Source organism: Coptis chinensis, chromosome 7 (genome assembly GCF_015680905.1).
Source record: "Coptis chinensis isolate HL-2020 chromosome 7, ASM1568090v1, whole genome shotgun sequence".
In the NCBI taxonomy this organism is placed as follows: domain Eukaryota; kingdom Viridiplantae; phylum Streptophyta; class Magnoliopsida; order Ranunculales; family Ranunculaceae; genus Coptis; species Coptis chinensis.
Genome location: NC_141462.1, coordinates 81,298,088 through 81,370,176, shown reverse-complemented (window position 1 = coordinate 81,370,176; position 72,089 = coordinate 81,298,088). Strand labels below are relative to the sequence as shown.

Here is a 72,089-nt window from a genome sequence, read left to right as displayed (position 1 = left end):
AATGAAATAATAGCGAACACAAACTGATGGTGAACACCTAGCCATGTGATGAAGATGGACCCTGAGATGGAGATTGGTCCTGGGATGAAGAATGGCTTGAGCCATCTGTCCTTCGGCGACGATGCTCATGCCTCTCAGACTCGGCTGAAACAGAATCCTCCACGGGTGGCATGCGTCGTAGCATCTCTATTCGGAACAAGCGCTGTGCTTCCATCTCAGTCCTGAGTACTGCATACTGGGCTTGGTGATGCTGGTGGGTAGTATCCATGTTAGACAAGATATCTTCCTGACCCCTTTCGAGCATTTCAACTCTCGTTTGAAAGTTCATTTGTTTATTTCGAACTATAATCTGTCTATCTCGGATATCTTCACAAATACCATAAACGCAACGCAAGCCAGTTTGCAACACTTGCATGCGCTCTAAATTAGAATTACAACTATCTAATGCATTTTCATCCAGACATGTCATATCTTCCATTTCATCCGCCAACTCAACTACATTTCCTTTAGACAACGCCAAGTCTCTTGGATGCAATCCAGATAAATACTTGCATTAGAATGCAATTTGATCTTAATAGGAGCGATATTGCGGACAAACTCTAAATGAGAGCATGATCTTAGTGATCAATACGGAAGAGGCGTAATGCTCTTTTCCCACTCCTCTAATCACCTTAAAATTAAAATCGAGGATGCAGAAATTATACTTATTCATTTGCAAAATCCGAGAACGTCAGCATTGCGCGGCCGATGTCGCCGACTTTTTTTTTTTCCGAGGGCGTTCCTACCAATCCATCGAGCTACAGCCTGGCCGATTGGTTCTCGTGGTTGCCCGGGCGGACGAATGAGAACTCATATTGTATTCACCCTCCACGACAAGATCTTTCATCAAAGCAGAACTCCAAAGATACTAAGATTCTTGAATGGTCGTTGCTTTTCAGTTGCTTTCGTAACAGCCTTAACAAATTTTAACAACCGCCTCGCACTTCCCTCCTCGCTCCTCGCTATCTTAATGAAAATCCTATCCCCTCCATTCTCGCTTTTATAAAACTGTTCTACCAAATCAAAGTGGTAGAACTCCTCGCCGAAAGTACCGTGAGTCCATTCCAATTTCTCCTAATCATCTCCTCAAGATCGTCAAAATGGCGCCAAAGCGGTCGGCAAAGAAACGCGGTTCCGCAAAAAAATCCGATGTCTTAAAATAACCATGGGAAATATTGAAACAATCTACGGGTTTGTATAATGGAGTGTGGGGATGCGATTTTAGACAACTTTACTAAAAAGAACCGATGGTGGTGGTGGCGTCGTGCAAATGGTCGCCAAAAAATTTCTAGATTTTTGGTGGTTTCGAGTTTTAAAATTGTTGGGGTTGGTGGTGGTAATGGTTTGGAGAAGCTTTCAGATTGATTTAAATGCTTGGTGTGGGTGTAGTTAGGTTTTTTTTTTTTTTTTTTTTTTTTTTTTTATTTTTTTGTTTAAGTTTTGTTTTAAACTTTGGTAACCGGCGGGATTGGAAAAGGAAACAACCTATGCATTTTTGGGAAGGAAGGAGACACACAGACGTGCGTGCGGTTTGGGCCCAAGCCCAATTCGAATTCGAACTTTTCGATATTTCGCGCAATTTCAAATTCAATTTGCCGCTTCGTTACTGGCCCGATTTTGGCGAATGAGTTATGGAAATGATCAGTAGAGAATTTCCAATCTAATGATCCGTAAAACACTCAATTTCAACCATGGGTGATGTATAAGAAGGTGGAAAATGCCTCAAAGTGCATGAGTGACGTAAGTTATGCGAACGAAGGGAATCTACGTTATAGATAACGTCAACCCGAATGAACTACGACTAACGGGCCTAAGCAACACAATGGAAAGTTCGAGCAATCCGGATGGAAAGATCGACTGCCCACCCCCAAACAAATTTTTAAACACAAAATTTGTTTTAAACGTCGTTGTTTAAAAGTCAAATTTAAAGTTGTTGGATTCCCAAGACTTGTTTTGCTATTTTTATGATTTTAGAATTTTTATTTTTTTTTTATTTATTTTTTTTTTATTAGTTTATTATAAGAAAAACAAAAAACAAAAAATACATAATTCAGCCCATAGAGGAACATGACTCAAAAACTGAGAAAACATGCAAAATTGGAAGACGTGAATTATGTGAAACGTGGACTTAGGATCCGGTACTTACAGCCACACACTCCATAGGGAGGGCCTGGTTACCTGAATGGTGCACTTACCACTGTATGGAAGTGAAAGGAAGTACACCAAATGACAAAGGTCAGTCCTCATAGACAGGGTCCTATAAAAGGACTTCCTCTACATCAAGGGACAGAAGTTCGTGAAAATGTTTTAACCATTGACCATTAACTTGAAAGGTACTGTTGTCCTTGGGATTTACCAAGGTGATTGCCCCGCGGGTGACTTCAAGAACTTAAAAGGACTAGACCAACGGGTTTTAGTTTCCCGAGAAAATATGTAGACGGAGTTGTAAAGCAAGACCTTTTTGACCGACCACAAACTCTTTGTGCAAGATTTGCTTATCATGAACACGCTTCATGTTAGCTTTATAATCTTTCGCGAGATCGTAAGAATCGCCACGGATTTCCTCAAGCTCATTCAATTGCAACTTGCGCTTGACACCCGCCTCATCAATATTGAAGTTAAGGTTTTTATAGCCCACATAGCACGGTGCTCTAATTCAACCCGCAAAAATGACAAGGTTTTCCAAATACAAGTCTAAAGGGGAGACATACCTATAGGAGTTTTGAAAGCAGTTCTATACGCCCGTATAAGGCATCCGATAGACGCCGACCGATCTTTCCTATCGATTTACAGTTGTTTCTAAAATCTTTTGATTTCCTATTAGAAACTTCTACTTGTCCGCTAGTTTGTGGATGATAAGGAGTTGCTACTTTGTGTGTAACTCCATACTTTTTTCACTAGGGATGCAACGACTCAAGGTAAAATGTGTTCCACCATCACTAATGATGGCTTTAGAAATGCCAAAACGACGTAAAAATATAATCCTTAATAAAAAATACCACTATCTTATGGTCATTGCTATGGCAAGCCATGGCCTCTATCCATTTAGACACGTAGTCCACGGCAACTAGAATATAAATGAAACCGTGGGAAATAGGAAGGGACCCATGAAATCAATGCCCCAAACGTCAAAAATTTCTAATATCAAGATTGGATTTAATGGCATCATATTACGCCAGGATTCGCCCAAGTTGTTGGCAAATCGAATACACGCCTTGCAATGCACTTGGGCATCCTTAAAAAGGGTAGGCCAATAAAATCCACATTGAAGAACTTTAGCAGCTGTTTTCATTCCACTAAAATGGCCACCACACTTTTGTCATGGCAAAACAATAGAACTTCATTATATTCCCACTAGGGAATGAAACGATTTAATAATCTGATCCGCACAATACTTAAAAAGGTAGGGCTCATCCCAAAGAAGTATAACTTAACCCGGCCAAGAACTTCTTACGCTCATTTCTTGACCAATTATAAGGCATAACATCAGCCGCTAAATAATTTACAATGTCAAGATACCATGGTGCTGAAAAAATAGCATACGATGCTCATCGTGAAAAGAGTCCCAGTATGGACTCGTAATCACTATTATCGCCGCTTGTAAGTCTAGATAAGTGGTCGGCAACTACGCTTTAGACCCTCTTTGTCCTTTTTATTTCTAATGTGAACTCTTGCAGGAGAAGAATCCATCGGATTAATCTCGCTTAGCATCCTTCTTTGCAAGAAGGTACCTAAGGTCGCATGGTCCGTAAACTAAAGTTTTAGAACCAACCAAATAAGGATGAAACTTATCTAAAGCATAAATGACAGCTAATAATTCTTTTTCAATAGTTGTATAATTCCGCTGAGCATCGCTTAAGGTTTTACTAGCATAATAAATAACAGATGGACTTATTATCTAGTTTCGGCCCCAAGACAAAGACTAACCGCATAATCACTAGCATCACACATGAGAGTTCAAAAGGTTTAGACCAATCGAGAGGTCAGATAATTGGTGCAGAGGTTAGGCGGCTTTTAAAGTTTCAAAAGCCTGCTTATAGTTAAAATTAAAATCAAAGATTGCATCCTTCAAAAAGTTAGTTAAAGGTCTAGCTATTTTCGAGAAATCTTTAATAAAACGCCTATAAAACCAAAGATGGCCTAGAAAGGCTCTAATATCACGGATAGTCCGGGTTTAGGTAAAGTCGCTATCTTATCTAGTTTGGCCTTATCTACTTTGATGCCATCACTAGATACAATGTGACCTAGTACTATGCCCTTTTTCACCATGAAATGACACTTTTCCCAGCTTTAAAAATGAGGCTCTTTCTTCACACCGTCAAAACCTTAGACAAGTTAGACAAGCAAATCGTGAAGGAGTCTCCATAGATAGAAAAATCATCCATGAAAACTTTAATAAAGCGCTTCTACCATGTCACTAAATATATGAGCATACAATCACCGAAGGTACCAGAGCATTACAAAGGCCAAAAGGCATTCATTTATAGGCATATGTTCCAAAGGGACATGTGAAGGTAGTCTTTTCTTGGTCATCAATATCAATAATAATTTGAAAATAGCCCGAGTAGCCATCCGTAAAACAATAAAAGCATAACCAGCCAGGGCGCTCGAGCATCCGATCTATAAAAGGTAAAGGAAAGTGATCCTTTCGTGTCATAGCATTTAAACGCCTCGGAATCAATACAGATTCTCCATTTCATAGGACCTTGTGGTGACAACATAGTCACCCTTTCCGCTACGCACCATGGTAACTCCCCGATTTCTTAGGAACTACATGAATGGGACTTACCCATTCGCTATCGGAGATTGGGTATATGATACCCCATCGAAAGTAATCGTAAGACTTCTTCCCTAACCACCTCTTTCATGGCAGGGTTCAAGCGACGCTTGAGGTTCATGAGAAGTCTTCGCTATCCCTCTAAATGGATACGATGAGTGCAAACATTAGGGTCAATTCCCTTAATGTCGGCTAGGGACCAACCAATCGCGAACCGATGTTCCCTAATCACTCTAATTAAACGCGTGTCTCTTCATCCTTAGATAACAGAAGAAGATATAATTACCGGATGACTACCATCCGGATCAAGTTGAATATATTTTAACTCGGGGAAGAGGTTTAAGCACCGGGGGGAAGGAAAGTCAATAGATGTTTCGTCGTGGTCCTCATCTTACGTAATGAATAATTGCTTAGGTAGCAAGTCTTCATACTCGCGATATGGAGCAACCGGGCGGTCTACAATTGGTGTGGACTAAAGGATGGTGTTGACTTCCTCTAAGTAGGAGTCATTTACAAAATCTGAAGTTCCAAAAAGAAAGGAATTTATACATATGGTTTTCGAAACGTGTTGTTAAAATAATCTTGAGCTAAGCTCTCAATCATGCTAACCTCCCCATCTATAGACGATTCTGGTAACTGTTTCATCATTTTAAAAACATTTACCTCAACAGAAAGATGGCCAAAAGATAAGGACATCTTACCATCGCGGCAATTTATAAGCGCATTGGCAGTCGCCAAGAAGGGGGCTTCTAAGATGATCGGCATACAGAGTCGTTAGCTTAATTCTCAGATCGAGGATAACAAAATCTGCAGGATAGTAGAAATCCTACGTTTTCCACTACACCCTTAGGATACTTTATAGACCTGTCCGCTAACTACAACGTCATTTTTGTAGGTTGCATTTCTTGTAGACCTATTTGTTTATACAAATAAAACGGGAGTAAGTTAACACTCGCCCCGTGTCTAATAAAGCGGTCGTCGTGTGGGATTCTCCTAAGGTCCATTTTACAAGAGGGATCTACCGGTGGTCCTTGTACTTAACAATTCCATTATTTTCTCGATAAAGTTGGGAACCGCTCAGCTTAGAAAGGCGCCTTTAGGTATGTTGGTTTTACGCCTAGTAGTGCACAACCCTTAAGAAACTTAGCGTGGTTAGGTAGCTTTTAATAGCTTCGAAAAAAAGGAAGGTTTATCGCTAGATTTTTGAAAATGTTCCTAATCTCCACAAAGTTTGTATCCCTTTGTTAGCATGGCTAATTTATGAGGGAACGGTGGTTTCGCTTATATTTAGCGTATGGCTCGACTTGATGTGTAACCTTGGCTTTCTATTGCTTAGGTTGTGGTTTAACTCGTACCTCTACAAAGGGTAGGCTCTTCGCTTCTATTTCGCATCTAGTTCGATATCCGGTGTAGGGAGTATCATGGGGTAACTATAGGCATAGTTACTTTGTTATCAACCACTCTTCCGCAAACGAGAGTGGTGATGACATTTAGGTCACCTACGATTGTAGTTTCCGCATACTAGTATTACCGCTTTACCTCAAAGGTCGTGTGTTTGCTGCTTTAGGGTTTGGTATCGCTTGTCCCGAAACACGCCTTTGGTTGGGCTTTCTCTTGGGCTAACCGTTGTATGCCCCGATTTATGGATTGTAAGATCCGTTGGTTTGATTGAGTCATTGTTTGGAAAAGTTGTTGGGAAACTTGTATAAAGGCGTCGATACGATCCGGTTGTGTAGGTGTAGTAGTCACAGGTGGTGCGACTGGAACTATCTCACGTTGATTATTTATGGCATGGGTGGGTTGTGATAGTTACTATTGTTAACCGAAACGATACCTCTATTGGTATTATAACTATTATAATTACCCTGACCTTGTGTTTGACCTTGTCGTGGTTGTGCTTGGTTGTTATAATTATTATAATTCCCCTGACCTTGTCCTTGCCTAGGTGGAGCTTGGTTATAATTGTTTGCTTGCCTAACATTTTGGTTATTAAACCCTGGAGGTGTAACTTGTTGATTGTTTCGCCAACTAAAGTTGGGATGTTGTCTCCATGGGGCATTAGGAATATGATAGCTATTAATGGAGAACATTATCTTGCTCTGATTGTTGTTGTTCATAGGCGAGAGGACAATAGGAGTCAGGGTGCTCAAGACTCAAACAGAAATTACATGGGTTGGAGTTTACATTCATGACGGGGATAGGCTTTTGTTGAACAGAAATAGCCTCAACCTTTTTAGTTAGAGATTCGATTAAATTTTTAAGTTCTGGATCGGGTTTCATCTCAAACATACCGGGCGCCTTAAACTGGCTGAATAAGAACTAGCAGAGGGGGATATCATCACTACCCCCCAATTATTATTGCGTTTAGTTTAATCTTCTAAAAATTTGTAAGCCTCCGAGGCTCCTTTTACTTAGAAACTACCCCCATTCATTATGTCAAGGACTTCTTTATGGTGATGTAGAAGTCCTTTGAAAAAGGCACGAACTAACGGTGTCTTTTGCTAGGTTATGGTGTGGACACTCTATAAGCAGATCGGGTGAAATAATTCCAAGCCTCGAGAAAATGATTCATGAGGATTCTCGGCCGAAAAAATGAATCTTGGAAAGCATCTCATCCGCCTTTAGCGGTGGGTAAAATGTTCCATAAACAAATGAACGAAGTTTAGCCCCACGAGTCCACAAAGTTAGGCGCCAAGGCGCTAACCAAGATCTTTATCCTTATCGGCTAAGGTGAAGGGAAATACCCTCGGTTTAATTTGTTCCGCACCAACCGTAGGATGATGGAATGTTGTAAGGACTTGTTCAATCCCACGCATGTAAGCCGATAAGGTTTTTCATGGTCAAACCATGAAAACAGGTAACAAATTAAATATGTTTGGGGATTCAAAAATCCCCACTAGGTCCGCTAGAACGATGCAAGATTTAGGGCTATCGCCAAGGCTTTGTAAAAGTCGGAGAGGAGTCTCTTTTCTTCAGCCATTATGTCAGGTGTGGTGGGTGGGATAGTAGCTAGAGGTGTAGTGATTGGTATACTCGATAGACTTGTTTGTTGACGCTGACGGTTAATTACGCTTGTTGTTTTTCTCCCACGGCATCTTTAATCTCATGCAAGTCTAAGGTCTAAACACGACAACACTCCAAACAATCCTATACTAGTATAAACCTCTAACAAGAGATGCGAGGTGTAGAAGAAAGGAATACCTGATTAAGCGCTCTTGCTTCGCTTTGAATAGCGCCTTGTTTACGCGTGTTCAGTGTATATAACAAGTTAGAACACCGAAAAACTTGAAAAATCGGGTTCGAATCAAACCCGTGGAAATCCGCAAAATTCAGCTCGGTAGCTGGTCGCGCGCCACTTTGGGCGTGGCCCTCCGTGTAAGTTCAAGTTCTGGTGTTTGGCGCGTCGGTTTTAGCGGGTCGCGCTTCCTTTGGGCGCTTTCAGTGCACTCCGTAATTTTTTTTCGAGGAAGTTTAATGCTGAAAAAGACAACCACAGTTAGAATCGAACAAGGGTGGGTGGGTTTAATGGGACTTAAAAATGACTAATTATAGTAAGAAAACAATGCTAAAGGTAACTAAGATAGCAGCGGCGCCATTTGACTACATAAAAAGATAAAGTTTACCTACAAAATGAACGATGAAACTCAAAACGTAAGTAAACTAAAACTTATTTTTACTTATTGCTATCAAGTTTTCTACTCTCAATTCTATCGAAATAGAGTGGAGTAACAAATTCGTTCCACTCCTAGTTCTTTAGCATGGAATGATTTCGTACTTAACTAATCGGTCTTATGTCTAGTGAGAGATTTACGAGGGGAATTCTATACTACGTGGTGGATTCAATTGACAAGTTACTTAATAACGTAATGCTACGGAATACCGAAATGTGAATCTAGATAAAGGATTAGAGGGAAGTGAATCCACCTCGAATCCAACTTAATCACCTAGCATAGATCGTCGTAAATCAAATTCTTACGTTCTTCGGTAAGAATTGCTCGTTCTAATCCCTAATTAGCATGGCATCTCTGCCAATTATAACTAGCATGTGAGGTTGTCCACCCATTCTCATGGCGAAACACGACCTTCTAGAATGGAATAGACTCTACAACGACTCTACACTATACAATTAAGTTTTCATCAAGGCTTCATCAACCCCTCTAATGGACGTTTTAGCCTTGATTCATCAAACCATTATTTCTCATTGAATTATAACTAAACATCATACCAAAATTCTAACTTGGCTAATTTAACTAACAATACTTCAATCTAATTTAACAACTCAGGAATGATACTCAACAAGAATTAAAATTAGATCTATAAATTGAAATGACAAAAATCGAAATTGACAAACTAGCTATTTTATTTATCAAACTAATGAAGAACAATGATTCTAAAGATTAATCTAAAAACAAGAATTGAAATGAACTAAACTTAATTTTATTTAATGAAAACTAGATCTAGAATTATCTATAGTTTTAGGTCTAACTAGCTACCATTAACAAAGAGCTAAGCTTTTGTTTTATATGCTCAGATCCAAAATCGTGCATGGGCTTGGAGCCATGTTTTGGGCCGAGAATCGTGCCCAAAACCCAATTCTTTCAAATTAAAAGGCCTCTGCAGCTGCAGTTGGCTTCGACAGACTTTTCGTCCTTTTTTGCTCTTCTGATTGGGCCAAGGCTTGGACCATTGGAAAGCTCTTTCCGAGCCAGTCGTTTTGACATAAGGTAGACCCAATTCCAAGGTCCGAGTCCAAAGATACGCCTTCTAAGTTTTACGACTTTGTGTCTTTGTTTTCTGTCGCGTTGACTTTGACTTTTCAGCTTTGACCGGGCTTTAGAAAGGCTTTGTCTTCTTCAATCTTGACCTTTAATCACAGAACTCCTTAGCAACCAACCATTGCTCCTTTATCTCATCAAAGTGGCACATTTCTGCACATAATTGACTTTGAAGCCTGAAACGCATAAAAACACATAATCAGTATTAACTCTTAATTATTACTCACATAATTGGTCTAAAAGTATGACTGTTATAGGGTTAAAACTACATTTTTGGGCTCTTATCACTTAGCCTAGAGGAGAGTAGAGAAAGAGATGCCAAGAATGACAACGAGTCTGCCTGATGAGCTCATAGTGGACATTCTCTCATGACTTCTTGCAAAATCCCTTATAAAATTCAGGTGCGTGTGTAAACCGTGGTCTAAATTAACTTATGATTCTTGTTTTACAAAGTTACACCTAGCTCGCACCATTAAAAGAAATGATGTTAGTCTCTTATCTACTACGGTCAACTATTCTTCCAGAATGGTTAAAACACACATTTACTATGTGGATGGAGATTTATTTGATAAAATGTTCAAAATCAAAGACCCATTTGGTGAAGCCTATGGTTATAGTCCTATTGTGATAGGTTCTTGTAATGGAATTGTTTATATAGTTAATGGGAGGCATGTATGTTTGTTGAATCCATACACGAGAGAATACAAGATTGTGACTTTTGAAAATGACTTTAATTTCTACTGTGACGTCGTTTGTGGATTTGGTTATGCTCCCACTTATGAAGACTACAAGTTGGTGCGCGTGGATGACGATGATGGTGATTATACTTCAGTAGTTAGTGTTTATTCGGTGAATGATGCTTCATGCACACTGACAATTTCAATCATTCCCTTTCGAGTTTATAGTAGAAAAAAAGCTGGGATTTTTCTAAATGGTGCTCTTCACTGGATAGTGATTGTGATTGCCAAGAACACCTAATTCTATATGATGTGCTTAGATCACACAACTATTAGTAATGATATGAATGAAAGACTCGGAAGAATTAAGTAGAAACTAATGTTTTTATTGATCAATGCTGAAAAACTTTACAATCACTCTAGCTCTCTCTTTCTCTCTCCTATTTTATGACTTTTTTTGAGAATGAATCGAATGAATCACTTTCTTTTTCATCCAGTCTTTATATAGTCCTCTCAAATATCTTTGACTCAATCCGCTTTTGACACATGTCCCTTGTCTTTTCTTCCTCCTTTCCCCTAATACCTGCAAAACATTTCAAATAACCATTTAAAATCTACCGAGATATTGGCCTTTATGTCAATATCTCGAGTTTTAAAATATTGAGATAAAATATCTACATGTACGATATTTGCCCACTATATCACCCCCTCTCGAAAATTTGAAATTTCATTTCAAATTTCAACTTTTCGAGAAGCGGTTATATAAGACATTAGGTAGTTTTTAAACTTTTGGGCCTAAATAACCACCCGGTCCAATATTTTTAAGAATACAAATTTAAAACAAATCGTTCCTCTTTCTTTAGCTTCTTGGATACGCTTCTTCTCAAACCAGAAACACGACTTTGGTCTTTTCGTCTTCCACTTTCTAGAAGATTAAGCTTGTTCTCCTGAAAAAACAACCACTCTTGCAACCCAGAAGGTACGCTTCTTTCTTCCTGCACTTTGTTAAGCTCTCTAGACCATGCATTGTCATAATTACTTTGCTAAAAATAGACACGATAGTTTATTCTAAATTTGGTTTTTGAAATTTGAATCCCTTAAATCTATATGTGTTTGTGTGTTTATGCTTATACAATGATATACATCACTACCTTAAACTCAAAAATATGTAAAAGTTTGTATCTATAATACATAAGATTATTTACTTGTATCTTCTTCTTCGTTCTGGCTTATCTATCGGATATATACCAAGTGATAAACCTTTATATCGAACTTTCTGACATGCCAACCTTTTATATCGAAACTTTCAATAAACCAATACTATATTATTACTAATGTGCTATATAAATTAAATTGAGTTTACTGAAAATACCTTTGTCGTCCCATCTTTGTGTATAGTCATCTCAATGGTGAGTGAAGACACCATCTCTGATGTTAGCATCCCTTCTGATGATACCCATTATGAGGATACCCTATCTGACGATAAGCCCAGGGCAAAATTTTGCCTCAACTTCTACTAAATCCTATCGACCTCAGATTTTTTGGGAATTATCTTATATTGTAGAAGGCATTCCTTGCCATTCTTTTGAAACCAATGCCTCTGAGTCTGAGCGTGATACTATTGAAGATACCAGTCGATGGAACGAAGGACTTAGCCTTTTTTTCATCAAACGACCCAATCTAGCTTTAGTCCAAGTCACCTATTAGATTCCCTCATCCCTTTATTTACAACATTATGCTGGTACTCAGAGTTTTACCCAATGTCAAAGTGGTACCCGAGAAGGAATCATTGTTACTGTTGGCTAAATTGCCGCTGGATTGAGATTTTCTCTATCCAACCTCGATCGTGAAGTGTTAAATCATCTGAACATTTCCCCTGGTCAGGGTATGGGTAACTTCTGGAGGTTAATGTTTGTCTGCAATTATTACAATAACCACCTCTCCTAGATATATGAGGCTAACCGAATCAGGCTATCCGATATCCTTATGCATTATAGATTTTGTGAAAAGATTATCGGATATTTTTATCCCAAAAAACATACCCATAAAGATATTAGGGGTATCCTTCGTAAAAACCATAAGAGCGACAAGGAATGGACCAAGTACCTTATCGTTGTTATGGGTGATTGGGAAAGCGCCGATACTCCAGCAAATCATCCTTTGAAATATCAAATCTTCAACTCCTCAGGTATACCCTCATTTTGATTTGTTTTCGATATTTAGATATCAGAATCCCCATCTGACCTCAGCCTCTCTGTATCTTTTCAGTTCTTCTTCCTCATTTTGATAAAGCTCGTGGGAACTCGAACAGAGTACTCAAGCTTTTAGAAGGGACCGATGAAGATGTTGATATCAGAACTGGGGCTGATAGAGAAGGGAACCCCAAAATCACTATTCCTCTTCCTGACATCTCAAATTATCGTGAACCTCTTTATGTTCTCAAAAGTTGGGCTCTTCAAAAAATGGGTCAGTCGCTAATTCCAACTCAATCTCCTTCAGGAAATCCAGTAGATGATTTTTTTTTTCTCTTATCCTCCTTCGCCTTGCATGAACTGCCTCCTAATATTCCCCAAGTTTTCTTTGATTATTTAGATAACAATCTTACCATGACTCCAAATCTTTTTCCCCAAATTAAAAAAGAAGTTCCTGCTTTTTATGAATATCCGATTTTACAATATATATTTGATCAGCATCGTTTATTGTATACAGATTTGGCACCTTGAATGCTGATGAACCCCAATGATGGTCGCTACTTATCTGAGAAAGGAAAAAAGAAAGCAACCAAACCCATATCGGTACCACCTTTTGCCAATAAGCAAGCTGCCCCTTCTTCCACTTCTGATAAGCATACTGCCCCTGCTGCTAAGGATAAGCCTCCTACTTCTTCTCAACAAACCCAAACTATTCCTCTACCAGATACTCATGTTCATTCTAAGAAAAGAAAAACTACTGCCTGGGGTGAAAGTGGACTTGCTGTTGGTCAAAGCCTTGATTTTATACCTTCGGCCGATCCAAGTCATATCTTCAAACCTTCTTTTCGCTTTATATTGATGGAAGTGATATCCTTTTAATGGCCTCGCTTTTCGATAACACTGCTAACGATGCGTTGGGTGTCGCTCTGTCCACTAGTTGTATTCTCCCTAAAGACAAAATCGCCATTTGCAAAGTGGATCCCATAGAACGTACGCCTCACACTCTATTGTGATTATATGGAAAAGGTACGTGTATCTTTTCTTCTACCAGTTCATACTGACTTCGCTTTTTACTTTACATTTATCCATTTATGATATTTTCATTAGGTGAAAGTGATTGCCATGGCCCAGTTTGATCTTCACCATAAACAAGACTATGAGATCGGTCATCTTAAAAAATGACCTCTCAACAAGCAGAAGTTGATAGGGTAAGCTGAGAAAATAGTGGCCTAAAGAAGGAAATCAGTCAACTTCAACGCGATATGAAGCTACAATCTAAAAATGCTGAGAAGATTTTATCTCCGAAAGTTGCTGAACATGTTGAACTTGTGAACAAGATGACTGAAGATTTTGCTTCGGAAAAAGGCGAAATATGAAGAGGCTTCTGAAGCTTCTAATGCTGAATACAACAAAGTAATGTCTGCTGTAAACCTTCTAGGCGATCTGTTGGAATCTTTCAAACCATATGTTCCAGGTGCTTTTCTCGAGGAATATGGACTAATTTCCGATGATGAAGAAGAAGCTACGATTCCTTCTAATCCTGGCGCCTCTGTGACCACAACCTCTTGCCTTGCTACTGACAGCGCTTAAACCTTGCTGCTGATCTTGCAGCAGTTGATGACCTTCTCAACACTCCTCCCATTTAGGCTATAAACTTTTTACTTCTAACTCTGTATTATTCAAACAGGTTGAATATCTTTGCCATATACTTTTGATTGTTAAAATTTATGAATCCCCATGGATTTTTGCCATATACTTTGCCACTGTTACCGCATACCATTTATATCTATATATTTAATGAAAACAAATATATATTTTAATTTTACGATACCCTTTATCTAGCTAAACAAGAGTATTATGAATATGTAGATTATATTAAAAGAGAATGAAATTTTCGATACCCTCAACCCAAAATGAGAGTATCAATGACCCTTATATATATTATCGGGAAATCAAAATTTCGATACCCTCAACCAAAAAGAGAGTATCAATGATACTTATATATATTATCATAAAATCAAATTTTCGATACCCTCAACCAAAAAGAGAGTATTAATGATACTTATATATATTATCAGAAAATCAAATTTTCGATACCCTCCACCAAAAAGAGATCGCTAGTATTTATTATTAATAAAATAAAGCATAATCACATACCTTCCTCATTAAATGATCTTTAATGGATCATCCCTTGAAGATATAATGTATATCAGAACTTTTTGCTTGTTTGCTGTGTATTTGATTTTAATAACTTGGCTGATATCCACCTCTCTGTCGATATCGCCATATGCCTGATACCAACATTTCTATCGGTACTAGGACTTTATGTGCCTGGTATCTACCATTGTTTTTTATACCAGGGCTTTTGACGATATGCCTAATACCAACATTTCTGTCGATATTAGGACTTTTTGTGCATGGTATCTGTCATTGTTTTTGATACCAAGACTTTTGACGATATGCCTAATACCAACATTTCTGTCGATATTAGGACTTTTTGTGCCTGGTATCTGCCATTGTTTTTGATACCAGGGCTTTTGACGATATGCCTGATACTAATATTTCTGTCGATATTAGGACTTTTTGTGCCTGGTATCTGCTATTGTTTTTTATACCAGTACTTTTGACGATATGCTTGATACCAACACGTCTGTTGATAGCAGGACTTCTTATGCCTGATATCAGCATTTCTGTCAATACCAGGACTTTTGACAATATGCCTGATACCAACACGTTTGTTTGTACCAGGACTTTTTATGCCTGATATCTGCCGCTGTTTCTGATATTAGGACTGTTTGACAATATGCTTAATACCAACATTTCTGTCGATACTAGGACTTTTTATGCCTGATATCTGCCACTGTTTCTGATATCATGACTTTTGACAATATGCCTGATACCAATATTTCTGTCGATACAATGACTTTTTATGCCTGATATCTGCCATTGTTTATGATATCAGGACTTTTGACAATATGCCTAATACTAACATTTATGTCTATATTATGACTTTTTATGCCTGATATCTGCCACTGTTTTTTATATCAGGACTTTTAACAATATACATGATACCAATATTTCTGTCGATACTAGGACTTTTGATGCCTGATATCTGCCACTGTTTCTGATATCAAAACTTTTGACAATATGCCTGATATTAACATTTCTATCGATACCAAAACTTTTTATGCCTAATATCCGCCAATCGCTTTTACGATATCGATTTTTGACAATATGCCTGATACCAACTAATATTTTTTTCGATACCAGGACTTTTTAACACATGATAACATCATATCTTTATGAATTTGGACATTTTTATTGAATTGAATATTCTTGCTACATATCTCATTTCTCAATAAAATTGAAAAATACATTATTGATAAAATACCTTCAAATTATTGACATTCTGAGGCTTTGGTAGTAACTCTCCATCAGCTTTCTTCAAATAGTATGCTCCATTCATTCCAACCTTATGGACAATGTAAGGACCTTCCCAATTTGCTGATAGCTTCCCAACTCCCTTTTCTTTTGTTGCTTGCGTGACCTCTTTTAACACTAGGTCCCCTTCTTGGAAACTTCCTCCTTTAACTTTTTTATTGAATGCTTTTCTGAGCTATCTGTGGTAAGAATCAAGCTTAATTCTCGCTTGTTCTCTCTTCTTTTCCAAATTTAGGACCTCTGTATGCATTTCTTGGTCATTCGACCTTTTTCTACAAGCATTGTCCTTGATGTCGATACTACCATCTCGGTTGAGTAACTTTGCTTCCATTCCATAAGCTAGAGTGAATGGCTTACTCTCTTGTGGCCACTCTTGAGTCGCTCTATATGCCCATAACACATTGTTTAGTTCATCCACCCAAAAGCTTTTCTTATCCTCCAGATTCTTTTTGATATTATCCATAATAGTCTTATTTGTTGCCTCAGCTTGCCCATTTCCCTGGGCATAGTAAGGTGCCGATGTGAAGTGCTTAATCTTGTATGATTCCAAGAGTTCTTTCACTTTACCACTGATGAATTAAGGACCATTATCCAATATGATAGCCTATGGTAACCCATATCAACAAACCACTATTTCAAAAAGAAAATTGATGATATCCTATTCTTTGATATGTTGCAAGGCAATAGCTTCTACCCATTTAGTGAAGTAGTCAGTTACCGCAATCATGAACCTTTTCTTACCCTTCCCAGGTACTATTGGACCAATAATATCCATTCCCCATAAAGCAAACGGCCAAGGGTTTGACACACAATGTAACTCTTCGGCAGGAACATGAATGCCATGTCCATGCTTCTGACACTGGATACGCTTTTTCGCATAACGAAGACTATCTCTTCGCATTTGTGGCCAGAAGTATCCTTGCCTTGCTATTTTGCTTGCCAACGATCTTCTCACCGAGTGATTTCCACATTCCCTTTCATGCATCTCTACAATAATTTGAATAGACTCGGCCGCCGATAGACATTTTAAATGTGAACCTCCTAGATTTTTCCGATACAACTAATCGTTAATTAGTAGATATCTTTCAGCTCCTACTTTTACCCTTCTAGCCTCATTTTTATCTTCTGACAGTTTACCTTCAGCCAAAAACAAAACATAGCTACTCAACCATGACGCCTGATAAACGTAAAAAGAGTAGTTTTACCAATGACTAAAGCTCACGAGAACTCTAAACGCTAGTAAAACTAGAACTATTTTCGTATATCTAATTTATCAAAGTTTTCTACTCTCAATCAAATTAAGATATAGTGGAGTAGGAAGTTCGTTCCACTCCTAGTTCTTTAGCATGCGATGGTTTCGTGTCAACTAATCAATTATAAGTCTAGTGAGAGATTTTTTAGGGGAATTCTATACTACGAGGTGAATTCAATTAACAAGTTACGAATAACGAAATGATAGAATGTTAAGGGTTTAAATCTAGATAAAGAATTAAAGGGAATTGAATCCACCTTAACTCGACTTAATCCTACTAACAAAGACTCGTCGTGATCCAAATTGAATGCTTCGCATATCAAAATAGTAATTCTAATCCCTAATTATACATGGCCTTTCTACCAATTCGTAACTAGCATGTGAGCGATTAAACCCATTCTCATGGTGAATTAATCGTTTCCAGAGCGATTAAACCCATTCTAATCCCTAATTATCACGACGATTTCTAAGTTTAACAAATATCAAGCTTCATCAAGGCTTCTTCAACCCCTCTAATGGAGGTTTAGCCTTGATTCATACAACTATCATTTCCCATTGAATTAAAACTAGACATCATATAAAAATTCTATCTTTATGCAATTTGTCTAAACAATAATTAAAATCTTAGGTAATAACTGGAAAATGAATAACAAGTAATAAAGGAATTTAGATCTAAACAATTGTAAATGACAAAATCGAAATGAACAAGAATCTACTATTTTATTTATCTAATCGATGAAAAACAATGATTTAAGAGTTTAATCTAAAACAAGAATTGAATTGAAACTAAACTTAATTAAAAACCATTAAAACTAGATCTAGAATTATATATAGTTTAGGTCTAATTAGCTACCATTAACAAAGAGCTAAGCTTTTGTTTTTATATGCTTCAGATCCAAAAATCGTGCATGGGCTTGGAGCCATGTTTTGGGCCGGAAAATCGGGCCCAAAACCCAATTCTTTTAGTCTGAAAAGGGCTCTTCAGCTGGATTTGGCTTCAACAGACTTTTCGTCCACTTTTGCTCCTTTTATTGGGTCAAGACTTGGAGCATTAGAAAGCTCTTCCCGAGCCGGTCATTTTGATGTAAGGTAGACCCAATTCCGAGGTCTGAGTCCAAAGATACGGCCTACGGAAGTTCTGCTGACTTTGTATGCTGTTTCTGCCCACGTTGACTTTGACTTCTTAGCTTTTACCGGGCTTTAGAAAGGCTTTGTCTCCTTGAATCTTGGCCTTTATCACAGAACTTCTTAGCAACCAATCCTTGCTCCTTTATCTCTCCAAAGTAGCACATTTATGCACATAATTGACTTTATTGCCTGAAATACATAAAAAACACGTAATCAGTGTTAACTCTTATTTATTACTCACATAATTGGTCTAAAAGTATGATTATTAAGGGGTTAAAACTACAGTTTTGGGCTCTTATCAAACCACCCCCAAACAGCATTTTGCTTGTCCTCAAGCAAATATGAGAAATTAGAATAAGTGACCAAAAATGGAGTTCTAACTAATCTCGTTTATTTGAGTGCGATTGCATTGACCATATGCAACAAGGCCTTAAACCACTAGGAATTCCCTAGTGGACGAGTTATAGCCTCGTGAGAGTTTTCCAGTGAAGGTACTCACAAGCTTCATCAATACTACAACGACTAAGAAATAAAACTATTGTTTCCTTATTCATGCTCTAAATTAACTATACATTTCACTAGCAATGAATATAGAATAATCAAGTCGAAACCTAAGCTAATATATGCATAATAATCAATCATCTACAATAAACATATATACAATGAGTAATACTATGAAATGCAATAGCAGGTCCGTTTCTGAGAACTCGGAATAGCGACCTTAAGTAGGTTCTCACATATAAGTAAAGATACAGACACTCTAATTTTCCCGCTCAAGTTTTGCTACTCCAGTGTGTAGTGGGCACACTTTACCTTACAATCTCAATGACAAACAAGGAAGCCGGAGTCGATCAAACACATCTGCCACTTACTATCACACTAACCTATTCCCAATTGAGCTAGAGGTCTTTATTAGGTGTCATGGGATTAGGAGATGGTTTAAGAAGGAAGGAAATGGATATTCAAAAAGGACAAGTCTGAGATAATAGAATCTTCATATTATGTAACTAGAGAAAACCTTGTTATTTACTTTTGCTTCTACACTTTGTTTCCATCCTTAGCCATATTTTTCTTTTTCTTTTCTTTGGCTTTTGACTCCCTTTTATTCTATTTTTGGAGTTTTTATTTATTTCTATTTTTCTTTTTCTTTTCCTTGGATGGAAACTTATTTTCTTTTCCTGAAGCAACTAACTAATTTTTGTTTACACAGGGTTTTCTCTTCTTCTTTCTGCACTCATTCTATTATCAGACTTATTCTAGATTGGGTAAGTTGAATTTTTTATTTTGTTTTGTTTTTGTAACAGGGTAAAGGATTTGCGGTTTATGGAAGGTTAAGGAAAGGCTCGAGGGGCTTAATTAGCGGAAAATAATTCATAGGTTTGAATTTACGGCTATATCGATCCAAAGAGGGCCTAAATTCTCGCTTAGGATATGACATAGTGATCAAGCAAGTGGACGTGTGATTTATCTATCCGATTTTACTTCTCCTTTGTGTCATTTCTCAAATGTTTCGCTTCATATAAGGCTTTTTAAGCTATATTCTCACAGGATTTTTAGAATAAGTACTCTAGCCTAGATTTCAGAACTTCTACTAACAATCATAGATACTCATGTAATATATTTATAGATAGATGCAAAGATTATTACCTACATATTAACCTAAGTTTCTAACAATTATTCGATGCAAAAGCTACGGAGACTTCTAGATTGTTAAGAGCATAAAAAAGAAAACAATACCAATATTCCTAAGTGTATAGCATAAACTTATTTATTTATATTTTTGAAATTTTTAACTTGAAAACAAATGCATATTATACATATCTATATCCTAACAGATGCCTTAATTACACGTGTTTCTATCCCCCCCAAACAAAAATGCATGCTTTGTCCTCAAAGTATTTTAAATAACGAGGGTAGAAAAATACCATGGAAACGCGTGAAATTCTGGAACATCTGCAAAACAAGGGTAGAACATACTAATATATGAAGGAAAACTGACGCAACTCTATAAGAGTTCCACCCGTTATGGGGTTAATAGAATTAAATTGCTTGGGACATAAGCAGACATAACAAAACTAAAAACTTACCTTATCTCCCGCTTAAGCATCCTCCTCCTCATTAAAGAGATGAGGTTCCTTCGCGATCCCCGCCAGCCATTATAACTTGCCAAGCTTGCCGCCATTTATCATCTACTAATGCTAACCTTGTTAAGTGTTATTATGTCCGATGGGATGTACAGGCGACCAAATGAGGTCGCGACCGCCATCCCGGCCAAGTCATAATTCGCAATGAGCGAACCACCCAATTGGTGGGTCTCATGACTTCAACCCTTTTCCAATCTGTGAATTGGGCACATAATACAAGTAAACAACTATGCATGATGCGGCTTACCAAAACAGGCATAAGAAGATACTTACGCCTCATGCTTTGGGCTCTCTTAAGACTAGCTTACTAAAACTTCGGGGAATGTCATATCGGCGACGCCCCTCGCCTAAAGCGAGGAAAATGTCACTAGCGATCTTGTTTGCGTTTAACCGCCATTCCCCAAAATATTCATCAGGATGAATAACATGGTGGTGCCTATGTTTAGGGACAGGCTACCAAGGGCAATGCTATATCGCCCCTGGTCCATTACTTGAAATACCCCTCCCCCATAATACTCATGGAAATATATATAATCATAAAAGTATGCATTATCGGTCATATATCCCCATGTGTGAATAGGATCAGTTATTGGTAATCCCGAAACTAAAGCTACCACATATTTATTGAATTCTAGTGTCGTGTCATCGACTACGACGGAGAATTCTTGTTCTCCATCCTGACTACAATAGAAACTAACGTGGTCGTAGAAATAAGCAAGAAATTTGTCTTTGAATATGAATCATCATCACTTACCAAGAGAGATGGCGCCATCCTAACTCGTAGATCCTCGCTTTTGGAACCAATGTCCATAGGTCTCCGGTTCCCAACATGTCTTCGAAAGACTATTCGTGTATGACTATAGGAGATGTCATCTCAACTACTCTTTGGAACAACTCCAAAAATCCTCGAACAACCCTCTAAAATTGGAAATTTTCGCTTTTACGAGGTCGGTAGCGCAGTGTGCTCCACTTGGGGCACGAAAGCGCCGGGTGTTTTGGATTTACAGTGTTTTGGCGCGAAGTCGCTTAACTTGGGCGCAGGTGCTCCTCTGAGTAAAATTTCTCGACAATTGTCTAGGGCGCAGTGCGCCGTAAATCTTGCCGGGCGAAGTTTACAAGGAAAAAAAGAAGGAAAAGCTTGGAGTGAAAGGTGAGAGATGATGGTAGGGTGTAGTGTGGGTTGTGAGTGTAGAATGAAGGAAGTTTAAATAGGTTCTCGAGCTTCCAAAACAAATCGGGCAAGTTGCCAAATTGTTTAAGGCAATTTCGAAAATAGAAAATTTCCAAACCCAAAAAATGAAACAAACTATATTTTTTATTTTATAACAACCCCGGTATCTTTTATAATTTGGATTTAGAATAGTAACTTCTAAACTCTCCTAGATTTCATGCTACCACCACACATAATCATAGATATGCCGATATCGGGCCAAATTCTCAACCTTTACTCCAAGACAACTTTGCGTAAGATGATCATATAACGAATTATGCTCGGTATAAATATTACCACCCCCAAACAATTCGAAGGTGGGATTAATGATAAAACACGACAATTCAAAATAACCAATTATATTAAAAAATTTAAAATCCAAACAACATAAAACAAACAAATTAATATTTAAATTTAACTACTGAATTAAAATCCAACTAATAAAACAATAAAACAATGAAATAACAAATGAACACAAACCGATGGTGAACACCTAGCCATGTGATGAAGATGGACCCCGAGATGGAGATTGGTCCTGGATGAAGAATGGCTTGAGCCATCTCTCCTTCGGCGACGACGCCATGCCTCTCGACTGCCCCAAAACGTAATCCTCCAAGGGTGGCATGCGTCGTAACATCTCTTACTTTAAACAAGCGCAGGCTTCCATCTCCAACCTTTAGTACTATATAGTGGTCCTCTTGGCTGGGTGCATTGTCTCCGTATTATACCGGATATCTTCCCGATGTTTCTCGAATATTTCAAAGTTCGATGCAAGGTTTGCTTGTTTATTTCAACTATAATCTGCCTATCTCGTATATCTTCACAAATATTTCATAAACGGGCTAACGCAAGCCAGTTTGCAACAACACTTGTATGCGTTCTAAATTAGAACTACAACTATCTAATGCATCTTCATCCGGACATGTCATATCTTCCAATTCATCCTCCAACTCAACTACATTTCCTTCGCATAACGGCCAACTCTCTTGGATGCAATCCAGATAAATACTTGCATTAGAATGCAATTTGATCTTAATAGGAGCAGATTTTGCGACAAATTTCTAAAAGACAAAGATGCTCTTAGTGATCAATAATCGGAAGGGGCGCTAGCTCTCATCCTACTCCTCTAATCACATTTAAAATTAACTCGAGGATGCAGAAATTATACTTATTCGCTTCCAAAATCCGAGAACGTCGCGCACATTGCGGATCGATGTCGCCGACTTTTTCTTTCCCCGAGGACGTTCCTACCAATCCACCGAAGCTACAAATACCGTTGGTTCTCGACTTGATCGGGCGGACGAATGAGAACTCAGTATTGTATTCACCCTCCACGACATTATCTTTCATCAAAGCAGAACTCCAAAGATAATCGCGATTCCTGAATGGTGGCTTCTAGGTTGTTTCCAGCGCGCTACGCCTAATAGCTCGACCAACAACCGCCTCTCTTCTTTCCCTCCTCGCCTCCTACTACCTTAATGAAAATCCTATCCCTCCAATTCCCACTTCTTATAAAACCGTTTCTACAAAATCATAGTGATAGAACTCCTCACCGAAAGTACCACAGTCCATTCCAATCCCTCCTAATCATCTCCGCCGCGTGAATGGCGTGAAATGGTCCCGCCTAAATGCTTGTTCCGCAAAAATTCTTCATTGTAAGCCATTGAAGTTTTTGAAACAAACAATGGTTTTGTAGGACGGAGGAGGCGAAGTTTGATGAAAAACACACTAAAACAATGGTGGTGGCGATGGTGGGTACGGTGGCAGCTTGAATTGGTGCCTGTTTTTTTGGTGGTGTGGGAAATTTGTTTGAGAGAACTCGGGCCGGTGGTTAACAATGGGCTGGTCTAGATAGGTTTTTTTTTTTTTTTTATTTTTTTTTTTTGTTAGGTTTTCCTTTAAAGTTTGTTAACCGCATGGCGGGATGGAAAAGGAAACACGATCGCTTCTGCTTTTGGAAGGAAGGAGACGATGTGCCACGACGCAGCGCGTGCGGTTTGGGCCTAAGCCCAATTCGAATTCCGAACTTTTTCGATATTTCGCGCAATTTCAAATTCAATTTGCCTCTTCATCTTGGTCCGATTTTTGGCTTAATGAGTTATGGAAATGATCAATAGAGAATTTCCAATCCAATGATCTATAAAACACTCAATTCCAACCATGGGTGACATATAAGAAGGTGGAAAAATGTCTCGAAGTGCGTGTGTGATGTAAGTTATGCGAACGAAGGAAATCTAAGTTATAGATAACATCAACCCGAATGAACTACGACTAATGGGCCTAAGCAACACAAATGAAAAGTTCGAAAGCAATCCGATGGAAAAACCGATCGCCCACCCCCAAACAAATTTTAAACACAAAATTTGTTTTAAACGGGTCGCTTTAAAGTCGATTCCCAAGACTTGTTGGATTGCTATTTCTATGATTTTAGAATTTTTTTAATTTTTAATTTTTTTATTAGTTTATTATAAGAAAAATGAAAACAATAAATACATAATTCACCCCATAGAGGAACATGACTCAAAACCGAAAAACATGCAAAAGTGGAAAACGTGAATTATGTGAAACGTGGACTTAGGATCCGGTACTTACAGCCACACTGTCACACCCCGAATTTCGACAGAATTCGGAAAAACATTATTTGTTCCCAACTCTTCGATCTTTAAGGTGTGACGCACTCTCAACTCCCAAAAACCCATTAACAGTTTAAATATGCGGATAATTAAAAACCAATAAAAATTTTAACTTAAACAAAAGTCCTCTTCATTACAAAAATTAACAAATGAAAATGCAAATAACCTTATCTCAACCAAAAATCTATATCACCTCAAAGGAAAACAAAACATATCCTGAAATGCAACGCTAACGCAAACCTCAAGCAGCAACCAACCTTCTTCAATGCTAAACTCATTAAGACTTATCAACTATGTTCATTTAATGAACACACTCGATAAACAAACATGCAAATGGGTTGACATTATAAAAATGCTGGTGTGAGTAGCTCTAAAATACAACATATTCTTATACAAATATATACACAATCCATAAGGCAGTTAGTTCCTCCACCGAGGCGTTTAACTTTCAACGACTAATACAACATCCTTAAGTACAATAATTTAGGCAGGTAGTTCCTCCACCGAGGCCCCTTAACTTCCCACTAACCACACAACAAACTATAATGCATAATAAATAAGGCATGTAGTTCCTCCATCGAGGCCTTTAGGTTCTAACTAAACCAATAACCAACATATTACCATAATTATCTTATTTAAGGCTTTCTTTGTGTGTCCCTAAAATCACGTCGTATCTATGTCTTACCTAGTTTCCATGGCTACCACAATTGCTTTCCAACGCCGAACATGTACATCAACATGCCTCCCCTCACATAATGAACCACTCCGTGTAACTACTACCCCGGGATGATGACGACACCGTAACCCTCACACGAAGCCATTATGTAAGTATCGCCACTATTCGCATAAAAATATCGCTAGCGCCTTGTTCTATTTTGCGAACGGAATAATCAAGCCACTATTTGGCTACGCCAGAAGGGCCATTCACTTTTTATTGAACGCCCGGAAGGGCCATTCAAATTTTATTGAAACGGCGGAAGGGCCATTCAGCTTTTATTAAACGCCGGAAGGGGCCAATCCATTACTTACGCCCGAAGGCCATTCAAATTCACTGAAACGCCAGAAGGGCCAATCAAATTGCACACGCCCACACAGGGCAAATCACATGAGTTGTGGTAGCTAGGTTCTAGGATTTTCATTACGTAATTTATTCAAATGTCATACATTTATGACTCATAATAATTCCATTATATCACGTGCAGGTCAAATACTTTATTGCACTAAGCCACAATATTTAGAAATATCTCAATATATCTCATAACCATTTCATTCTGTCACGTGCCAATATATTATTGCACTACGCCACCATCCCATGTAAAATATCCACAAATACTCTACTAGCATCTTACCGATAAAATAATGGAGCGGTTATACATTTATTTCTCCACAACTATTGCATTTAATATATATATCACAACATATTATAAAATGCCACAATATCAACGTCAAATCTTAATTAGATAATGACAACCAAATATATACAAGCTTCCACAGCATTTTAGCATTTGATTTATCCATACAATTTACAACATGAAATGTAGCACAATTAAACAGTCCACACTCCACAATCAAAGCCCAATATATATATGTTTTACACACTACTCACGTCAAATCTTAATTAGATAATGACAAACAACGTTATATAATGTTCGACAATATTTTATTATTACAATTGTCCATAAAATCAAATATGTGAAAATCTGGAAAAAGTCAACATTCCACAGTCAACGGTCAACAGTCAAAGTCAATGGTCAACGGTCAAAGTCAACACGTCATTGTCAAAGTCAAATTGTCATTTCCATATTCAACAAGTTCAGAGTCATAGCCATGGCTCATGGCTAAGGGCAAAGGTGCATGGCTCATGACTAAGGAAATGGTTCGGACCCAACTGGCCAAGCGCAAACCTTAAAACCCGGCCCCAAAAGTCTACACTGGCCTAGTGAATCAACCTGACCCACTTTAAAACATATGGACCAAGCCCAAAACAAAAACAGAAAAACCGGTCCAAAGAAAGCTAATTGGGTTCGACCCAAGCTAACAGAAAATGAAACTTAAACTATCCCAAAACCTTAATTGGTTCGGCCCACAAACTACTAAAATGAAACTGGCCCCATAACAAACTAAACTAATCATGGGCCCAAAGACTAAACTGAAAATGGCCCAACACTTAATCAAAACTGGCCCAACATACTAATGAAACTGGCCCAAGAAATCTAGTTAGTTTTTGGCCCAACCAACTTAATCTAAACCGGCCCAAGGCCCAGCCGGTCATCTTCTTCCTCCAGCAGCCACCCAAATCGGCCACCACCAGTTCCGATCGTCACCATCAAGAAAAACCAACCGAAATTGGTGAGGATGAAAAACCCCACAACTTTAACAAACACGAAATCCTCAAATTTCTGGAATTCAACATCTCGACCAAAACTAGATCTGAGACCGTCCACCATTAATGGCTTCTACCACCTCCGACAAAGACCTCCCCACAAAACCTTCACTCGACAAATTTCCACACACAACCAATAACCCCCTTAATCCAACCACACTTTAACAAAACAAACAAGAAAATCCAAAAAACGATCTCGGGGGTTACGCCGTTAACGCTTGTCGCTTCGATTGACCAAACCAAACTTCAATACACTTCACACGTACACCATCAACCAACATCAAAACTAAAGAGTTCAACCAAATTAATAGGATTTCGTTCCCCTTTTTTTTTCTAGACGACGCCATTAGCGCCTGTTCAGAGCTTGAAGAGAGCTACAACAGTTCAATAAAAATCGATACTAAACTCACTTAATAACCCAACCCCACAACACAGTAAATAAAATCATAAATGTTCAAATAAAAATCGGGCGATTTCTTCTTGTTGGACTCGCGACGACGCCGCCATTGGCGACTTCCGAAGTTCCAAAGTTCAAATCCCAAATTTCCGAGTTCGAAGTTTTAACAACACAATAGTTTTCAATAGAGTTTTAACAAATGATATGAATCAATAAAACAATATAATGAAGCGAGATATAAAAAAAAAACATAAACATTAGACAGTATACACCGATACACGAAAATCATAAATTCGGTGAAATAGCAAAATAGCTACTCACCTTAATCCCAAGTTCCACGAATTCCTCCGAGTCCGAGTCGTCGCGCTCCAACGCTCGAGCAAACAAGCCGCCTCCATTTTTATTATTTTTTTATTCTCTAAAAACCCTATTCTCTAGAACAATGCCCAACACAGACTCGGGCCCAGAAATCAGACCCACATGTCCCAAATCCAATCTAGCAAATTTTAAATAAATAATTAAATTAATAAATAAATAAATAAATAAATACGTATTTTAAATACGGGCGTTATACACACACTCCATAGGGAGGGCCCGGTTACCTGAATGGTGCACTTACCACTATATGGAAGTGAAAGGAAGTACACCAAATGACAAAGATCGATCCCCTCATAGGCGGTCCCTGTAAAAAGGACTTCCCTACATCGGGGGCAAAAGTTATTGAAAATGTTTTAACCGTTGACCATTAACTTGAAAGGTACTGTTGTCCTTGGGATTTACCAAGGTGATTGCCCGTAAGGGGTGACTTGATAACGAAAAGGACCGCACCAACGGGTCTTTAGTTTCCACAGGAAAATATGTAGACGGGGAGTTGTAAAAGCAAGACCTTTGACCGACCACAAACTCTTTGGCGCAAGATTTGCTTATCATGAACATGTTTCATGTTAGCTTTATAATCTTCACAGATCGTAAGAATCGCCACGGTTTTCCTCAACCTCATTCAATTGCAACTTGCGTTTGACACCCGCCTCATCAATATTGAAGTTAAGGCTTTTATAGCCCACGAGCCGCGGTGCTCTAATTCAATCCGCAAATGACAAGGTTTCCCAAATACAAGTCTAAAGGGGAGACATACCTATAAGAGTTTTGAAAGCCGTCCTATCGCCCATAGGGCATCCGATGAGACGCGACCGATCTTTCCTATCGGGATTTACATTGTTTCTAAAATCTTTTTGATTTCCCTATTAGAAACTTCTACTTGTCCGCTAGTTTGTGGATGATAAGGAGTTGCTACCTTGTGTGTAACTCCATTCTTTTCACTAGAGATGTAACAACTCTATTGCAAAATGTGTTCCACCATCACTAATGATGGCTTTAGGAATGCCAAAACGACAAAAATATACTCCTTTAATAAAAATACAACTATCTTATGGTCATTGCTCACGGCCAAGCCATGACCTTTATCCATTTAGACCGTAGTCCACGGCAACTAGAATATAAATGAAACCGTGGGAAATAGGGAAGGGACCCATGAAATCAATGCCCCAAACGCGTCAAAATTTCTACTATCATGATTGGGTTTAATGGCATCATATTACGCCGTGGATTAAGCCCAAGTTGTTGGCAACAAATACACGCCTTGCAATGCACTTGGGCATCCTTAAAAAAGGGTAGGCCAATAAAATCCACATTGAAGAACTTTAGCGACTGTTTTCATTCCACTAAAATGGCCACCACACTCTTTTGTCATGGCAGAATGATAGAACTTCATTATATTCCCACCGGGGAATACAACGACGAATAATCTGATCCGCAATAATACTTAAAAGGTAGGGCTCATCCCAAGAGTATAACTTAACTTCCGGCAAGAACTTCTTATGTTCATTTCTTGACTAATTATAAGGAATAACATCAGCCGCTAAATAATTTACTATGTCGGATACCAAGGTGTCTTTGAAAAAATAGCATACGATGCTCATCGGAAAAGAGTCCCAGATGGACTTAGAATCACTATCATCGCCGTTTGTAAGTCTAGATAAGTGGTCGGCAACTACGTTTTTTCTCTTTTTGTCCTTTTTATTTCTAATGTGAACTCTTGCGGAGGAGAAGAATCCATCGGATTAATCTCGCTTAGCATCCTTCTTTGCAAGAAGGTACCTAAGGGCTGCATGGTCCGTGTAAACTAAAGTTTTAGAACCAACCAAATAAGGACGAAACTTATCTAAAGCATAAATGACAGCTAATAATTCTTTTTCAGTAGTTGTATAATTCCGTTGAGCATCGTTTAAGGTTTTACTAGCATAATAAATAACAGTGAACTTATTATCTAGTTTATGTCCCAAGACAGCACCAACTGCATAATCACTAGCATCACACATGAGTTCGAAATGTTTAGACCAATTGGGAGGCTGTATAATTGGTGCAGAGGTTAGGGCGGCTTTTAAAGTTTCAAAAGCCTACTTACAGTTAAAATTAAAATCAAAGATGACATCCTTTAAAAGCAGATTAGTTAAAGGCTTAGCTATCTTTGAGAAATCTTTAATAAAGCGCCTATAAAAACCTGCATGGCCTAGAAAGGCTCTTATATCACGAACAGTCTGTGGTATAGGTAGAGTCGCTATCTTATCTAGTTTGGTCGTACCTACTTCGATGCCATCACTAGATACAATGTGACCTAGTACTATGCCCTTTTTCACCATGAAATGACACTTTTCCCAATTTAAAATCCAGGCTCTTTCTTCACACCGTCTCAAAACCTTAGACAAAGTTTAGACAAGCAATCTGTGAAGGAGTCTCCATAGATAGAAAAATCATCCATGAAAACTTCTATAAAAGCCTACCATGTCACTAAATATATGAAGCATACACCATTGGAAGGTACTAGGAGCATTACAAAGGCCAAAAGGCATTTGTTTATAGCATACGTTCCAAAGGGACACGCGTGAATGTAGTCTTTTCTTGGTCATCAATATCAATAATAATCTGAAAATAGCAAGAGTAGCCATCCGTAAAACAATAAAAGCATGACCCGACTAGACATTCGAAAGCATCCGATTTATAAAAAAGGTAAAGGAAAGTGATCCTTTAGTGTCATAGCATTTAAACGTCAGAATCAATATAGATTTTCCATTTCATAGGACCTTGTGTGAAAACATAGTCACCCTTAAGCGTTACGCACCATGGTAACCCCCGATTTCTTAGGAACTACATGAATGGGGCTTACCCATTCGCTATCGGAGATTGGGTATATGATACCGCGATCGAGTGTCGTAAGACTTCTTCCCCTAACCACCTCTTTCATGGCGGGGTTCAAGTGACGCTGAGGTTCGCGAGAAGTCTTCGCGTTATCCTCTAAATGGATACGATGAGTGCAAACATTAGGGTCAATTCCCTTAATGTCGGCTAGAGACTAACCAATCGCAAACCGATGTTCCCTAATCACCCTGATTAAACGTGTCTCTTCATCCTTAGATAACAGAGAAGATATAATTACCGGATGACTACCATCCAGATCAAGTTGAATATATTTTAACTCCAAGGGGAAAAGGTTTAAGCACCGGGGTGGAAGGAATGTCAATAGATGTTTCGTTAGGGTCCTCATCTTGCGTAATGAATACTTGCTTAGGTAACAAGTCTTCATACTCAGTATATGGAGCAACCGAAGGGTCTACAATTGGTGTGGACTCAAGGATGGTGTTGACTTCCTCTAAGTAGGAGTCATTTACAAAATCTGAAGTTCTAAAAGAAAGGAATTTATACATATGGTTTTCGGGAAACGTGTTGTTAAAATAATCTTGAGCTAAGCTCTCGATCATGCTAACCTCTCCATCTATAGACGATTCTGGTAACTGTTTCATCATTTTAAAAATATTTACCTCAATAGAAAGATGGCCAAAAGATAAGGACATCTTACCATCGCGGCAATTTATAAGCGCGTTGGCAGTTGCCAAGAAGGGACGCCCTAAGATGATCGGTACAGAGTCGTTAGCGACTTCTGTATCGAGGATAACAAAATATGCAGGATAATAGAAATCCTGAACCTTAACAAGCACGTTTTCCACTACACCCTTAGGATACTTTATAGACCTGTCCGCTAATTGCAACGTCATTTTTGTAGGTTGCATTTCCTGTAGGCCTATTTATTTATACAAATAAAACGGGAGTAAGTTAACACTCGCCCCCAGGTCTAATAAAGCGGTCGTCGTGTAGGATTCTCCTAAGGTGCATTTTACAGTAGGACGACCAGGGTCCTTGTACTTAACAATTCCATTATTTTCTGATAAAGTTGGAAACTGTTCAGTTAGAAAGGCGTCTTTAGGTATGTTGGTCTTATGCCTAGTAGTGCACAATTCCTTCAAAAACTTAGCGTGGTTAGGTAGCTTTTTAATAGCTTCGAGAAAAGGAAGGTTTATCGTTAGATTTTTGAAAACGTTACTAATCTCCTCAAAGTTTGTATCCCTGGTTAGCATGGCTAATTTCTGGGAAAATAGTGGTTTCGCTCTATATTTAGCGTATGGCTCAACTAGATGTCTAATGATAAACAATAAAATTGAATAGTTTACCTATGAAATGAACAATGAAACTCAAAATGTAAGTAAACTAAAACTAGATTATGTGCCTATATTTTATCAAAGATTTCTACTCTCAATCCTATGAGATATAGTGGAGTAGAGTGATTCGTTCCACTCCTAGTCCTTCCGCATGCTGTGTTCTCTACGTATAAGTATTCTTAACTCTAAAGTCTAATGAGAGATTTACGAAGTGGCAACTAGACTACGATGTAATTACCCACAAGATGCAACTAGTCGACTATTAGAACAACTATGGGAATGCTATGTTGATTATATGATAAGGAGTTAGAGGGGATTGATTCCACCTTAACTTCGACTTAATCCTACTAATCCATCGAATCTTAACTAATCCGAATTGAATCTTCCCATGAGACAATATGGTTACTCCTAATCCCTAATTACACATAGCATTTCTACCAATTTATAACTAGTATATGAACGATTAAACCCATTCTCATGGTGAACTAATCGTTTCTAGAGTGGAAAGGAAATTACGACGACTCTACGATAATCGGAATCAAGCTTTCATCAAGGCTTCTCAACCCCCTCAATGGAGGTTTAGCCGAGAATCATCACGCTATCATTCCCAATGGAATTCAAACAAGACATGATATAAAGATTGAAACTTTGCTTGTTTAAACCCAATTCAAAACTACTAATGCAATAATTTGAATTAAACTAATAATGACAATTACTTAAATCTGCGAATTGAAATTAAACAATTAATGGAAATGAAACTAACTTATGGAGAACACTATTTTATTAATCTAATGAATAATAAAACAATGATTCAAATACTAAATTAATAATCTAACTAATTTAAGTCTAGCTATCTACGTAATAAGGGAAATTAGATCTACACAATTGTAAATGACAAGAATCGAAATTTACAAACTAGCTAATTTATTAATCAAACTAATTAAGAATAATGATTCTAGACTTAAATCTAAAACAAGAATTGAAATGGAACTAAACTTAATTAATCTACTGAAAACTAGATCTAGAATTTTATAAATTTTTAGGTCTAACTAGCTACCATTAACTATCTACCCTATCTACCATTAACAAAGAGTGAAGCTTTGGTTTTTATACATTCAGATCCAAAAACCGTGCATTTTGGGCCAGAGAATCAGGCCCAAAATCCAATTCTTTCAGTCCAAAAAGGCCTCTTCAGCTGTAGTTGGCTTCAATAGACTTTTCATCCACTTCTGCTCCTCTTATTGGGTCAAGGCTTGGACCATTGGAAAGCTCTTTCCGAGCCAGTCGTTTTGACATAAGGTAGGCCCCATTCCGAGATCTGAGTCCAAAGATACGGCCTTCGGAAGTTCTTAATCGACTTGTATCTTTGTTTACCCCGTCCGACTTTTCAGCTTTTGATCGGGCTTTAGAAAGGCTTTGTCTTCTTGAATCTTGGCCTTTTGTCACGGAACTCCTTAATAACCGACCTTTGCTCCTTTATCTCGCTAAAGTGGCACATTTCTACACATAATGGACTTTGAAGCCTGAAATGCATAAAAACACGTAATCAGTGTTAACTCTTAATTATTACTCACATAATTGGTATAAAAGTATGACTGTTACAGGGTTAAAACTACAGTTTTGGGCTCTTATCAAACCACCCCCAAACGGCATTTTACTTGTCCTCAAGCAAAGATGAGAAATTAGAATAAGTGACCAAAAATGGAGTTCTAACTACTCTCTCCCGTTTATTGAAGTGCGATTGCATTGACCATATATGCAACAATGCCTTAAACCACTAGAAATTCCTAGTGGACGAAGTTATAGCCTCGTGAGAGTTTTCCAAATGAAGGTACTCAAAACTTCATCTATACTACAACGACTAAGAAATAAAACTATTGTTTCCGTATTCATGCTCTAAATTAACTATACCTCTCACTAGCAATGCATATAGAGTAATCAAGTCGAAACCTAAGCTAATATATGCATAATAATCAATCATCTATGATACAAATATAAATACTATGAGTAATACTATGAAATGCCTAGCGGGGTTAGTTTTACGAAACTTCGGAATAGCGTCCCCAAGTAGGTTCTCACAATAATAGTCAAGATACAACACTCTAATTTTTCCACTCAAGTTTCGTTACTCCAGTGTGCAGTGGGCACACTTTACCTTACAATCTCAATGACAACAAGGAAACCGGAGTCGATCAAACACATCTGCCATTACTATCACACTAACCTATTCCTAATTGAGCTAGAGGTCTTTATTAGGTGTTGCAGGAATTAGGAGATGGTTTAAGAAGGAAAGAAATGGATATTCAAAAAGGACAAGTCTGAGATAATAGAGTCTTCATATTATGTAACTTAGAGAAAACCTTGTTATTTTCTTTTGCTTCTATACTTTGTTTCCATCCTTAGCCATATTTTTTTTCTTTTTCTTTTTCTTTTCTTTGGCTTTTGACTCCCTTTTATTCTATTTTTGGAGTTTTTATTTTATTTCTATTTTTATTTTTCTTTTCTTTGGATGAAAACTTCTTTTCTTTATTTTCTGAAGCAATTAACTAACTTTTGTTTAAACAAGTTTTTCTCTTCTTCTTTCTTCCTCATTCTATTTTCAGACTTATCTAAATTGGGTAGGTTGAATTTTTTATTTTGTTTTGTTTTGTAACAGGGTAAAGGATTTGTGGTTTATGAAAGGCTAAAGAAAGGCCTCGAGGCTTACTAGCGGAAAATAATTCATAGGTTTGAATTTCTGGCTATATCGATCCAAAGGGGGCCTAAATTCTCGCTTAGGATATGACATAGTGATCAAGTAAGTGGGCGTGTGATTTCTCTATCCGGATTTTACTTCTCTTTGTGTCATTTCTCAAATGTTTCTCTCATATAAGGCTTTAGGCTATATTCTCACAGGATTTGTAGAATAAGTACTCTAGCCTAGATTTGAAAACTTACTACTAACAATCATCGATACTCATGTAATATATTTATAGATAGATGCAAAGATTATTACCTATATATTAACCTAAGTTTCTAAAATTATTCTAATGCAAAATCTCATTGAGACTTCTAGATTATTAAGAGCATAGAGAAGGAAAACAATACCAATATTCCTAAGTGTATAGCATGAACTTATTTATTTATATTTTTTGAATTTTGAAATTTTAACTAGAAAACAAATGCATATTATCTCTATCTATATCCTAACAGATGCCTTAATTACACGTGTTTCTATGCCCCCCAAACAAGAAACATGCTTTGTCCTCAAAGCATTTTAAATAAAGAGGGTAGGAAAAATACCATTGAATCACGTGAAATTTAGGAACATCCGCAAAACAAGGTTAGAAACGCACTAATATAGGGAATAAAAACCCGACTCAACTCTATAAGAGTTCCACCCATTATGGGGTTAACATAATTAAATTGCTTGGGACATAAGCGGACACTAACCTGAACCGAAACTTTCCTCCACTCCAAATTACTCGTCATCTTCCTCATCCTCTTCTTCCATAAAGAAGTGAGGTTCCTTTAAGTCTGCCATGCCATGATAATTTGCCGGGCTTCCCGCCATTTATCATCTATTATTGCTAACCTATTAAGAGTCATTAGTGCGACGGGTGTAGGGTGCAACCTGATGAGGTTGTATCCTCCACCCTTTGCCAAGTCATTGCACGGAAAGATCGAATAATACTATTGATGGGTGGTGCGCGATTAATGTCGACCGTAATCCAATCCGTGAAACGTGTACAAAAACAGGAAAGAAACATAGCATAATCACGGGAAATCAGAACGGGCATAAGAAGGTACTTATGCCTCATGCTATGGGATCGAGCTAAACTAGACATCAAGGTTCGGGAAGGTCATGACACATACGTCCCGTGGCTAAAAGCAAGGAAGAAGGCGCAAGTGGCATCATTAACGTAAGAAAAATGCCATTCCCTAAAATGTTTAGCATGATCCAAAACATAACAGTTCCTATGTTCATGGACAAAGGCTACCAAAGGCGACGTTATAGTCCCTTTGGTCCTCGATATCGAAAATGCCCCCCATAGGACTCATGCAAAAACTCATAAGTGTAGACATACATATTATCTACCCAATAGCACCATGGATCTTGTATTTCAAATGGGCATAGGAAGTCCAAGAACAAATGCTAGCAAGAACACGGTAATTTCCATTGGTTCATTATCAATGTTGATGGAGAACACTTGTTCTCTATCCGGTCTTTCAAAGAAAATGCAGTTATCGTAAAAATAAGATGCTAGTGTTGGAGAATAAAGTGCATCGTCTTACCATAAGCGGTTCCCGGCCTTACATATGTGATCGCTTCCAAAACCAAGCACCGTAAGTAGTGCTTTGGAACAAATCTTCGAAAAGACTGTTCCAAGATCAATGTAGGAGATGTCATCTCAAAATTATGCTCTGAAATAGCTGCGAATGATCCGGAACACCCCCGCAAAAAACTGAATTTTTCGGTCCACTAAAGTCGGCGCTGAAGTCGCCTCTGCTTAGGCGATGCTACCAAGATTTTGGAATTCCAGTGTTTGAGCTGGTCACCTTGAAGCAATTGAAGTCTTTCGACAAAAAATCTGAAAAAATTGTAAAAGAAAGAGTCGCTCCTCTTGAAGCAAGGCCGAGGAGGTGTCTTGAAACTTGGAAATTGAGACGAAACGTTGGAATCGTGGGAGTGAAAGGTGAGTGATGGAGGTTAGGTGTAGTGTGAGTTGTGAGTGTAGAATGTATGAAGTTTATATAGGTTTTAAGTTACTAAAACGGATCGAAGTTGCCAAAAGGTTTTACGGCGGTTTCGAAATACCAAGATTTCCAAACCCAAAAACGAAACAACTCATTTTCTTGATTCTAAAACAAACCTAGTATCTTTTAGGTTGAATTTATGATAGAATCTACCTATTTAATCGATATTTCATCCTACCATGATACTTATTCATAGATATGCCTAAACGGCCATATTTTCACCTTGACTCCGCAATAAATTCTAACACGAGGGTCATATAAAAATCATGCTGGAATAGATAACACCACCCCCAAACAATTTGGGAAGGTGGGATCAATATTAAACAACCACGCACAATGAAAATAACCTCATTTTATTAAAATTTTCATTCGAAGTACATTTCACTACAAAATTCAAATTATGGAAATAAAACTTACATTAAAATAAATGGCAATAATGAAACTACAAATAAAAATAGAAACATCAAACGATACTATCCCTAACCACTCCGGTACTGGTAGTGGAGGGCACACGGTCCGGAGATGGCTCCTGAGCCCCCGATGGGCCAGCACCATTCGTCTTTCGGCGACGACGCTCGTGCCTCGATGGTGTGTCCTCAGAAGGAGAATCCCCGTAAGGTGGGAATCGTGCAAGCATGTCGGCCGAATCGGCGCGACCTTCTTCTAGCTCGCCCTCATCCGTTCCCACCGCCGTCCTCTTTTGGGTACGGATCTCGGTTATGATGGATAGTAGCCTATCGAGTCCGGAGGTCTTCACAAATAGTGTTGAGTGAACGCATGCCACGATGAATTACGGCCATGCGTTCTGCATCTGACCAACACCGCTCGGGCATCCGCGCGATCAAAACAAGTCAATTCCTCCTCATCCTCCTCGGCATTCTCATTTCCCCATCCTCCCTCGCATTCTCATTTCCACCATCCTCCTCGTCCTCTATCCTATCCTCGGGCAACCGCCAAACTCGTTGGACACACCTCCTTATAAATGCGAGGATTTTGGTGCGGTGATGTAAGACCTATCGACGCGCTGGAAGCTGCTCTCAACTTCAGCATGATCTTGGTTATCAACCACGGGGAGAGGTGCAACAGACTTCCCTACTCCCCTAATCATGCTAAGCAAAACTCCAAGATCTGAAACTTCGTATTTCTGCTCCCGGAGTATCCATAAAATGTGGAGGCAGTTCAGACCAATGTCGCTGACCTTCTCCTTCCCCAGGACGTTCCGACCAATCTATTGAGCTGCAGCCAGCTGGTTGGTTCTGAGGGATGACTGGTGAACACAATGCGATCTCGCATTGTAGTTCCCTTTGGTAACTGTCACGTTCATCAATGGTTCTACCCCATTATATTGGGACTCCTGCAACATGACATCCAGATGGATTCTAGGCGGAATGCCTAGAATCTCAGCCAACAACCCAGTAGTTACCTCCTTCCTCCTCTTCGCCACCATAACAAAAATTCTAGTCCCCTCCACCTCCTTCGTGTTGTAAAACCGTCGAACTAAGTCTTCATGGTAAAAGGCTTCAGTCCAGTACCACAAGCTATTCCAGTCTCTACTGGTCATTTCATCACCGTAAAACGGCGCGAAGTGGTCGCCAGTAAAAGCTTGCTTCGGCAAAATTCAACATTGTTGAGCCATTTTAGTGTTTGGAATGTAGTGGGGGTTTAAATGGGATGTGGTGTTGGAAATTGAATCGACCGACTGAAGCAAATAGTGGTGGTGGCGCGGTGGTGGCGCGACAGTTCACAAATTTTTTTAAATTTTCGTGGGTTTTGGTGATGTAAGTTGGTGGATTTGGTGGGGGTTTGGTTTTTGAGAAGATTTGTAGCGGATTTTTGATGGTTGGCGTGGGTTTAATTAGGTTTATTATTTAATTTTTGGATTTAGGTTTTGAAGTTTTGATTTTGTTTGATAATGGCGGTTGAAGATGAAGTAATCATTGGGGGCAAGGTAAGGCTGGTGCGGCTGCCGGCCAGGGGTTGGGCCCAAGCCCAATTCGAAATTTTTGAATATTTCGATTTTTCGCGAAACTTCAAATCAAAATTGCCGCTTCGTTACCGGTCCGATTTTTGTGAATGAGATATGGAAATGATCAGGAGAGAATTTCCAATCTAATGATCCATAAAACACTCTATTCCGACTGTGGATGATATATAAGATAGTGGAAAATGCCTCAAAGTGCGTGCATGACGTACGTTATGCGAACGACTAAACTCTAAATTCATGGATTATGTCAACCCGAATCGTAATACAATTCAACGGCCTAAGCAACTCTAATGGGACATAAAACATTCTAGGACGGAAACACGAACACCCCACCCCCAAACAATTTTTTTACAACAAAGCTTAGAAAATTTGTTTTTTAGCAGTGAGACTTCCTAGATTACTATGTTTATTCTTTAATATATATATATATATATATATATATATATATATATATATATATATATATATATATAAAAACAATAAACAAGAAAGACATAATTCACCCCATAGAGAAACATGACTCAAAAATCCGAAAACATGCAAGAGTGGAAAAACGTGAATTATGTTAAACGTGGACTTAGGATCCGTACTTACAGCCACACACTCCGTAGGGGAGGGCCCGGTTACCTTAATGGTGCACTCACCAATATATGAAAATGAAAGGAAATGCACCAAACACAAAAGTTGAGTCGCTTATAGTCGATACTTCGAGACTTTATCTAAACATATGTATGAACATGCGGTTTATCATATATCAACAACCTAAATAGTTGTGGATCATTCCATAAATAAATATCACAGAAAACATATCCAAACACAATCAAGCACCAAGATTTCCTATGACGCAACCTAGTGAAATGAAAGCGAATGAAGTCGGATAACCCTATTACGTAACCTAGCATGCACCTTCTTTTTCATTTTTGAACGAGAGGGTGTTCTAGTAAATAAGTGTGGGAAGGCGAATGGTTGTGGAGAATATGGTGAATATGGATAAGTTGTAGAAGGAAAGCATGGAAAAAATGAGGATGTGGATTTAGCACAAAACTCATTCATAGTGTAGGTAGGGACTGTCTCAAGTCTGAAAATGCAGGTGTCAAATGGTTTGTATTTCTGAAGTATTTGTTTACTAGGTGGATTTAAAAAATTATGAAGCACAGAAGAAACAAAAGGATCGAGTGCAAACTCGAGATTCCTTTGAAAGGGTGGAAGGAGGGGAGTCGAGATGGTTGTTGTGCAAAGTAGTTCTTGATAGGGTGAATCATCACCTCCTCTAAGAAACTCATCGAATTCCTCATCTAGATTGGTCATATCCACGTTACTATGATAGTCCTCTACATCTTTGAGAAAGTCATCTATCTCATCTTCATCCGTAATATGTGTATCGACTAGTGTATGGATGAAAATATTGGAGTCTGAACTTCCAAAGGAAAGAAATTTGGGCATATGATTATCAGGGAACGTGTTGTTGAAATAATCTTGAGCAAAGCTCTCGATCATGCTAACCTCTCCATCCATAGGCAAATCGGGTAACTGTGTCTTTGTTTTAAAAACATTGACTTCAACATCAAGATGGCCAAAAGACATGGCCATTGAACCATCGCGGCAATTAATGAGCGCATTGGCGAGCCGGAAAAGGACGCCCTAAGATGATCGGACGAGTCGCTTATCGACTTCAGATCGAGGATGACAAAATCAGCCGGATAGTAGAAATCCTGAATTTTTACCATAACATTTTCGACCATACCCTTAGGATACTTAATAGACCGATCAGCTAATTGCAATGTCATTTTAGTGGGTTGCATTTCATCTAGGCCTATTTGTCTATACAAATAAAACGGGAGTAAGTTAACACTAGCCCCCAGGTCTAATAACGCGATCGTCGTATAGGAATCTCCTAAGGTGCATTGTACAGTAGGACGACCAGGGTCCTTGTACTTAACAATTCCATTATGTTCAGGGCCTAGTAGTACGCGGTCGTCTTTTGGTATATTAGTCCTACGCCTAGTAGTACACAACTCCTTAAGAACTTAGCATGGTGTGGTAGCTTTTTAATAGCTTCGAGGAAGGGAAGATTTATAGTTAGATTCTTGAAAACGTCCCTAATCTCCTCATAATTAGTATCCTTAGTTAACACGGCTAATTTTTGTGGAAACGGTGGTTTATGTCTATATTTAGCAATGGTATCACCTGGATGTTTAACCGTTGCTTTCTGTTTCTTAGGTTGTGTTGTAACTGGTACCTCTACGGGCTGCTCTCTTGGTTTCTTTTCGGTATCTAGTAAAATAGCAGGTGTAGGGGCTACTGGTGGGGTAACTATAGGCATAGTTACTTTGTTATCAACCACTCTGCCAAAACGGAGAGTGGTGATGGCCTTTAGCTCACCTACATTTTCATATTCATTATTAGTATTATTGGTTACCTCAAAGGCTGTGTTTGTTGTTTTAAGATTATGTATTTCGTGACCTGGAAACACACCTTTGGGTTGGGATTTATCTTGGGCCAACTGTTAGCTTAAATTATTAACGGATTATAGAAGCTGTTGGTTAGATTGAGCCATGGTTTGGAAAAGTTCTTGGCTCACTTGTATGAAGGTGTCAAGACGATCCGGTTGTGTGGGTGTAGTAGTCACGGGTGGTGTGACTGGAACTATTTCGCGTGAATTATTTATGGGTGGATTTTGATAATTATTATTTACCGGAACGATACCTCTATTAGCATTATAATTATTATAACTACCTTGACCTTGTGCTTGTCCTTGTCGAGGTTGCACTTGGTTGTTATAATTATTAAAATTACCTCGACCACATCCTTGTCGTGGTGGAGCTTGGTTAAAACCGCGTAAGTTGGCCTAACATATTGATTATTGTACCACGAGGTGTGACGCTTTGGTTATTTCTCCAACCGGTTGGGATTTTGTCTCCAAGGGCGTTAGGTTCACTATTAATGGAACAAGCCTGTTCATAGGCTATAGGACAATGGAAGTCGGGATGCTTTCGGGGGCTCCAACAGAAACTACATGGATTTGAATTTACATTCATGACGGGATAGGCTTTTGTTGAACAAAATGGCCTCTACCTTTTAGTGAGTGATTCGATTAGAGTTTTAAGCTCGGGATCGTGTTTAATTTCAAACATACCGGCGGCCTTAATCAGATTTGATGAACTAGCGGAGCGGTGGATATCATCACTACCCCCAGTTGTTATTTTGCTTAGTTTGATCCTCTAAAAATTTATAAGCCTCCGAAGCTCCTTTGCTTAAGAAACTACCCCCATTCATTATGTCAAGGACTTCTTTATGATGGTGTAGAAGTCCTTTGAAAAAGGCACGAACTAACGTGTCTTTGGCTAAGTTATGATGTGGACACTCTATAAGGAGATCGGTGAAATGATTCCAAGCCTTTGAAAATGATTCATGAGGATTTTGTCGAAAGAAATGAATCTTGGAAAGCATCTCATCCGTCTTTAGGGGTGGGTAAAAATGTTCCATAAACAGGTGAACAAGTTTAGCCCACGAGTCCACGTAATTAGGCTTTGGCGCTTAACCAAGGCAATCGCCTTTATCGGGCTAAGGTGAAAGGAAATACCCTCGGTTTAATTTGTTCCGCACCAACCGTAGGATGGTGGAATGTTATAAGGACTTGTTCAATCCCACGATCTTTGATAAGGTTTTTCATGGTCTAAACCATGAAAAATGGGTAACAAATTAAATATGTTTGGGGGGATTCGAAAATCCCCCACTGGGTCTCCTATAACGATGCAAGATTTAGGGCTATCGCTCAAGGCTTTGTAAAAGTCGGAGAGAGGAGTCTCTCTTTCTTCAGCCATTATGTCAAGTGTGGTGTGTGGAATAGTAGCTAGAGGTGTAGTGATTGGTATACTAGATAGACTTGTTTGTTGACGTTGATGGTTAATTACGCTCGGTGTTTTTCTCTGGCCAAACCTTAATCTCATGCAAGTCTAAGTCTAAATACGACAACACTCCAAACAATCTTGATATACTAGTATAAACCTCTAATTGGAGATGCGAGGTGTGGAAGAAAAGAGTACATGAATGCCTCCTTGCTTCGCTTACGAATAGCGTCTTGTTTACGCGTGATCAGTGTGTATAACAAGTTAGAACACTGAAAACTTGAAGAAATGGAAAGTTTGAAACAAACCTTAGGAAATCGGGCAATTTCAGCGGAGAGGCGCCAAGCTCGTGTAAGTTCAAGTTACATGTTTGAGCTGGTCGCTTCGGTTTGGCGCAGTCGTCGCTTCGGGGGTTCCAGTTTGTTTGAGCAAAAGCTCCGTTTGAAGCGCAGTGCACTCCGTGTAATTTTTCGAGGAACTTTTCAATGCTGAAACGGACAACCACAGTATGAATCAAACAAGGGTGGGTGGGTTTAATGGGACTTAAAAATGACTAATTATACTATGAAACCAATGCTAAAGGGAACTAAGATGGCAACGACGCCATTTGATAAACGTAAAAAGAGTAGTTTTACCAATGACTAAAGCTCGTGAGAACTCTAAACGCTAGTAAAACTAGAACTATTTTCGTATATCTAATTTATCAAAGTTTTCTACTCTCAATCAAATTAAGATATAGTGGAGTAGGAAGTTCGTTCCACTCCTAGTTCTTTAGCATGCGATGGTTTCGTGTCAACTAATCAATCATAAGTCTAGTGAGAGATTTAAGAGGGGAATTCTATACTACGAGGTGAATTCAATTAACAAGTTACGAATAACGAAATGATAGAATGCTAAGGGTTTGAATCTATATAAAGAATTAAAGGGAATTGAATCCACCTTAACTCGACTTAATCCTACTAACAAAGACTCGTCGTGATCCAAATTGAATGCTTCGCATATCAAAATAGTAATTCTAATCCCTAATTATACATGACATTTCTACCAATTCATAACTAGCATGTGAGCGATTAAACCCATTCTCATGGTGAATTAATTGTTTCTAGAGTGGAATAACTATCACGACGATTTCTAAGTTTAACAAATATCAAGCTTCATCAAGGCTTCTTCAACCCCTCTAATGGAGGTTTAGCCTTGATTCATACAACTATCATTTCCAATTGAATTAAAACTACATCATATAAAAATTCTATCTTTATGCAATTTGTCTAAACAATAATTGAAATTTTAGGTAATAACTGGGAAATGAATAACAAGTAATAAAGGAATTTAGATCTAAACAATTGTAAATGACAAAATCGAAATGAACAAGAATCTACTATTTTATTTATCTAATCGATGAAGAACAATGATTTAAGAGTTTAATCTAAAACAAGAATTGAATTGAAACTAAACTTAATTAAAAACCATTAAAACTAGATCTAGAATTATATATAGTTTAGGTCTAATTAGCTACCATTAACAAAGAGCTAAGCTTTTGTTTTTATATGCTTTAGATCCAAAAATCGTGCATGGGCTTGGAGCCATGTTTTGGGCTGGAAAATCGGGCCCAAAACCCAATTCTTTTAGTTCGAAAAAGGCTCTTCAGCTAGATTTGGCTTCAATAGACTTTTCGTCCACTTCTGCCCCTCTGATTGGGTCAAGACATGGACCATTAGAAATCTCTTCCCGAGCCGGTCGTTTTGACATAAGGTAGACCCAATTCCGAGGTCTAAGTCCAAAGATACGGCCTTCGGAAGTTCTCATACGACTTTGTGTGTTGTTTTTCTCAAGGTTGACTTTGACTTCTTAGCTTTTACCGGGCTTTAGAAAGGCTTTGTCTCCTTGACTCTTGGCCTTTATCATAGAACTTCTTAGCAACCAATCTTTGCTCCTTTATCTCTCCAAAGTAGCACATTTCTGCACATAATTGACTTTACTGCCTCAAATACATAAAAAACACGTAATCAGTGTTAACTTTTATTTATTACTCACATAATTGGTCTAAAAGTATGATTATTAAGGGGTTAAAACTATAGTTTTGGGCTCTTATCAACGCCCCCAGCGTATCTACTTCCATCACCTCTAAATGTTTTATACCGATACTTGGGTTTTGCTGAACACCTATGTGTAATAGACGTCCTTCCTCATTTTCAAGCATAGCAGCTACGTATGTGAACACATCAGCATGTCGGTTTTCTCCCCTATTGAGGTGCTGGAAATTTATCTTTCTGAAATCCTTGAGTTTCAATCTAACAAAGTTCAAATAATTTACCATGTTATTGTACTTTGATGAATATCCTCCATTTATCTGACTTATCACTAACTGAGAATCACTGAAAACCGATAAGTCTTTGACATTTAGCGATTTAGCCATTTCCAAACTTGTTATCAAAGCCTCATATTCAGCTTCATTGTTAGAAGTGTGAAACCCTAAAGTAACTACTGACTTCAATCTTTGGTTTTCTGGAGTTATCAGAACAGCACCAATACCACATCCCTTTTGGCCTAATGATCCATCCACAAAGAGCCTCCACCCATTTATGCTAACCCATGGATCATCTTCATCCATTGCACTATCAGGCTCTTGTAATAGTAGAAGACTATCTTCTTCAGCCTTCCAATCTTCATCTTCTATAGGAAAATCTGCTAGAAAATCGGCCAGAACTTGGCTTTTTTCCGAGACCCTATTCCTATATTTAATCCCAAACTCATCAATAAGAACTGACCACTTCGCCATTCTCCCTGGCTCAACTGTCTTAGCTAAAGTCTGTTTTAGAGGAAGATTTGTCATGACAACTACTGAATGGGATTGAAAATAAGGTTTTAACCTTTGAGTAGAATAGAGGAGAGCTAACGCATATTTTTCTAACATCGAATATCGAGTTTCATCTTCGAGCATTGTCTTAGATTGAAAATACACTGGTCGCTCAGCTCCATCTTCTATTTTGATGAGTATTAAACTAATATTGAAATCTGAGACGGCAAGGTATAAAAATAAAGTATCGCCTTTCTCTGGCTTTATCAAAGTTGGTACTTCTTGCAGATACTTTTTTAACTCGGAGAAAGCCATTTCACATTCTTCCTCTCATACGAATTTTTTATTCTTCTTTAACAACTTAAATAAAGGTTTACATCTGTCTGAAGTCCTTGATATAAACCTATTCAAAGCTGCAATTTTGCCTGTGAGCTTTTGGATTTGCTTTCTAGTACTTGGCGAGGGCATTTGCTGGATAGCTCAAATCTGGTATGGATTAACATCGATACCTCGCTTTATGATGATATATCTAAGGAATTTTCCTGAACTTACCCCAAAAGTGCATTTTTCAGGGTTAAGCTTTATGTTGAACTGTCGGAATATTCAAAACACTGTATCTAAGTCTTGGACATGATCACTCGCCTTTTTAGATTTGATGACCATATCATCAATATATACTTCCACGATATGCTTAATAAAATGTTTGAACATTTTCTCCACCAACCGCTGATACGTTGCTCCTGCATTTTTTAGACCAAATGGCATTCTGATGAAACAATAAAGACCCCCTTCGACAACGAATGTTGTCTTCAGTTGGTCTAAAAATGACATAATAACTTGAAAATATCTTGAATGACCATCGCAAAAACTCAACAATTCGAACCCAGATGTTCTATCCACCAGCTCATCAATTCTTGGCATCGGATAGTAATCTTTAGGACATTCTTTGTTAACATCTGTGAAATCAACACATATTTGAACCTTGCCATTCTTTTTTGGGACAACAACAATATTTGCAACCCATTCTGAATTATCAATTTCCCTGATGATCCCACACTCTAGCATTTTCTGAATTTCATTTTGTAGTGCATGCGCGTATATCAGCCTGAACCTCCTATGCCTCTGATGAACTGGAATTGCTCCTTCTCACATATTCAATTTATGAGAACATATCTAAAGATCGATACCTAGAAGATCATCCATCGACCAAGCAAATACATCTTTATTTTTCTTTAAAAATTCAATCAAATCATGCTTTATTTCTGAACTCATCTCTGTGCCAATAAAAGTAAAGCAACTTTCATTGTTCTGTCTGATATTGATTTTTTGTACTGCTTCTATTGTTTTACTTGGGATTATCTCGGGCTCTATCTTCATCTCCGATGTGAATCTAAAATCCTCTTGATGTTTTTGATATCGAATTTTGGAGATGAACTTTCCATTAATTGCTATCTGGCGAGTTCTAAGACGCCCCCAGTGTCCACTTTTTTCTCTTTCATCATGCTTTTCACAGTAACAAAATTGACTGATCACCTCTTATCTCATGTGGCCCAAAAGCAGTCGGAAATCTGATAGCCTGATAAAAAGTACTCGGAACCGCTCTCATAGCATGTATCTACTTTCTTCCCAAAATAGCATTATGATCTGAGTGATGCTTTATGACGATAAACTTAGTCATAATTGTCTGTGAACCTGCCCTTACTGGCAATTTTATTTTACCAGCTGGCCTAGTCGACATTCCATTAAAGCCAAACAAATTAAACTGTGGTTCTTTCAGATGCGACTCATCAAACCCAATACCTGTATATGCTTTCCAAAACATAATATTGACTGAACTTCCGCAATCTACTAATATCTTCTGCACATCATATCCTGATATCCTTAACATAATCAACAGAGCATTATCATTAGGTAGCATTACCTTTGATAGATCGTCAGGTACAAACATAATAGCTCTAGGTATGCTTGCTGATATGAGTGTTGGGTTTACTGGTATCAGCTCCACATTCACTTCTAGCACCTCTTTGACTGTCGATATCTTTCGGATTTTATCCCTTATGATCTTCTTCTGCGGGATAACCCCCTTATATATCATGTTAATCACGCTTAAGGGTTTATCATTTATCACCGCCGCCACCTCTGGTCTAGCATCAGCCCTGAACTCTCTGAGCTTCTCATCTTGCATTAATCGATCAACCTCTCTGAGCAATTGTAGACACTTATTTGTCTCATGATTTTTTACCTTGTGAAAATTACAGAAAGGTTTATCTGCTATTTCCCGAGGCTTGTTAGTCGGATGTTGGAAATAAGGCTCTTTTCCCACTATTCTCAAGATGTCTTCCAATGTAGTATTAATGGCGATATAATTAGATGGGTCCAACTCTTCTCTCAGTGACTTTTCAAACTTCTTTTTCTGAGAAGGTTGATTGTCGGATTTCGAATAAGAATCATTCAACTTCCGCTTATCAGACTTATGATAATTATCCTCCTTCGTAGAGTTACTCGCCTCAGACACCTGTAACATAGGTTAAACTAATGCTGATAGAACACCTTCCTCAAGTTGCACATCTTTCTCGACCTTATCATACAGTTCTCTCAGAGTTTTAATATCCTTACGAAGCATATACTTATGCATATCGGAAGCTGGAATGAGCCTTAGGCCTGTCTGAAAAGCTATTACCGTTGTCATTTCTGACTCGTCCAAATGTTCTACTAGCTGCACCTCTGCCTTGAATTGCGCTAAAAATCCTTTAAGATCGAGATTCCTTCTTTCCTTGCTTGAGATGGAACAAAGCCGACACTTGCTTTGGTTTCACTCGCTGATGCCCATAATTGGTCAAAAACTTTTCTTCAATCTCCCTATAACATGATATTGACCCCTCTTGTAATGAACAGAACCATTTCAACGCCTTCCCCTTCAAACTTGAAGAGAATGACTTGCATAATAATGAATCAATATAAGTTGTTCCCTTGTATATCAAAAATTGGTGTCGGTATGCGAAGAGATGGTCCATCGGATCCAATGTCCCATCATATTGAGTGAATTTAGGAAGCTTAAACTTTGGTGGAATAGGCATCATCTCGACACTTTGATGTATCAGATTTCTGCTGACATCATCTGCCAGTTTTCTTATCGAAGCGGAAGTCTTCTCGAGAACCTGATTTCCCAATTGCTTTAGCATCATTTCTTGTATCATCTCTTTGGTGATGGGTTGTGGTATCGAAATTTCAGATATTGGTGATACTTCTGCAACTCTCTCATTTCTTGCTGATACCTTTCCAGAATAGTGACTATCCGATTTCGAACTACACTCCTCCTCCTCATGAAGATCTTTTACCACATTACTTGGACCTGCCTTCTTCATCTCTTGGTTCTCCTTGAGTAAAACAACATTCTGTCTCTTGACCGGCCTCCTTCAATCTTTTCAATATTTTCTTCCTGATCTCTCCGACTTACCGATGCTCTTGTGCTCCTCGTATGGGATTGATTATCATTATCCATTCTTTTGATATTTGCTCTCTTCTTAGGAGCCATTATAACCCACTTTCACTCTTCTTATTACACTTTTTTCACTCAAACCAATAGAAAACTTTGGATTCTGGATCGTAGAAGAAGAAAACCTCAAATTTTCTTGTTCTCGATGCACAGACGGCACCAATGTGATTGCCAAGAATGCCTAATTCTATATGATGTTCTTAGATCACACAACTCTTAGTGATGATATGAATGAAAGACTCGAAAGAATTAAGTAGAAACTAATGTTTTTATTGATCAATGCTGAAAAACTTTACAATCACTCTAGCTCTCTCTTTCTCTCTCCTATTTTATGACTTTTTCTGAGAATGAATCGAATGAATCACTTTCTTCTTCATCCAGTCTTTATATAGTCCTCTCAAATATTTTTGACCCAATCCGCTTTTGACACCTGTCCCTTGTCTTTCTTCCTCCTTTCCCGCCTAATACCTGCAAAACATTTCAAATAACCACGAAATCTACCGAGATATTGGCCTTTATGTCAATATCTCGAGTTTTAAAATATTGAGATAAAATATCTACAAGTACGATATTTGCCCACTACAGTGATGCCCGATGATAATTACTATACTGTTACACTGTTATCTCTTTCAAGTTAGAGGAAAAGATATGTTTTGAGTTTTCTATACCTACTAGTGTGCATGAATATGCACTCATGAATGTGGGGGTGTTGGGAGGAGAACTTTGTTTGCTCTCCAGGCCTGGATTATCGTTTGATAAGGATATTCAGGTATGGGTAATGAAGACTTATGGTTGGACTGACTCATGGGTTAAACTGTTTTCCATGGAAAGAACAGTTATGAGTCCACTTTCAGATCCGGAGGAGTTTGAGTTTGAGCTACCGACTCTGAGGCCATTATATTTTTCCATGAATGGAAAACTTTTACTAAGAGATTTTAATGGTGTAGTTGGTTATGAGTCAAAGGATAAAACAACTAGGAATCTAGAATTTCAGTTTATATCAGAGTGTTCTGAAATGGACATTGTGATTCATTTTGCGAGCCTTGTTCCCTTGAACTCTGGTACTTATGTGGAGACTATCGTTGGAGTTGAAGAGGAAGAACCAGGTGACAATCACCCGTAATACCTTTACAATTCTAAGGTGTGTTTGTAGTAAGTTTATATTGTTATGTTGTACTTCATTGACACTCTTGAATAGGGTGTATGGTTGGATTAACTTTAAAAATGGTCTTCTGCAAGGATAATCTTCATTAGGAAGAGATTACCCTCACAAAATGCCAGGCCCAATTTACATGTTCTATAATTGGGCTTAAAAACTTGAAAATTAAAAAGAATAAGGTCCACAAGGAACACTACAGATTTATATGGTACATGCAAAACTTGTTTTATTGAGTGTTTGTCACATGCATAAACTGATTTCATTAGAGCATCTCTAGGTGGTGGAGGCATAAAGTGTCATGTTTGAGGCTAAATTTGAGACAAACATCCGCAAACAATGACCAACTCTAGGTGATAGAAACAAATCTACTTAATAGTGGGACCTATTTTTATTTTAAATATTTTTTTTGTTAAAAATGGGTCCCAATTTAGTTTTTGAAATTATTTAAACTTGGTTTTGTCTAAAAAAGTGGCGAGAGTAGTTAAAAAAAAACCCCCACGCGAGAAAGAGAAAAATTATTAACAAGTAGAGTTACTAGCCAATATGCCAGCCAGTGGCCGGCTTACTACATTAATAGTTGACTTGCTCTGACCTATTATAAGTGTATTATGCTACATTAATAGTTGATTTGCTCCATCCTTTTTGTCATAATCATTCTTAATCCTTCTTGATCATATACTCTTCAAATTGAACAACTTACGTCGAATCGAACACAGAGCAATATACATGAGTCTAATATCTGCAAGCATCCTACTTTAAAACTTGAAGACACCAATACCTCACTTTACCGAATTCTTCATAGTACTATATCAAGGGATAGATAAAAGTAGGATGTATGTGAAAAAAAAATCATAACGAAATAACTTGTTTTATATTATTTAAGAAAACTATTTATAGTGGCAAACCATAAGATACTTGTGTCTCTGCACCACTACCTTGAATGCTTTATTAAAAGCTGGACATATATTACAATGATTACAACTTCAAATCAAGAACACATAGGAGTTAGATATGCTCAATGTTTCTCCCTCATAGATAAATAAGTTCTTCACACTATTGACCCTAAGCTAGAACAGCTTCAGGCAGTCTGCCATTTCTAGAGGGAACCAAATTGTCATAGTATTCCACCAGGACACATGAAACCATCTGGTGGATTTTCTTTCTTCTTTGCAAGTGTTCACATCTGTAGAATGAACATATAATTGTTTGGAAATCACTTGCAGCATATGACAAATTGGCCATCGAGTCTATCATATACCTAGATGAGAGAACCTCCTAGTATCCCCACAACTACATCATTCGATAACTCTAAATCATCTACAGTACTAAAAGGCTCGTTAATGGCTACAAAATTTTTAGTTGCAATATCTATGGCTCCAATTTACCCGTCGAATGGATCATGGTCATCAACAGGATGTATGTCCCAGTGTAGCGCTTCGTTTAGGAGAACCTGAGAACAGTTGCTTCTATAGTAAAGAGTAGCAGGAACATCATTAATTCTTCTCCCCTACCCAGACTGAGTCTCCTTTCCACATGCTTCAAAAAATTGTCAAAATCCAGAAGTGCAACAGAAGCTACCCCTTCAGGAGGGAATGCATGGAAAATTCTAAAATGTTGAGACTCAATCGAAAACATAAGAAATTAAAAGGAAGAATTAATAATTTTGAAACAGATATACCAAAAGGAACAGTCAATCAAAGAGTGGTGAAGTGGTCCACTAAAACCAAATAGACTTGTAGTTTTGAAACATGTGAGTCAAATGATCTTGAACCGATTAAATTATAGTTTAAGACTTTAATTTCTAAAATTAAGTCTACTGGATCTCATAACATGCAATACCATTACCCACTGAATTTGCAAAGAAAGGCATCATAGGTTATGTAACCTTACCAGCACACGGCTATCCTTGCACTTGGAAGTCCACCTTTTACTTCACCTGCAGCAAGTCCATAATAGCTAGCACCTCTTACAAAGTTTACCATAATAGCAATGCTATTCGATCCCCTCTTGGAGGTTAAACACCTAAGAACAGGTACATGATATTATAAAACAATTAGCTCACCATTTTACTCAATAAATGAAGATCGCTCACATGCCATTTCAAGCGGGGATCGATAAGTAGATTCTACAAACAACGATATAGAACCAACACCTCATTGGCGCCATCACCCATTATAAGATTCTATGCTGAAAAGTTCGCATAAAAGAAACAAAACCTGGACTACAATAGTAACTAAAATACTAAGATCAATTCAGAAAATTATATTTTTGTAATTTTGGTTCTTGGCCAGGCAAAGACATCCCCCATGGGATGAAATTCACACTGGTCTACCATCAAAATATTGTCAAACTTTGAGTACCTCTCTATATCCATGTCTACTAATTATCATATGACATTCCCTCACCAGCACCCTCCAAACATGATCCACCATCTCCTCTATGGAAGTGGCTAAACCAACCAAATATAGTTAAGCTTTAAGTTCATTAATATACAACCCCTATTCAGTTCGAATAGCACCTCGGCCCCCGACTTTGTGTTTGCTTGGGCTTGAGTCGAATGGCTTGCGACATGGAAGGCATTCATGTGGCTCGGACTGAACCAATCCAGTTGAGTTGGACCATCATTTTGGCAAAGGGAAGTTTGGCAATATTAAAACTTCAGAACTATATATCGGATATATGAAAGTTTGAACCGACTCCAAAATATATAGCAGATTTTGTTAAGGAGAAAAGGACAACGTGTCTAAATTTGAAGCACAAATAAAATAACTAGATAAAATATTTTGTCATATAATCTCCAAGTATAAGAGAAATAAAACAGTAAAGTACCTAACTATAACTACTTTATTAGTCTATCCATCTTGTCATTCACGAAATGAATCACGCTCCACATTCATTGGCTGACAATAAGTAAACCATCAAATATATAGAAATAATGGAGGAGCAAAAAACAAACATGCAACTTACCAATATCTAAATGAGTTGCATAAAACAACCAAAAGTATCAACTAAAGAAAATGGATACGACAGAAGAAAAAGTATAACTCACATAGTTCCTTTTCGGCATAGTTTTATAAGTTTCTAGTAACAAAAATGGCTTAGACCTTGGGTGTTAAGGCAGCGTTGAAAAGACTATCTCGTATAGTTGCAATCCCATTAATCCCCGTCTCAAACAATGGCATCCAAAGTTTATCGTCCCACTTGAATTCTAAGTTAAAGTGAATCGAGTTTCAATTTTTTTTTTTTTTTACATTTCCCTCTTTTTCTCCATGCGGCAGAGCAAATAAATAGACTTGTGGACTCACGGACTTCAGATGTAAAATCTATTAGGTCGATTCTTAGTGAACACTCCACATGAATCTAGATGACAAGATAAATTGATAAACGAATAACAAATATGTTCACAATTTACATCATCGGTAGGTATATGGAATCGATCCATATTACCACTAACTTTCATAATATTGCAAACAAAGACAGAACCTGATATCTCAGCTATATGAGGTTGACAACATCATTAAAAATTAATGATTTAGGATTTGGGTTATGGGTTATGGGAAGAGGTTTTAGAAAGATGATGGGTTTCCAGAGTAAATTCTAAGGTACCAATCTTGCACTCACTTTCGATAGAACCACTACTAAAATTTTCTTCACTCGCACTAAATCCCAATGCCATACACTAATGCAAACCAATCACAATGCAAGCATATCAACACTAAGTATTCAGAAGTCGAAAACCCACCATAAATAAATCGAACAGTCCTCAACTCGCAACTTCTTTTCGCCAATGTCGGTAACTCTTCTCCCAATATCTTCTTCTTCTTCTCTCTTCCCAGTCCATCATCTAACAAAAAAAAAAAACATACACAATTCAATTGAAAGACAAAAAAAAACAATACAACAACTAAAAACAATCACAACGAACATGGATTCGATACAGAGACACGTGTCAAGGACTTAAGATGATTTAATTTGAGTTCAATTACATGAAACAAACCACCGATTTGTTCTGAATGTGAAGCATATGTGAAAAGAGATTTATCGAGTTTGTACACCTTCAATAATTCCATTCACATGACTTAACCAATCAAGGAATCATTGGGGGCAAATTTAATTGACAAAAGAAAAAGAGGGTTGTCGAGGGTTATGAGTACCATATTACCTGAAAATGGAGGGTTATTTTCTTGAACCTCTAAATTCTCAAACTTTCGTTTGGAAATTTTGTTCAAGAAAAGAGTGGAGAGAATTTGCTTTTCCCTTTTAATAAACATGTACAAAATAGAAGCTACTGGAAGTATCAACGAAGCCATTTTTTTTTGGGTTGGGGCAAAAATCAGAGCTTTCTGTTTTGTTGTTAGAGGCGAGAGAATGAATTGAGAAAGGAAGAGAAGAATAAGAGAGAGGGTTTGAAGAGGTGATTTTTTTTTGAGAGTTGGGAGTGTTTTGTAGAATTGAAAAAAGAGCATGAAAATAGGTTTTTATCTATTTTGGGTTACGAACAATTGAAATCGGCAAAAAAGAGCATAGAATTCCTTTTTTTATGAAAAATCTGATGTGTTAGTCTCAGAGAAAAAAAGGGGGCTGACGTGGGTCACTGAGAGCATTTTCCACTACTCATTATTAATGGTCTTTGATTAGTTTATTACCAAAGGTTAAAATTTAGGTTAGAAGTTATTAACCAAGTAGAGTTATTACCAAAGGTAGTAGGAACAAAGAGAAAAGTTACCAACACAAATGGTAGAAACAGGATGATAAGTTCATACAGAACAAGAGTTCCTCACGGAATGACCAACCTTTTGAAAAGGGAATTAAGGTCAATGCTTCTAGCAGTCTTCACAGACTATACAGTTGCATCTCGTTCATCATAAACTTTCAAGAGATGTTGAAAGCCAGATGTAAAGAGGTAAAGTTTAACTTTGATTACATCAATCTTGGTAAAACCTATGTCAGTAGTTTACCAGACTACAACGTAATATATGTGTTTATGTGATTGACGTTTTAGTTGAAGTGTTTATAATCAGCTAAAGATAAGCAAACCCTGGAGTACCCGTTTACCTCTCTGTAAGTAAAACTTTTACTTAAATTTGATTTGTTTCACATGATAGACTCATGAGTGAAATCAAACCTGTGGGGTATGACTAGAAATGGTATCAGAGCCTAGTTAACAACACAATGTTGACAAGAGAAGTCTCTTGCACAGCTGTTATAAATAATGAGTTCAAGATCAATGGTCTCTTAAGACTCATTAAACCATCTTCTGATTACTATCAGAAGCTTAGTTATCTAAAAGATAATGAATTAGTCACCACATGGACCATCCCTTCCCAAGGGCAGGTCATACAGAAGGTATTTAGCAAGGCAGCTAATTTACCACATGACTTAGCAGTAAAAGCTGGATTCCCAGTACTGCTGTCTTCAAATTTGAAAACAAACTTAATCATACATGGAAAGTTTGCATGGAAAACTAAGTTGTTTCAAGTATTTATGCATGAAGCTTTGACAAATCCTTATCTCTGTCCAACTCATTCCAATTATGGTGATTATTATCACGCCCAACGAGTTAAACTCGGAATCAATAGGTGCTCAGTCGATAGGAGCTTCACAGCTCGCTCTTACTGATGACATACTTATGATTTTTTCATGAGTAACATCTATCAAAAGATGTTAAAGGATATATGTAAGAAAGTCAAATTCACGATCGACATTACATCCAACTTGGTAAAGATTGGTTAAATAACCATTCTGAATATACCAAGAATTATGTTGACATGCGTGATTTGTTAATAGAGGACAATTCACTTATCAAAAGTTTTGTTGACATTTTAGATCATCAAATTGTTGAACAATTGAATGATATTGGCATCGCTACATCCATTATGAATACTACTTTGGTAGATAGCATAGATTATATGAATGCTCAAAAGTTACTTGATGATACTATTTTCTATCTGTTAGGTAGTAAAAATCTTAGTTATCATCATAATATTTCTCAGGCTTCAACAAGCCAACAGAGATATTTTGTTGTATTCTGTGGAAAGGTCCCTGGAATATACAACAATCCAGACTTACAAGACCAAATGACACATGATTATCCTGATAGTCTAAAGGCTGAGTTTGATACATATTCAGAAGCATTTGATGCTTTCAAACAATATGAAAGCCTCCATAAATGACTTTTAAGATCATAGGAGCAGTCGTTAGTGAGTTTGTTGATTTGTTTCATGCAAATCCACATGGGGCTTTTGCTTTTGATGCTTGCCCTATGATGAAGGAAGGAATTGCTTTTCCTCACCTGATTCACTCTCACAGTAGTAAAGCTGAGGTTTTGTTCCTCAACACTTTAGTTGACTTAGTTTTGCTGTGAAATAGATACTAGTGAAGAAAGTTACTCTAAATTTAATAATTTAGGAATAGCAATATATATTCTTACATCATCAAGACAAATTCCACATAGTCTAGTAGTCATCAATCTTGATGTTAAATGGTATTATGTTGTTTTCGAAGGAAAATGAAAAGGTATCTATACAAGTTTAAAATTGCAAAATCTGCGGTTAAGTAAGTTTGATGAAAATTAGTTTTAGCCTAGATTACTAGATAGATTATATGAACAAATGTAAGAAAATATAAACATACTAGAAAGTAGGCCCGTGCATATGCACCGGCTCTTTTGAAAACATGTTCAACAATCATAACTATATACATATAGAAAATTTCTAACAAATCGTGATTCCCATTTTAGTCGCTAACCTATTGTAATTTCATAACAAATCGTTTTAATTAAGTTTTAAAAACCCATTTTAATTTTCTAACAAATTGTTTTAATTAAGTTTTATAAACTCATTTCTTAACCCCGTTTTAATAGTTGACTTAATTTAGAAATATGATTTCCATTTTAATAGAAGAATGATTTCCGTTTTAATTAAATATGCTATATTTTTCTTTTTCAATAGGAAAAGAATTCCCGTTTTAATTAGAAGTGTTAGATTTTTTTTTTTTTATTAATAGAGGAGGAATTTGTGTTTTAATAGGAAATTGATTTCCATTTTAATAAGAAGTGTCTAATAAATATGAAAGGAATTCCCGTTTCAACAAGAGATGATGATGTGGAATTTTAATAGAGCTCGAAAAATACCTTTATGGGAGCTTTAATATTAAGATATAGATAGATATCATAAAGAGTTCTTCTTAATTTATACCTTTGTTTTCCTCCTTGGCCTGGTCACAGTATGCTCACTATTCCAGCGTCAATCCTTCTCTGTTTTCTCCTTTCTGTTAGACTTCACCTTCTTCTTCCTTTACCTTTCTAGAACGGACTCATCTTCGTACGTTGGTAGGGGATCAATCTTGTAGAGAAAAAGACAAAGTTTTCTTTATTTAGGCTTGAGCGCACCCTGCGCTCCTTTTTGCTTTCGACAAGAAGGGATGGTCATCATGTCTTGGTCGAACTCCGTGGCTCTTCAACAAGACCTCGCTCGACTTACGAGAGCCGCCGGTCGGGTCGCGTGCCCAATCGAATTTTAGCACAAATTTGACTTATTTCGAAAGTTTTCTGAAATAGTATAAATATAGGTTTTTTCTGTAGAAACCTAACTTTTCCAAAACCAAGAAAGAGAGAGATTATAAGTGAACAATTATTTGTGAGTTGAGTGTTTATTATTTGTGAGTGAATTGAGAGACTTGTAATATGTTACTCTGGACATCTAGTAAAGCTTGGAACTTGCAGTGTGGACATAGGCAAATTGCCGAACCACGATATATCTCGTCTTGTGGTTTGTTCTTCTTTTACATTAATTATTTTACTTTATATGCTTGTTATTTGATATTGAGAAGTGTTGGGATATTGCTTAGAGGGTGTTGAAGTCTTGTCTATTGAGAAGGATTGATCTATTTGTTGTGGGTAACGTTGTTTCCACAGTTATTTATTCACAACAATTGGTATCAGAGTGTAGGTATACGACCTAGGATTTTTAGTTTAGTGCTCAAAATTTGTGCAGACAAGTTGTTCGATTAAATTCCGAAGTGAAATTGTTTTTTGGGTTATTGTGTGTAACCTGAAAGATGGCTCCCAAGATGTCAAACACAAAGTTTGAAGTAGAGAAGTTTAATGGGAAGAATAACTTTGGGATTTGGCAAGTCCAAGGAAAGGACATCCTCATCTAACAAGGTTTGTACAAGGCTTTAAAGGGGATTAAATCTAAGGCGGCGAGTATGAGTAATGATGATTGGGAAGAGTTCGATCTTCAGGCTTGTTCATCAATCCGGTTATGTCTTGCTAATGAGGTCATGTATAGTGTGATGGGAGAAAATACCGCTGCCGGTATTTGGTTCAAACTAGAGTTTATGTATATGACCAAGAGCATGACGAACAAGATGTACCTTAAGAAGCGTCTTTATCGGTACATGATGGTGGATGGTTCAACGATACAAGAGCACGTTAGTGAGTTCCGTCGACGCCTAGCGGATTATTTGAATGTGGGCATGAAGACAGATGATGAGGATCAAATGGCATGTTTAATATTCTCCTTGCCAAAACGTTATGAGCATCTAATGACTACATTTATGAACAGAGAAGACGTTGATCTTGACTTCAGAGTGCTCTTCTTTCTTATGAGTTGATGAAGAAGACACGAGTAGAGAATAACATTGAGGTAGGTTAGGGGCTAGTGGCAAAAGGAAGATCGTATGAAAAGGCTTCTACAAGCAATGAGAAGTCTAGGTCTAAGTTAAAGAAGCCTTTGACACATGTGAAGTGCTATAATTGCGATGAAAAGGGACATTACGCAAGTAATTGTCCTCACCCGAAAAAAAAGAACAAGAGAGATGGTAAGAAGAAAGGTAAGGCAAAAATTAAGGCAAGTTATACTTCAGGCTCTGAAGGGGACGAGTTGAGTCTCTCTGTGTCCACACAAGACTATATGGCCGAAAGGTGGATTCTTGATTCCGGATGTTCCTACCATATATGCCCGAATAGAAAGTGGTTTACTTCTTATGAGAGCATTGATGGTGGTTCCGTTTTGATAGGTAATGACGTTGTTTGTAAGACGGTAGGAATTAGAACTATACGGATCAAGATGCATGATGGTATAGTGAGGACTTTAACTGATGTGAGGTATGTTCCTGAGCTAAAGAAAAACCTTATTTCTCTTGGTACCTTGGATTCCAAAGGCCACAAGTTTGTAGGCGAAGGTGGAGTCCTAAAGATTGTCAGTGGCTCTTTAACTGTTATGAAGGGTCAAAAACATGGAACCTTGTATACTTTGATGGGTAGTACGGTGATAGACGATGTAGCAGTGGTTTCACGTAGTGATGATTCTGAATGCACTAAGATGTGGAATATGTGACTAGGGCATATGAGTAAAAAGGGTTTGTCTGCGTTGTGCAAGTGAGGGTTCTTGAAGGACTTGAAGAAGCCAAGTATGGGGTTCTGTGAGCATTGCGTCTATGGGAAGTAGTGCAAAGTCAAGTTCAAGTCAAGCAAGCACAAGACAACAGGCATCCTTGACTATGTGCATACAGATGTTTGGGGACCCTCTAGAGTGGCTTCTAAAGGAGGTAACCATTATTATGTCTCATTCATTGATGATCATACCCGCTATGTGTGGGTGTATATGATGAAAATGAAAGATGAAGTGTTTGAGACATTTAAGAAGTGGAAGGCAAGGGTTGAGAATCACACAGATAGGAAGGTAAAGACACTACGGTCTGACAATGGTACTGAGTATACCTATGGGCCTTTCCAAGAGTTTTGTGCGCAACGGGGAATTGCCAGACACTGGACAGTCAGGGGCACGCCTCAACAAAATGGAATGGCAAAGAGGATGAATAGAACCTTGCTTGAAAGAGCAAGATGTTTGTTATCTAATGCCAGTCTAGGCAAAGAGTATTGGGCAGATGTAGTGTCCATGGCGTGTTACCTGTATAATAGGTCACCGGTTCAAATTTATAGATTGCAAGACACCTTATGAGGTGTGGTCGTAACCCAGTTGATTATAGTATTTTATGAAAGTGTTTGGATCGACCGCTTACTACCATGTGAGGGAGAGCAAGCTAGATCCTAGAGCTAAGAAAGCCATATTCTTAGGCTTCGCAAAATGGGTAAAGGGGATACGATGGTGGTGTCTAGAAGACCACAAGTTCCCCGGTCACCGAGATGTTACGTTTGATGAGACTTTCGTGTTATCTTTCAAGCAGCCGCAAAAGAGTCGCGTAATGGTGAGTCTATAGAAGTTCAAGCCCGGTGAGCTTGAGTTGTCCGATCTGTGAGATGACTGGTTGGTTCATGATGAGGTACCAAATCATGGAACCTCACATCAACAAGAAGAAGAGCAAAAGCATCCACAACTTGTATTGGCTGACCCTAGGCCAAAGAGACAAGTTAAAGAAGTGCACAAGTATGGGCACGAGAAGCCGGTGAAACACTATGGTTAGGTGGATTTAGTGGCATATGCACTGAATATCGAAGATGATGAGCCATATAGTTTCAAGGAAGCTGTTAGAGATGCTCATTATAGAGATTGGTTGGTTGCTATGCAAGAAGAAATGGAGTCTCTTGATAAAAATCACACATGGGACCTAGTTTTATTGCCAAAGGGCAAAAAGACTATCGACAGTAAATGGGTGTTCAGAAAGAAAGAGGTCCTTCCTGAGTCCGACAGTACTGGGTATAAGGCAAGAGTAGTAACAAAGGGTTTCTCACAGAAGGAAGGAGTCGACTACAATGAGGTATTTTCCCCAGTGGTCAAACATACTTCCATTCGTGTGTTATTGAGTTTAGTTGCTCACTTCGACTTGGAGTTAGAGCAACTTGATGTGAAAACTGCTTTCTTGCATGGGGACTTGGAGGAAGAGATCTATATGAGACAACCTGAAGGGTTTGTTGTTGCTAAGAAATAAGATCATGTATGCAAATTGAATCGGTCACTGTATGAGTTAAAGCAATCGCCCAGGCAATAGTACAAGCGCTTTGACACATTCATGATGCAACATGAGTACACCCGAAATAAGTATGACTATTGTGTTTACTTTCGTAGACTTCGTGGTAATGACTTCATCTATCTCCTGCTTTATGTGGATGACATGTTTATTGCTTCCAAAAGCATAGTGGAGATAGACAAGTTAAAATCTCAACTTAGCTCTAAGTTTGAGATGAAAGACTTAGGTGGAGCCAAAAAGATACTGGGCATGGAGATTGACAGAGATAGGAAGAACCGATGGATAGTTGTATCTCAGAAGAAATACCTTGAGAAAGTAATTTCTCGATTTGGTATGGAGAATGCAAAGTCGGTTTCCACACCTTTAGCTGGGCATTTTAGGCTTTCAGCTAAGTTCTCTCCTAGTTCGGTGGAGGAACAAAAACATATGGCTAATGTTCCTTATGCAAGTGTCGTGGGCAGTTTGATGTATGCTATGGTGTGCACACGCCCAGACATTTCACAGGCAGTTAGTGTTGTAAGCAGGTATATGGAAAATCCTGGGAAGCAGCATTGGGAGGTAGTGAAATGGATATTAAGGTACTTGAAGGGTACCTTAGATGTGGGATTAGTTTATGGTGGAGGCACTTGTTATGTCAGTGGGTATGTGGATTTAGATTATGCAGGTGATCTAGATAGACGACGATCGACTACTGGTTATGTGTTTATGATGTATAGTGCACCGGTTAGTTGGAGGTCTATGCTACAGGCTACAGTTGCTCTATCTACTACTGAGGCAGAGTATATATATGGCAGTGGTAGAGGCAGTGAAAGAGGCACTATGGCTTCGAGGTCTTCTGGATGATATGGGTATTGAGCAAAACAGTATTGCTTTGTATTGTGATAGTCAGAGTGTTATTCATTTGGCGAAGAACCAGATTCATCATGCTCAGACCAAGCATATTGATGTCTGTTATTACTTTATACGGGCCTTGAGGATGGTGATGTAGCACTTGAGAAAGTGGACACCCATGACAATCCTGTTGATATGTTGACAAAGGTTGTCACCGGAGTTAAGTTCCAACACTGTTTGGACTTGCTCCAAATCCTACATGCTTGAATGAGCCCTTTGTGGGCATGGCCCTTCGGGGCAGTTGACTGCGAGTCTTCCTTATTGGATGTGTTTGGCTCGGTTTTATGTGTTAAAACCTCACCGAGGTGGAGAATGTAGAGAAAAAGACAAAGTTTTCTCTATTTAGGCTTGAGCGCACCCTGCGCTCGACTTCACCTTGCCGAGAGCGCGGGTCGCCCCCCATCATATTTCAGCACGAATTTGACTTATTTCGGAAGTTTTCTGAAATAGTATAAATATAAGTTTTTTCTGTAGAAACCTAACTTTTCCAAAACCAAGAAAGAGAGAGATTAGAAGTGAACAATTCTTTGTGAGTTGAGTGTTCATTCTTTGTGAGTGAATTGAGAGACTTGTAATCTGTTACTCCGGACATGTAATAAAGCTTGGAACTCGCAGTGTGGACATAGGCAAATTGCCGAACCATGATATATCTCATCTTGTGGTTTGTTTTTCTTTTACATTAATTGTTTTACTTTATATGCTTGTTATTTGATATTAAGAAGTGTTGAGATATTATTTGGAGGGTGTTGAAGTCTTGTCTATTGAGAAGGATCAATCCTTGTGTAGGATTGATCTATTTGTTGTGGGTAACGTTGTTTCTGCAGTTATTTATTCACAACAAATCTATTGCCAATTCTTGGTCTTACGGCGAGATCTCTGACCAATACTCACTATGGCCGACTAAATTAGATCGGGAATAAGTCCTTGAAGCTTTCTCACTTTAAAGGATAGACCTCTAGATTTCTTCGGATTTTGGAGACCCAAGAGTTAAGGCAACAAGCAAAAAAGTATATAAAAAGAAGTCTTTATTGATATGGACAAGCTTATATAGGTGTATATGAACTATCGTTCATTAGGACTCAAGCTATGGAGAGACTACTACATCTTCATACAAATTATACTATTGGCCGAGAGCCTAATTGGCTTGTCTTGTTCTAAGAACAATGACAGAAAAACACCTTAAAATTTAGGTGGAGTTACCAAAATGATAACAAGTAATATACAACTTGGTTCTCACCCAACAGGGGATCGTTCCAGTTGTAAGATATTCAAAGAAAGTTGTTCATCAAGATCTTGAATTAGCAAGGTTAATTCTAGTACCAGATTTAGTAGATTCTTCTATTGAATCAGAATTAATAATTCATGATAATATTTTATGGATTAGAGAAGAAGTTCATATTTATGAACATACTCATTCCAATATTGAGTGACAAAAGTCATGCCCAACGTTTTGAAAATGGAATCAATGGGTAGTATACTGAAAGGATCTTCACAGATTGATCTCGCATACCTCTTGCTAAGATCTACATCATGAGTAAATTTTCTCAAATGCTAAGATCTAGATGTAAAGAAGTTACTTATGATATTTCTTACATCAATTTGGGTAGATTATATTTACTTGAACATGAAGATTATATTCTACTTTGCCATGATGATGTTGCTTATTCCTGTTTAAACAATTTAGGAATTGCTAAATATATCATTGATGCAACAAGAGAAACAGATAGTTCTGATTCTCAAGAAGTTGAACATCGATAGCTTTATGAGAGAACACTTTGACTAAAATGTTAGCCAAAAGATTTGTAAGCTATTCACCCAAACAGATGACTAGTTCATCAAGTACTAGAGTTTTGAACAACTCGCAAACAGAGGTAGAACCAAACCTCGAACTTGATCATAGTTCTGAAGGAAAGTACTATGTTGTATTCCGAGGGAAAAACCGGGAATATATACTCAAGGGATTTCTCGTGATGAACAAATAACAAGAATAGATGATCATTAAGAATATAAAAGTTAATTACCCTGAAGCGTTAAAAGCTTTTAACAAATATTTCAGGCAAAACTTAGAATGACTTTTAAAATAATAGGGTCATTAGTTTCCAAGTTTATAGATCTCTTTTAGATCAAACTCTCAAGGAGCCTTTGTGCACCTTCTTTATATATATATTATAGCTCTCCCCTCATCAATTGAGGGAGAGTTTTGAGAGTGTCCACAAGTAATTACGATAAAATAGGAACCAAAGCTAATTACGACTTAACCTGCCTAAAAAACCCACGATTTTTCCCAAAGAAAAAAAACACCCCACTGACTAAAATTAAAAACAATAACCCTAGAGATTCTCTTCATAATCATTTATAAAGATGGATATGCCTGTGCCGGGACTGATGGTAAGAGAAACTCTAACAGAGTTTTTGTTTTGTTTGTCCACGATAAAAAAAAGGAAACAACATCTAACAGAGAATCTTTTTTTTTTTAGAATTCACGGCAAACAAAACACTCTATTCATTGTTGATCACACTCTCTCTCTATCTCTGATCGAGATGCTCGATGCTGCTGATGCTATTGATCAAATTGGTATTTCCCCAAATCACTTATGCATTCCTTGAATCAATTACACATTATTATTTTTGTTGATGCATTGTATGCTATTGTTTCAATTTCTTTCTACTGACTGTTGTGGTTTGCTGACGACTGATTGATTTTTTGCTACTGATTTCTTTATTTTCTTTTAATACTTGATTTTTGGTTATTTATTGCTATAACATTGTTATTTATAAAGAGAATGCTAGAAATTTATTTCTTATAAATTTGTTTGCCACCAATTGTTTGGAGAAGATGCACTCATGAAGAAAATATGCGGTAGATTTATGTTATATTCCTTTATGGTTCATGTGACGAGTGCTATGTTGCCTTCTTTTTCATGGAATCATATGCAATCTTTAGTTTGAGGTGGTCTATGAGTCAAATTAATTTTTTTTTTTTTCTTCCTTCCATTGACAAACTTTTGAATTGAAGTTTTTGAAAGAGTGGTTTTCGGTTGTTGCTCTCTCTCTCAAAATGGAAAGTCGGTTAATTTAAGCAACTTAAATGAGACTATTAGCTTGATGATGTGTTTATATGATTTGATCAGTGTGAAATGGTTATTTATTCGAATTTTTGGATCTTAATTCAATTGCATCGAGCCTATTGGAATTGATGTTTTGTGTGCTGGTTGATTTTGATGAAAATTGTTGTTAAAGCCATTTGCTAAGGAAATGCACTTATGAAGCTTTCGGTGTTACTGCTTAAATCAGATGGGTAATTGTTCATAAATTTGTCTATTAATTTTGGCTATTTCAGATATTAGTTCGAGCCACTTAAGAGGTTATTTCAAGAGTTTTCTCATTTATATCTGGAAGTAATTTGCTTATAGGCGCAACAATCAAAATGTATCCATCACATTTAAGTAATGGATTCCATGCCAAGAGTCAACTGATTATTTATTATTATTTTTTCCCTATTTTGTCTGTTGCTGCATATATGTCATCCCGAAGAAACATTATTGTTCTATATGGGATGATCAGACATTGAGTGTGTGTAATTTCCTGTGATGAGAATGGTTTATGCATGTACGTCATCTTTAACCTTAAAGTTTATCGTTCGAGGACACAAACTATGTTATTGATCCCTAATTTGCAACACAAGATAGTGTACCATATTATTTGAGGTATTATTTATCTTACTGTGGGCTTTGTAATTGCATAAAAATGGGTATGCTTGGTTGGGGGGTATGCTTGATTGGGTATTTTATTAGGATTTTGTTGCTGGATTGGGTATTCCAAAACATGTGTTGACATCCATGTTATGCACTCATATCAGGTATGCATCCCCTTATTCTCTTTCTTTTCAAATGATTAGTTGTAGATTTTGTCGTTTGGTCATTGTCGCTTTAGTTTTGTTCCAATAAATTGTTAGGGTTTACAAATGAAATAGCAAAAAGCCAATTGAATCACAAATGATTGAATTAAAAATATGGAATAGTAGTATGTATTAGAGTTCAATTTTGACTTGATCGGTTTCGAGATGTATAGTTTCCTCATTAACGTTTTTAGTAAACATTGTTTATCAATCGAGCTTTCATAAACATAACCCACCAGCATGTCCGCAATGGATTCAATATCTCAGGTTCTTTTTTGTGATGTACGTTACATTAACCTAATTAACCGATAGTTAGAAGTGGCATCAAGATGACATGTTATCCTTAATGTCAATCCAGACAAATTTGGATATGAAAAACTGTAAGGCTTAATCCTTACATCATCTCTCTCAACCTTTATATTGAGATTAGGTTTAACGAGTAGAGTGTGTTGGAGCTTCCAACTTCCCGGTACTATATGCTATGTTCGGCTTCACAACTTAAAATTTTGGAATTGTTTTACGATGGACTTCCTCTAGGTAATTCCAAGGTGGTCAAAATTGTGTTTGAAGTATTATTCTAAATTTCAGTTCATATATGTCCACAGAGGTGTTTTTGCTTCATGTGGTTTTCAGAAGATGCATGTGTGGCAAGATGGTTTTATGTATTCCATTGCTTGCATAAAGCCTTTACCTTGAAAAGGTCTTCGCAAGTTTTTTCTTTTTGTCCATTGTGATTGAAAGGTAATGAGCAAGCACCCGGCCTTGGTACTCTTAATTTCAAGCACCATGGTACACTTTTAGAGGCACTAGACTATCTATGTAACTATTTGAAACTTTAGATTATCATTGTAAGTATTTTCATACCTACTCTTCTAGAAGAGTTATGCCCATATAATCGGATCTTTGAACTGTGATGAAGTAAATCATGATTAGAAATCAATTAGCAATTTATATATTGCACATTTTAAATGTATATATGACCAATTATAGACGAGTCTACAAGGACTGTGTTAAGAAAGAGATGTGCTTCCAGATATTCAAAATTAACATTGACTATATTGATACTTTTAACAAAATTGGTGATCGAACCTATGTGCTAAGTGTCAATGGAAGAAACCCAGTAGAAAGATATTGAAGTTCAATCAAATGTGAGTTTCCGACCATGGGTTTCATGATTTACTTTTATATATCTTTGATTCTCCGATATGGGTATATTTGATTTCTTTATTGGCAATGTTTTCCTATAATCAAATCTACAAACTATGCTATGGGTGCTTCACTTTTTTTCTTCTTTGTTTATCTTTCTGATATATATATTTTGGTGGTGTTTGAGTTGTTCTTTAACACAGGATTGATTTGGACAGATGGCTAGAATTTCATGGCACTTCATTGCAAGCATAGCCATATAAAATGAAAAAAAATGTCATTTCATGCTAAATATAAGATGTCTTTATGAGTTTTCATATTTGAAATGTTGTTATGTATGTGACCTTAGTCGTTAGCTCAAGCATAAACCTTTTATTCATTAATTTTATCTTATCGTGAGTATGCATCTCTTTTCTTTTCACTTCAATTTTTCTAATTATTCAATTTGGTTGTTGTTGTTGGATAAGCTACTTTAGGAGAAAACTTGAGTATCACATTTCTCTTCTTTTATTTGCCTTTAGTCGGGTCATCAAGTGTTCAGATATATATAAACAAACATTACATTTAGTGATTTGCTAACTTTTTAATCTTCTTAATTGTAAATGAGCTTGATTGGGGGAATTAGTTTAGTCGTGTGACATTGAAGTTGTTTGATTTTATCATTTCAAGATTTATAATCGGTTCTAACAAGAAATATATTTTCCCAAACATGCAAGTGGTGTTCATTTTTTCATCAATTACCTATGTTTTTCTTTTTCATTTCTTTTCGGTGTATGAAGCTTGACGGGGAAGCATTTATGTATTTTCGCTACAATTTGTCGTACTTAGGTTGGTATGATGGCATTGTTATTGTTAGTAATGGTACAAACATTTAATGTATTTTGGCTACAATTTGTCATACATATATAGGCTGGTGTGATGGCATTGTTATTGTTAGTAATGGTACAGATAATGGCGTGGACTAATTTATGCTGAAGTATTCACAAGGAGCCAACCGTAGGGAGATAGTGGTGTATCGGTTTAGAGCATACATAATGTAGGCGGGCATTAGAAATAGCACTAGAAAGTCTTGGGATTGCTGGGCCAGACTTCAATAGGAACGACCAGAACCAGCCCAAGCATCGTCCTTCTCTTCCCAAACATGGACCGTACCCTTATATTCTCTAACACATCTCAACATGTTATTGCTTTAGAATCTATGATCTTTTCTTTGTTATGTTATTGGTTGTCGCCGAAATGATTTTCAACTATCTTCTGCTGCTACAGGTGAATTTTATACTTCTCCAGGAGTCAAGAGTCGGGTATATCATTGACACCTATTCTCTGGTTTGTGTTTCAATTTCTACTTTACTACTCCAGTACTGTTTTTAGCATATGGCTTCCATGTACTTTCAGTTTAGGTCTGGTTTCTGATTTGTTTAGGAACAACTTGATACGTGCAACCAGTTTAGATCGTATGAAAGCGATTGGGATGAACTGAAAGCTATGTTTATGACAGGTACAATTCATAAATTCCTATTCCTATACTTGCACTCTAAGCCACAAAATAACATAATCTCCTTTATAAAATGTGATGAACATTTAGTAATCCTTAAGGTTTACGTGCTCACTTTCTCTCGGATCAGTTTTGTACTTAAAGGCGAAGTTAACAAACTATTTGCTCCGCAATAGCCTACCACTTTTGTGAAAATGACTATCATCTATGAGCATAAACACTATGATTATGATCATGGCTTTTATGATCCAGATGACATGGGAATTTTATCAAAAAAACAGATGGGCGGAAGAATGGGTAGCAGAAGATGCTAATCAAAAGAAGAAAATGGTAAAGCAAGTCCATTCACAGGAACAAAAGAATACCGCCTTGATGAAATCTGACTTGGAGGAGGTGTGTATTTGTGTTGATATGAAGATACACTGTGTCCTCATTTTCTTTGGCTTCTGGATCTTGCTTATGCTCTTGTAGTAAAACCTACTGTCGTTAGCCGAATAGATCTTTGACGCACCATGTTGCAGTATTCAGGATCATTAGACTGACCCTCCTGTCTTATCCACTGAATCATTTGATGATACATGGGGAAGAAACGCATTGTAATTGCTGAAAATGAGTAGTAAGGAATAACCGCAGCAATCACCACAAACAACACAAGGAGCCAGTAAGATGGTGTAGGAGAACAAGCTTCAAGAAAGACTCTATAGGCATTTGTTGATAGATTGGGAGGCATAGAACCATAGGCCAAGGAGAAGAGGTACCAATTAAGAACGCTACAGTGTGAAGTAACTGAGAGAGATTGCCATCTGAACGTTTACAACCCAGACAACACAAGTATACATTGTGGTTCCCATAATATCCATGCCAACAGTCTCGCCACCTTTGCGAAAGGCCTGGCAAGCAAGTGCTTTAGTGCAGAAAAAGAAAATAATGACGGCACTGGTCAGCCCATTGAACATCCAGCCAAGTGTCCGTCGCCACTGAAAAGTACATTCAAACACCTTCTTGATACAAGAGGGGAAACCCGACAAATCAAAGAGATAATTATGAATATCATTCATCACCTTAACTTGACAATCAAAAACAAGTCGATAAAGGAAATACCTTGATACAAAACCGTCGTAAAACATCTTGGTCTAAAATTCCCCAAAGCAAGAGCTGGAAGTGCAAGATGAATAAGACATTGTAAAAGGACAAATACCAATCATTATATGCAGCCCGCAAAGAGAATGACGATATGCCTCGAACAAGAATACAAGAACAATCGAATCGCGACATTTTTGTAGAAAAAGTAGCAAATCTGGCAGAAAGGCAAAACCACAAAGTGCACTTAGTAATTTACTTTGTTACATCAATTCTTGGAAGTGCAATGATACTTGAGATGATAACCAAGATTTCACAAACGTATACAAAAACACGCCGTAAGTTTCTGATTTATGCAATCAAAGAATCAGGCTTAAAGCATAACAGAAAGAATGAAACATCAAAAAGTACCATAGTTGAAATCCTTCTATAACACCAATGTCCGTGCATATGTAGCAAGCAGTTATGTCAAGTGACATTGCAATATAGCCTAGCACTTTTGTGAAAATGACCATCATCTATTAGCATAAACACTATGATTATGATCATGGCTGTAATGATCCAGATGACATGGGAGTATTATAAAAAAAAAAGATGGAAGAATGGGTAGTAGAAGATGCTAATCAAAAGAAGAAAATGGTAAAGCAAGTCTATGTGTAGTTTGGATTTACCTGTTTATGTGCTTTTTTTTTAAGCTTACAAATATTCGTTAGTTTTGGATATGATGAACTTATTTGTTTATGTGGCATGTGAGAGTCTATTCACTTGCTGTGAAACAAATATTTATTTGGTTTTGATTATGAACCATACCATATTTCATACTGTTGTATTGAGTTCTGCCTGTTAAGACAGATGTATATCGAGTCATAATTATTTAGTTTGTTTCGTATCATGATTCGTGAGGCAATTTTCATCTGTCAGTGTTGTATCCTGTTTTGCCTATTTATTTGAAAACAATTTGAAATTTGGAAGTTCATTTGTAGGGTTGTGGCTGAGTTTTCTAAATCTACTTCTTGAATTGCTCCAAGATAAACGAAGCAAGCATTTATGCATTACCAAGCCAGGAAACCAAATTCGAGATCAAATGTGCAGCTATGAGGATGATCATGCCATTGGAATCCTTGAGTCAATGCAGAATCAATTCAATATAAAAGCTCACCTTTTGACGTAATCACTTTCTAATTTAATATTTTGTCGAAATATTCAACTATAAAGTAATATTTAGTTTACACAAAATGCCAAAATGTTCTTTCCATTATCTTCCTAACTAGCACTCTCTTCCCACATCTATACTGCGTCACTTCTTAACTGGATGTTTCTTCCAATCCTCTTTACTTTGTTCACTAAATGAAATGGAATTTCTAAGTCCCTAAATTAATTACAAACTGGATTGAAATTAGATAAAATCCCTAATGATAGTTACTGTTTTTCTTCGCTTTTACGAGCGAGCAGCGTTGATACCGATATCATTTGGATCATTTTATCTTGGTTGTTTGGAGTGACAAAATAAATAATTTTAGAACAAGGAAAAATACTTCATTCTCATTGAAGTTGGTTCCTATTATATGTACTAGATTGATGCACGTTACATAGAAGGATAATATCGTCAATCTCTACTAAAAAAATAGGGGTAAAATAGTCAACAAAACCAAGAGATTTAGAGATACACAAAAAAAAATTATCACTGTTGCGGGACTGTAGATGAGGGTCGCAAATTTTGAAGTAGTTTAGATATACAACTTTTACATGCATTGCAGGACATCTAAAGTACGGAGTTGGAGCTTGGAGGCATTGAACTGAAGAAAACTACTGCCTTTGATTTAGTTTCTTTTAATTCACTTTCGTCTTGAGTAGTTGATTTTTTCAAAATGAACAAGTGCTGAAGGATGTATTGCACACGTTGGTAATTTGTGGTAGGTGTGTCTGTGATGCCAAATAATATTTTAATTTATGCAAGACTAAATAGGTTAATTAATGTTGTATCTTATTCACCTTAGTTATAATATTATAGAAAAGTGAAAAAGAAAAATATAATAAGTACACATTTGCTCTTATGCAGCCTAAGATTTGTCAACTATGAATTATATTAATCAATTGTATGTTACAATCCAAGTATTTTGTAAGGTTAAGTAAAGTTATGAGATTAAAGGCAAATTTGTGTGGTCTTGACTCCTTTCGAAATATTTTTTCCTTGGATTTACTTTATTATTATATTTATTTTGCTTAGTTGCTATTTTCCCCGCTATTTTTAAGGTTTTCTTTATTTATATGTAAACAAAACACCTATATGGATTTGACCACTTAATATCTATAGTTTTATTTTGTTGGTGATTAAAAGTTTTTTTTTTAGTTTATGTGATGGTTTTAGTGGATCAGATCAGACTATTGAAATGACTCATCACATGTCATTTCAATGTATTTTTATAAGTTTTTGATGATCCCAAATAATTAAAATCATACATAACTACAATATTATCATTTGATAACTAATAGAAGTATTTGTGAATTTGATTTTTATTGCTATTTTTTGCAGAGACACTGCAAGAGGATCTACGTACATAGTTGGCTATTATAGATCACCTTGATTAATCAACGGGAAATCAGAAGCTTGATGCAAAACACTCATGAGACAAAAAAATTGGATCAATCCCAAAGCACCCACGGGACAGGAAAACAGAAGCCTGATGCAAAAGAATTGAATCAATCTCAAAGCACCCACCAAACGGGAAATCAGAAGCTTGAATAATACTATACTTACAATGTCTAAGGTTCGAGCTTATTGTATCCAACCAACCAAGAACGCCCAATATAACAAAATATCAAGTCTTTTTCATACACATTGTCCATTTGAAGTTTTTGGAGCAAGCTAAACCACTAATGCATTTGTTTTATCATGATTTTACCATGTTTCTTGAAGAACATTTTTGTTTGAATTGTACACCCATGAGGCGCTAATTATAGCATAAATTCCAATTGTATCATGACTATGACTTTTTTCTAATGGCAAATGTCTCTTATAAAAAATATA

At 37.4% G+C, this 72,089-nt stretch overlaps 4 protein-coding genes and 1 pseudogene across 4 annotated transcripts; 1 reads left to right on the top strand and 4 right to left on the bottom strand.

The window, feature by feature from the left end:
• Positions 1 to 10,164: 10,164 nt before the first annotated feature.
• Positions 10,165 to 10,569, top strand: LOC147489277 (putative F-box protein At3g16210). Its single transcript, XM_086574605.1, has one exon. It carries the CDS (start codon positions 10,165 to 10,167, stop codon positions 10,567 to 10,569), a length of 405 nt encoding a protein of 134 aa, XP_086430731.1.
• Positions 10,570 to 16,076: 5,507 nt separating this feature from the next.
• LOC147489276 (uncharacterized) lies at positions 16,077 to 16,886 on the bottom strand. Its single transcript, XM_086574604.1, has 2 exons — positions 16,633 to 16,886; positions 16,077 to 16,470 (listed from the first exon to the last, which is right to left on the bottom strand). The coding sequence occupies exons 1-2, from the start codon at positions 16,884 to 16,886 to the stop codon at positions 16,077 to 16,079; spliced, it is 648 nt and encodes a 215-aa protein (XP_086430730.1).
• Positions 16,887 to 16,961: 75 nt separating this feature from the next.
• Positions 16,962 to 45,279, bottom strand: LOC147489275 (uncharacterized). Its single transcript, XM_086574603.1, has 2 exons — positions 44,290 to 45,279; positions 16,962 to 17,078 (listed from the first exon to the last, which is right to left on the bottom strand). Exons 1-2 carry the CDS (start codon positions 45,277 to 45,279, stop codon positions 16,962 to 16,964), a joined length of 1,107 nt encoding a protein of 368 aa, XP_086430729.1.
• A 1,300-nt stretch (positions 45,280 to 46,579) lies between these two features.
• Positions 46,580 to 47,488, bottom strand: LOC147489274 (uncharacterized). The gene has a single exon (XM_086574601.1). The coding sequence runs from the start codon at positions 47,486 to 47,488 to the stop codon at positions 46,580 to 46,582; it is 909 nt and encodes a 302-aa protein (XP_086430727.1).
• A 20,763-nt stretch (positions 47,489 to 68,251) lies between these two features.
• Positions 68,252 to 69,526, bottom strand: LOC147489273 (putative phospholipid-transporting ATPase 9 pseudogene; annotated as a pseudogene).
• Between the last annotated feature and the right edge of the window lie 2,563 nt (positions 69,527 to 72,089).

Bases quoted from the DNA above. Each gene is read 5' to 3' on its own strand.
- LOC147489274 (XM_086574601.1), bottom strand. From the start codon at position 47,488: ATGTTACAGGTGTCTGAGGCGAGTAACTCTACGAAGGAGGATAATTAT.
- LOC147489276 (XM_086574604.1), bottom strand. From the start codon at position 16,886: ATGCATGAAAGGGAATGTGGAAATCACTCGGTGAGAAGATCGTTGGCA. The intron at 16,471-16,632 runs GTTCATGATTGC...TTAATTCATCAG, and splicing joins CCTGGGAAGGGTAAGAAAAG to TGGTAAAGTGAAAGAACTCT.
- LOC147489275 (XM_086574603.1), bottom strand. From the start codon at position 45,279: ATGGCTTTCTCCGAGTTAAAAAAGTATCTGCAAGAAGTACCAACTTTG. The intron at 17,079-44,289 runs GTGATGGAAGTA...TACGTTTATCAG, and splicing joins TCGGTATAAAACATTTAGAG to GCGTCATGGTTGAGTAGCTA.
- LOC147489277 (XM_086574605.1), top strand. From the start codon at position 10,165: ATGTTCAAAATCAAAGACCCATTTGGTGAAGCCTATGGTTATAGTCCT.